Genomic DNA, 72089 nt, shown 5'->3' on the forward strand with positions numbered 1-72089 from the left:
CAATTTCTACCATTTTGCAGTGGTCTGTTATTTACTGTTTTCTCTCATTCATCTTTATACATCTGAAAAAACGTTGTTTCCTCTTTCATATTATTGTCTGGGTTATCTTCATGTTCAGTCTTTACTCTTTTTGTTGTTTTTAGTTGGCTACTGCTGATCTTAAAAGAAAAAAATTCTCGATCCCCTACCTTGCACTAACATTTTTTACCCTCTCCTTTGCGTTTATGTGTATTTGACTTGCCTTGTCAGCTACGGTTGCCTCATCCTCCGCTTTGAAAAATTCTTCATCTTTGTGATAATACTTTCCTATGCCTTTGAATGGCTCCCAGAAAATCCAGCCGTTGCTGTTCTGCTGTCGCTTCTGATAGTGTCCTCTTCTAATCAATTTTGGACAGCCCCTCTCTCATGCCTCTGTAATTCTCTTTGTTCCACTGTAATACTGTTATATCTGATTTTTGCTTCACTTTCTCAAGCTGCAGATGGAGTTTTATCACTGTCCCCAAAGAATCCCTTTGTTGGAAGCTCCCTAATGAAATCTAACTCAAGTCATTACATCCAATTTCAAATTCCCCAGTGGTTTCTACCACAAGCTGCTCTTAAAGGACATCTCGTAGGCATTCTACAAATTTCCATTCTTAGCTACCAGCATCAACCTGATGTTCCCAGTCTAACTACATATTTTAAGCCCCTACGGCTATTCTAAAATTGTCCTTTTTACATACTTAAAAAAAAGTCCTTTTACAATTAGGGATCCATATCTTGGCTACTGGTTCGTCAGGTTGTCCTAGCCGGGGCTGGCAGTGGGGATAAGTGCTCCAAATGGCGTGCGTCTCTAGCAGCCTCTTACAACCAAGTACAACTCTTGTCCACGTGCGGCTTAGCTACTAGGCCCGGCCGAACTGTATCTGCTGACGAGAGAAGGGGCAAAGGCTGCCCACTGGTGCCTCAAAGCCAGTTGCGACTGGCAGGTGGGGCTCGACAGCCTTGGACGTCGGCTCGCCTCGGAGAAGGAAAACTCTGACTTTAAACTCTGATGGAAAAGGCTTCGGGAGTAAACCAGAAGAAAGAAATCCAGAGCCGGGTTCCCTAAGGCAGTTTGATGTTGTTTACAACTTCAGTCTGGCAACCTCTGCGAAGACACTGGTGCCAAGCTTGTAATATCTGTCAATATCTGCCTACGCTACAATATCATATTCATATACTGCGTGCATTCAAATATAACACCTTCACTGCTCCGTATTGATTTTGACCCCGTTACACTGTAATCCATCCTACTGACAGCAATTTTGCCATATAATCTCAGCCCTTCCTTGTAGCTTCACTGCACACTACATCCTGGTGTGTGCCAAACAGCCACATAATCAGCCCTGTTACTCCAGTGCCTTTCATCCTGCCAGATAAGTTTAAACCCTGCTCTGGCAATCCTGCCCGCAAAGATATTGTTCTCCTTCGTGTTCAGATGTAACCCGTTCCCATTAGAGATCTCAATGATCCAGAAAACTGAACACCTGCGCCTTGCACCAAATCGTGAGCCACGTGTTTAGCTGTCAAATCATCCTATTCTTACCCTCACTGGCGCGTAGTACCGGCAGCAATCCTTAGATTCCTGCGTGTGGTGGTGAAAACTCTGCATTTGCAGAATGTTCCTTGCTTGCTGCGAGCAGAGCAACGTTCTTCCGAGAACTGCAACAGCTTAGTTAAAACCGCAGACTAAGACGTGACAAACGATGTGATTACTTTCTTGTATGTTAAACCGTTTCATCTATCTGTATAAAGGTCAACTCGCATACACGTCTGGTCAGAGTCAGTCTCTCCACCGTGAGGGTTGGCTCTCCGTGATCATCACGACAATAAACGTTCTCGCTGCGAACTGAGTCCAGAGAATCTCTGTCTTTTATATTAAGTAAGGTGTTAAAACTCTGCTGCAACACTGCGAAAGAGTTCCTGCTTTTCATCTTTCTTCTTAACTCCGTATATTAACTCCTGAGTATCTCCTCTTATTTCAAACCAAAGCTTTTGACACGTATACCGCGTTAGAATGCTGTACTTGTGCTGTTGGTTCAATCCGAAGCATCTTTGACCCTGGCAACTGGCAAGCAACATTCAACCCGCGTGCGTATTTCACGCTCACGGAATCAGCTGTATACTCGTTTAACAATTCAATCCCGTATCCTTAATGCACACCTCTTCTGTCTCTCTCTCCTTTCTGAAACATAGAAATAGAAAGTGCCAGAGATAAGGTCGCTGTGAATTCCCGCTGGTAGCCCGTCCCCTTCCACCAGCAGCAGCCGAAGCAGTATGATTATTGAGGGGAGCGGCCACATGGGTACTCTTCACTGACTGTCTCTTCCCCTTCCCTCTCCTGATGGTCACGCAAGTTGCTGTTTCGTTCAACTTCGAAAGTGACTACCTCCCACTAGCCCCTATCGACCACCTCCTCATTTTCCGGTGTGAACCGAAGGTCACATAGTACCAATTCGTTAAGGGATTGCAGCTCGGTGCACTTCGTGCAGATGTAATTATCAGGGAGACTGGAGGTCTCTCAGTATTGCCAGATATCACACAAGAAAGATACCACTAACGCTGGACACATTCTCAGCGCACTAGCTATATCAGAACATGAGAAACAAACTTACAACAAACAACAACTTGCTCTAAACTTATTTTGACCCTCCGCCCATCGACATATCTCGATAGTACGGGAATTATTTTGAACTTCGCCCTGCATTACCATCGAAACACCTCTCGGAATGATTGCAGCCCGCCGCTGTAAAGCAGAGTACACGACAGTACAGAGTCCTTCTGGTTCTGTAATCTTGCTTTTCAGTCTTCAGTTTTATTTTCCAGTGAAGGTACATAGCCAGAAGGACGGTAGGCAACCACTCACTCCTGTAGCACCTCCTTAGCAGTGTATTAAACTGTATTAGCCTTCTACGTCTCTCCTCACTAGGACGTGATACAGATACAGATCCCAAATTACCACCCTGCAGGTTTTCTCCTTTAATTTAACACCTAATTCCCTAAACTCGCTTTGCAGGACCTCGCCCCCCTATCCACCATCTGTCATGCTGTCATGGTCCGGTCCGTTGACGGTTCACTTCAGCTAATTTCCTTTTCCCCGTGTTCCACCGGGCTCCTTGATTAGGGCACTTGATCCTCATTTGAACTGGCAGCATAAAACTCATCTACTCGCGACTGCTCTTAATACGGGACTGAGCGGCAATGCACGTTCCGGGCAGCCAATAAGAATGGTGACTGTCTTCCGAAACAGTGCGGCGATGCACATTCCGAGTCCCAGCTCAATGTCCAATTTTCGAGTCCAAGTCAAGTCCGGGTGCCGCTCCGAGTCCAAGTCCATCTCCGTTCCTTTGTCCTGCACTTGGGCCCTCTCCAGTCGCTGATTGCAACACCATCTCATTGGAACCAACGTGGGCAAAGACATTTGCTCGCCTTCCACTGCAGACTGTATAGACTCGATCCAAGTTGTCCGCGACCCTGGACACTCGACGGAAACAGACCATGCAGGAATCTCGTTCTCGTACACAGAACCTCCTGTCCATTCCCCTAACCAATGAATCGTATGCCACTTCTTCCTTTTTGTCACAGAGCCAGACTCAAGTACCTGAGACTGATCTGTTTTGGCCTTCCTATGCCGTCTAAATGAAGCTGCAGGTTTAGTTTGGGACTTTAGAGGTATCCTTGTCTTCTAACATCCCTCAAGAGGAGCACGACAGTGACTTGACTTTGTTTTCCACTGTTCTGACAGTGCAAAAAGAATATCACAAAATAGAATCAAATCGTAGACTCTTCTCTCCCCTTCTGAAAACACTTGAGCAAAGCCTTAGCTCGTAACTAGCCCATAATGCGCGTAACGACTTGAGAATGCTATTTCATTCAGAGGTATTAACTGGGATTTCTTGAGAAAACGGGAAATGCAGCAGCTGCGTAACGGAGGAGCATTGATAGTTTTATGTTGATTCTGTTGCAAGTATTCATTCCCGGCAGAATTTTCCATTCTGTGGTTGGTTTGCAGGAAGCTGTTACAACTACTGCACACCCAGGCCAAACTGCTCACGGGATCTTCCACGGAGCGGTGCTGGTGCCAAAGAAGCGTTAGCCCGCCATGCCCTCTAGAGGAGGAGAAAGCCACGCAAATTTTCTGAATGAAAAATGCTCTCATCATCTGATGTTCTTGCCGTCCACCAATTTGTGAAATGTTATAGAAGATTTGGTGCTGCAGCTGGATGAGAATTGTGGGAATCATTATGACTCTTCTTCTGTGAAAGAATGAAAGTGTCGTCGTTGTTTTACGTGCAACGCTCTGGTTAAGATTTTTGCTGCTAGGCTGTATGCTTTTCATGTTAGCATTTCTTTCACAGCAGCATATTCTGCTTTCAGCCTGTTTGCGTTTGAGCTGAGATAAGAAGCTTTGTTATTCAAATTCGGAATGTGGTTTCAGCCAATCAGGCACGCGAGCTGAGAGGTCGCTGGTGGACGGGAGCTTGGAGAAGACAGGAAATAAAATAACTGAAGATGCCGTCCCTGTTGCACAAGGACCTTTGTGCAGATGAACGGGTTCCAGGAGGAAGAACCAATACTCCCACGGAAGAGCCGTTTGTTCGAGATGGATTTTGAGCAACTTTCAGAAGGGGGTGTGTGCTTTCACTCCGACCGAGGGTCCAGTGTGTGAGTGACAGACAAGTACAAGATGAGCTCTAACTTAAGTACACATTTGTCTGTCTCAAAGTAAAGGGCACATTTTGTTTTTTTCTTCTTTAATTTGATAACTATTTGCTTAAATTAACATTCCTAAATATATTTATCTATAATTGCGTGTAGTATACATCTGTTATTTCTTTCCGGGACAATTAAATCTCACAGCATTGACACACACATGAGTTTGGATGGGCGAGACACCCTAAGATCACGGATTTGGCAGTACCAAAATTGTATACACTCTCGATGTATGTACGAAGCCAAATAAAGGTGGATTCATCGCCGCGGAATCCAGCGGCTGTTAACGAGGCGCTAACAAGACGGCTTTCCAGATACAGCAAGTAGAAAGGTATCATATCGAAATTGCAAATTTCCCTTCCATGAATTTATCTTGCTGCACTAAAGAACGCGCCTGTGAGCTGTATAAAACATAGAACATCTCCAGTTTCTATTATTTCCCTACTGCATAGCCTTCTATTTTTCTAAGCTCCGTGTACTATTCAACGAGTCTCTTAATATACCCTATCGTATCCGCCTCTACTACCTTCGCTGGCAGTGGATTCCATTGCATCCGCCACCCTCTGTTTCAAAAAATTACATGTGACATCCCCCTTGTATCTACTACCAAACATCTTAAAACTATATCCCTCGTGTTAGCCATTCCAGTCCTGGGAAAAAGCTTATGGTTGTCGACACGATGACTGCCTCCCATCGTCTCATCCCCCATCGCTGTAAGGAGAAAAGGCGAAGCAATAGCCCGTGTGTTGGCCTTCTACTGATAAATGGTCAAGTAATAACAAAAAGGTTGTGGATTCGAGTCAAACGAGAGACGTTTCCCTTCCCTCTGCATTCTTTACAATGCTAAACACGGTCAGAGTTTGAGTGGATTATGACATCGCCTGATGCTGGAGAATCTGGTAACTCAGGACGTGGTTTGAAAACCTCGAGTCGAAGCTGAAAGATCAAAGTAAATTTATTGAGAAAGTGTATATATACATTATATATATTTCCATAATAAATTGTATATCACCGTATACAATCCTTAGATTCACTTTACTGCCAGCAATATCAGTAAATCCGCAATAGAAAAATAACCATAGGAAAATCATTGAAAGACTCCGCCAAATTGGGCTTTCAACTACTGCAACAGACAACAAACTGGAAACACAAAAACGACAGAAATACTAATAAATAAATGTCGATAAGATGAGATGAAGAGCTATTGAAAGTCAGTCCATTGGCGTGGGAACATATCAATGTTCAGTGACGTTATCTCTTTCGGTACAAGAGACTAATGGGAACATGCCAATTAGATGATTGCATTTCTCCTCAACGCATCGTCGTCTGTGGAATTGATCGGGGAAAATGCGAAGGGGCAGCGTAATCAATTATTCATAAAATAACAAATAAATTATTAAGAAAAAGAAATGACATGTTAACAAGATTCATGGAAATTAGGAGTTCGACAGACAATCTGATCAGCATTGACCTTATTGAATGACAGAACTGAGTAGTCTTCTTCCTGCTGAAATTTATAGCTGTTCGCATTTTCTACCTATCAGGAAAAAAACGGAATTTGTTCAACTCGGAATTTGTCGACTCAGAAACACAAACAAGTACGCAGTTTCCCTGGTATCTAATCCCAACATAAACCCTGATTGAAGATGATGATCCTCATTACTATTTAAAATGAAGCCCGGACTCGGAAGACAACCGGAACAAGAGAGCTGATACAACAGTTTGAAGTGCAGGGCAACTGCAATCAATACTATATAATCTTAAAGCAGTTTCAGAACAAACTGTTTCAGCTGATTTTAGAGGGTTGTATTTGCATATTAGATCTGCGTTAAATATCCTGCAGAGGACTAAGTCTAGATATTGTAGAACTGTTGCTAACGTGAGTGGTATGATTTGCAATGTTAGGCTGCGAACGCTGGGATTTCTGCATGAAATGAAAACCTGGTACATCTTGGTGCACGCCTGCAAATGTCGCTGAGCGTGACAGTGTAGTAGATAGGCGTAAAATGACTCTTCGCTTTCACTAGAAATGTGAACCTGTAAACCTAATACCCCACGTGCATACTGAGAATATTCACGATGATTAGTGTCCTTGCACTGATATCTGGAATGTCATTTGCTCCCACCCGGCGGTTTGAAGGGGCAAATCTGTACCACTGCTCTCTCCAGTCTACTTTAATGAAATATTGAATGGTTTGAAAAATCGAAAATACATCAAGCTTCAAGCACATAATTGGGAGGTGTTTCAAAGCACACATCAATCGTATAACACATTCAAGATGACAATGCTCAGGATACTCAGGATGCTGTGTAATGAATCGAATATGTGGTAGTGTGGCGGAGCGGTCTAAGGCGCTGGATTAAGGCTCCAGCCTCCAGGGAGGCGTGGGTTCGAATCCCATCACTGCCATTTGAATTTTTCCCCAAGGGCTTTGATTGACAGTATTAAAGTGTATTTCGAAATGTTTTGCAGAACAAAATTGAAGAATCACAAATCGTCATAATAACCATGTAATATTGGTGTCCTGGTCAACGATGTCACTGTGGAGTTGCAGACCGCTCCAGATTGGGCATGTGGATGCTGTGGACGTCCGGAGTTTGTGGCCTCTATTTATTGAAGGTAGTGGATGTGAAAGATTTTAAGATCTATATGTATTTTAGCTCCGTTCGGTAACGCTGTCTCTCTGTTTCTTGAAAAATGGAGCGAACTCGTCGGAACTCGATTAGGAAGAGCTTTGAAACGCGGTGTAAAATCGTTTCTCAGTCAGACCAAGGCAAGATCATAAAGCAGATCACAGCCGCATTTCGCAAACGGCTGTTACCATAAACCAAAACTACACTGCAAAACCGTCATACAAGCGTAAACAAGCTAATCAGAAGTGTCATCTATTTGAATCATCGTTCCGTTTCTTGCTCCGCAGACAGCACCAGACCTCCAACGTTTATATTTACTGTATTGCTGTTCCATTTCCTTTTGGGATGTTGGTTGTGATTACAGGTGCAGGGTCATTTGTAACTTGCTCTGTATTTCACGGTGTTTCTGAAAACGGCTTTCCTGCCATGGCAATTCGCTCCATGACAATTAAATGCTTCACTGGGAGTTGAACTCATAATCTGACACTTACTAGTCAGACGCTTTGACCAGCTAAGCAACGGAGCTTTCCCACGATACAGCAACTGATCTGATGAGATTTCACTAGTATTGTCGTACCTTCGTCATCACAAAGCGAGTGAAATGCCTCAGATTCAGAAGGTATAAATTCGATAAAAAAAAGTAGACCCAATTTAGGGACTTACCCATATAGTCTGCATGAATAAATATACGTTCCCGCTCTCACCATTTCTCTTTCGTTTTCAGGACGTTGTTCCAAGTCAGACACCCAGCCGGAAATCCCCGGAATGACTGTCAATGCCGGGTTTCTTTTACTCTAGACCGGGGTAATGCCGGATGAAGACTCCGTGGTGACAGATCTCCCTCACCATTTCTGAAGGCAAGATAATGTTAACCACTTCGACACGTATTAACGTATGAGCGTAACCACGTTTTGATCAATGTGTTAGGAGTTTTTCATGCAATGCTGTAGCCGCAGTTGCTTTTTAAGCAAGATAGCATGGAGGAAATAAATGTTGGTGACCTTATCCACCTCTCATCCCCCAAGGACAGTCCAATAGGACTGGCACATGAACCTCCAGTTTGCTCCTCCTGACGTCTGTAAGGAAGAACTCCCGAAGACATTAGTCTTGCTGCCGTTCAGTGAGCGGTTTTGTTGGTGCACCAGTCAGCCAGATTTTCAGTCCCACTTCTAAGTGCAGTTGCATCACCAAGTTTGATCCGGTCAACGATAGTGAGGTAGTCAGCAAACATAAATATGTCTAGTTATGGAGAACTGCATCTAGTCAATGAGAAGGTAAGGATGAGTCTAGTGGATATATGAGTTAATATTATTTTATTTCCTGAGGCTTCTCAGGTACATTGCACCTGATGGCAGCAGTGAAAAAAGAGTGGTGTCCTAAGCAATCTTAAATATGTTTGGTTATGAGAAACTGCACTCAGTGCTAGTCAGACCCCACATGGAGTACATTACTGTGCTCAATTCTGGTCGTGTCATGGTCCTGGCTGGCATTTCCCACATTTTCCCTGTCCTCACTAATTGGTCCTTAATCCCAACACTAGATTCCCAATCTATCCCAATGTCTCTCAATCGCTGGCACCTGGTTTGTTTAATGCGGCTCTGGATGTCGTTGTCCATGCCTCTAACCTCAGAGAGAATGCTCCCCACATATTTGAAAGATGGCATTTGGAATACAGTTCAGCATTCAACAGCATAATTCCATCCAGGCTCGACAGAAGCTCACAGACCTCGGTCCTGACACTGCCTTGTGCAGCTGCATCCTGGACTTCCTGTCAGATCGCCAGCAGATCGTAAGTGTTGGCTCCTTTACCTCCAACACTTTGACTCTCAATACAGGAGCCCCTCAGGGTTGCGGACTGATTCTCCTACTATACTCCCTGTATACCCATGACTGTATCGCCACCCACAGATCCAATCTGCTAATTCAATTTGCCGACGACAGTACCTTGACTGGCCTTATTTTAAACAATAACGAGGTTGCCTACAGCGAAGAAGTAATGTCTCTGACATAGTGGTGTCAAGAAAATAACCTTTCCCTTAATGTCGCAAAATCAAAGGAGCTGGTTGTGGATTACAGGAGGGACGGAGACGAGCTAACCACTATTGACATCAACGTATTTGGGGTTGAGAGGGTAAACGGCTTCAAGTTCCTCGGCATCTATATCACCGAGGACCTCATGTGGTTTTTTACACACCGGCGGTGTGGTGAAAAAGGCACAACAGCACTTCTTTCATCTCAGACGTCTGCGGAAGTTTGGTATGACCCCCAACTCCTAAGAATTTTCTAGAGGGGCACAACTGAGAGAGTACTGACTGGCTGCATCACAGCCTGCAATGGGAACTGTACCTCCGTTAATTGTAGGACTGGTGCGGACAGAGTGTTGTTGATAGCCCAACGCATCTGTAGTTGTGAACTTCCCATGATTCAATACATTTATAAAGGCAGTTGTGTAAAAAGCTCAGGTAGGATCATTGCGGACCCAGTTCACGCAACCACAATCTATTCCAACTGCTACATCCCAGAAGCGGTACTGGAGCATAAACGCCAGGTAAAACAGTCTCCGAGACAGCTTCTTCCACCAGGCCATCAGACTGATGAACTCACTCTGATTTGACTGTAATCTATATTACATTGACAGTTCAATTTATTATACATTATTATAATTTACCAAGATTGCACATGGCACATTTAGATGGAGACGTAACAAAGATTTTTACTCGTCATATATGTGAAGGATGAAAGAGAAAAGTCATTTCATTTCAGTTAGGTATTCCGTTCTGATATGGGTTAATATGAAGTCATGGCGTCGAATATCGTATAACCATATAACTACATAACAATTTCAGCACGGAAAAAAGGCTATCTCGGTCTTTCTAGTCCGTGACGAACGCTTACTCTCAGCTAGTCCCACCGACCTGCACTCAGCCCATAACCCTCCATTCCTTTCCTGTCCATATACCTATCCATTTTTTAATGACAATATCGAACCTGCCTCTACCACTTCTTCTGGAAGCTGGTTCCACAAAGCTACCACTCTCTGAGTAAAGAAATTCCCCCTCGTGTTACCCCTAATCTTTTGCCCCTTAACTCACAACTCATGTCCTCTTGTTTGAATTTTCCCTACTCTAGATGGAAAAAGCCTATCTATGTCAACACTATCTATACCCTTCATAATTTTAAATACCTCAATCAAGTCCCACCTCAACCTTCTACGCTTCACAGAATAAAGAACTAACTTGTTCAACCTTTCCCTGCAACTTAGGTGCTGAAACCCAGTTAACATTCTAATAAATCTCTTCTGTACTCTCTCTATTTTGTTGACATTTCTCCTATAATTCGGTGACCGGAACTGTGCACAATACTTCAAATTTGGCCTCACCAATGCTTTGTGGAATTTAAAAAATTACATCCTAACACCTATATTCAATGCTCTGATTTATACAGGCCAGCATACCAAAAACTTTCTTCAGCACCCTATCCACATGAGATTCCACCTTCAGGGAACTATGCACCATAATTCATAGATCACTCTGTTCTACTGCATTCTGCAATGCCCTACCATTTACCATGTATGTCATATTATTCCTGCCAAAATGTAGCACCTCACTCTTATCAGCATTAAACTCCATCTGCCATCTTTCAACCCACTCTTCTAACATGGAAACAAGACATTCGTTCTAGCACATTCACGTTGACCAATAAATTTCTGTATGTAGCAATCCTTTCTTCCAACACATGTTCATGACCTTCTAAGCCTACTAGACTCACGTGCCCGTATGGACAATTGAATGCTGTCATTTATTATGCTTTCAATTTTTTCTTGGGCTATTTTATGCTGGTAATGCAAAAGTTTCTTGGTGAGAAAAATCCCACTCCGATTCCCTTAATCATTTCACTTCCTACATAAATCACTGTTTTAGCTTCCCCCGATATAGGGTTACTCTTTTTTGCATCCGACTCAATCTGTGTAGTTCATCATTCTATACGGCGCAGTCATGACCTTCCGAATCGTGTCCCACCCTCTCAGGTCTCTTCTCATAACTCAAACAATTCAGCTCAAGCAACATACTGGCGCATCTTCTCTGTACTCTCTGCAGTGATATTACACCCTGATATAAATATTCTTTCTTAAATAAAATAATACAATTTTCTCTATTCAGTCTTCGGACGATTTCCGGAATCGGAAGTCGGTACCTGCCCCCGACCCGGAACCGAATTAGAGACGAAGGGCTGAGAACACAGAATTCGGATTAATCTATCACCAGTGATAATCCAATTTACATGCATTTGGGATACATCCTTTGAAACTTTCCTGTCCAAACACTTGACCAGATGGCTTGTAAACATTCTATTTGTACACGCCTCTGCCGCATCCTCTGATCTCCTGTTCCGTACATCTATGACCCTTTCTGTGTTTAAAACTTGCAGATCCTCTTTAAATCTTGCTACATTCAGAGCTTACACATTCCAGATATGACATTTCGCAACTCGAACCGACAATTAATTGCTCTTTCCCACACCCCCAAAAGCCGGTCGGTGGCGTAGCGGCCTTCAGCTGGCAAATCAGACTCATAAAAAAACGTTCAAAATGCCTCAGAGCTGCAAGAATAGTGCCCGATAAACCAAATGACAAACAACAATAGTCGTTGGAAAGGTGGGGGTGACTATATTTTCCCTATATTCGCAGTGTCTTTGCGTAGGCAGTTCCTGTGAACTTATTCACCCAGCCAAGTTGGAATAGCGATATATTTCCAGGTTAGAATATGGTGTGGCTTAGAGAGCAGCTTCTCGACCAAATTGTTCCTTGCTGCTTGCAGCCTTTATTGCTCTATCTGCTGGAAGTGTTTGGGTTACAAAGAGCTGTCTAAGAACGCTTTATCTAATGTTGCTGTTCACTCTAATGGATGGTAAAAATTGCTGCTACTGTAGGTCGGTGGTCGTCAGAGAATATTAGTGATAGGCTGTCTGTCAATCAGTCCGCTCTGCCCTGTGCGGCGTTCAGGAGATGGAAATTTCCATTGCCTTAAACATATGATGCCGAGTTTTATGCTAGATATACTTAAACAGTTTGTTTCTATTGCTTTGGAAATATAACTGTGCTATCTATAACCCTCATGAAGATATAAGCATCCACCAGGTCAAACTCTGCAAATATATGTAGTATTATGTGAGGCATAGATGCATAGACAATCGTAATTTGTCACAATGTGGGGGCCCGGGTGCTGGGGGAGGACCCAAATACAGGACACAAAGCTCTGTTTTGTGGGGTTAACCAAATAGAATTTATTACTAGTTACAAGGAGAGCTGTGACGCAAGGACAGAACAGAGAGAAATCAAGGAGAGCACAGCAGAAACGGGAATAGGTGTAATGGACAAGGACTCAGGCCCTGGACTAGGCCGGAACTCAGTGTCTGGGCTAGGACTTGGAGTTCGGGGATCGGAGCCAGCATTCGGAGCTTGAGGATCGGAGCCAGGATTCGGAGCTTGAGGATCGGAGCCAGGAATCGGAACACGAACCTCGGAGCCTGACTTGATATTTGAACACCAGACCTTTTGGACTTGATACTTGAACACCAGAGCTTGGACTTGATACTGGAACGTCGGAGCCAGGTCTTGATACCGGAACCACGGAGTCAGGACTTGATACCCGAACATCTGAGCAAGAACTTCATACTTGGACTTCGGAGATTGGACTTGATACTGGAATCTCGGAGCCAGGACTCAGAACACGGACCTCGGAGCCTGATTTGATTCTTGAACATCTGAGCTTTTACTTGATACTTAAACACAAGAACCAGGACTTGATATTGGAACCTCAGAGCCAGGGCTTGATACTTGGACCTCGGAGCTCGGACTTGACATTAGAACCTCGGAGCTCGGACTTGACATTGGAATCTCGGAACTCGGACTTGACATTAGAACCTCGGAGCTCGGACTTGACATTGGAATCTCGGAACTCGGACTTGACATTAGAACCTCGGAGCTCGGACTTGACATTAGAACCTCGGATCTCGGACTTGACATTAGAACTTCGGAGCTCGGACTTGACATTGGAATCTCTGAGCTCGGACTTGACATTAGAACCTCGGAGCTCGGACTTGACATTAGAACCTCGGAGCTCGGACTTGACACTAGAACCTCGGAGCTCGGACTTGACATTAGCACCTCGGAGCACGGACCTGACATTAGAACCTCGGAGCTCGGACTTGACATTGGAACCTCGGAGCTCGGACTTGACATTGGAATCTCGGAGCTCGGACTTGACATTAGAACCTCGGAGCTCGGACTTGACATTAGAACCTCGGAGCTCGGACTTGACATTAGAACCTCGGAGCTCGGACTTGACATTAGAACCTCGGAGCTCGGACTTGACATTGGAATCTCGGAACTCGGACTTGACATTAGAACCTCGGAGCTCGGACTTGACATTGGAATCTCGGAATTCGGACTTGACATTAGAACCTCGGAGCTCGGACTTGACATTAGAACCTCGGATCTCGGACTTGACATTAGAACCTCGGAGCTCGGACTTGACATTGGAACCTCGGAGCTCGGACTTGACATTAGAATCTCGGAGCTCGGACTTGACATTAGAACCTCGGAGCTCGGACTTGACAGTAGAACCTCGGAGCTCGGACTTGACATTGGAATCTCGGAACTCGGACTTGACATTAGAACCTCGGAGCTCGGACTTGACATTGGAATCTCGGAACTCGGACTTGACATTAGAACCTCGGAGCTCGGACTTGACATTGGAATCTCGGAACTCGGACTTGACATTAGAACCTCGGAGCTCGGACTTGACATTAGAACCTCGGATCTCGGACTTGACATTAGAACCTCGGAGCTCGGACTTGACATTGGAACCTCGGAGCTCGGACTTGACATTGGAATCTCGGAGCTCGGACTTGACATTAGAACCTCGGAGCTCGGACTTGACATTAGAACCTCGGAGCTCGGACTTGACAGTAGAACCTCGGAGCTCGGACTTGACATTAGAACCTCGGAGCACGGACTTGACATTAGAACCTCGGAGCTCGGACTTGACATTAGAACCTCGGAGCTCGGACTTGACATTAGAACCTCGGAGCTCGGACTTGACATTAGAACCTCGGAGCTCGGACTTGACATTAGAACCTCGGAGCTCGGACTTGACATTAGAACCTCGGAGCTCGGACTTGACATTAGAACCTCGGAGCTCGGACTTGACATTAGAACCTCGGAGCACGGACTTGACATTAGAACCTCGGAGCACGGACTTGACATTAGAACCTCGGAGCTCGGACTTGACATTAGAACCTCGGAGCTCGGACTTGACATTAGAACCTCGGAGCTCGGACTTGACATTAGAACCTCGGAGCTCGGACTTGACATTAGAACCTCGGAGCTCGGACTTGACATTAGAATCTCGGAGCTCGGACTTGACATTAGAACCTCGGATCTCGGACTTGATACTCAAACACAAAACATGGAAAACTGAGCCTGGACCCCTCCTTAGACACAGGGCATGGAGCCGGGACTCTTCTTATTTATGGGACAGACTCAGGCACAGGACATTAAACAATGAGCCGGGAATCCTCTTTAGACACAGGACGGAGTCGGAATTCTTCTTGAACACAGGGTCAGGACCCTTCTAGGGTACAGAACCGGGAACTCTTTTGAACACAGGACACAGATACGGAACCACACAATGATAACGATACTATAACTATAACTGGGCACAAGTTTCCTCCAAGCAGCGGTGAGCTCCTGACTTACCCTGGCGGATTAACCTTGCCGGACCCGCTCTGGCAAGGGAAGGTGGCTTGATGGAACTTGTTTCGGGAGGAGACTTGGCTTGCTACGGCAAGAAACTTATTTGGCTTCAGCTAGATGACTTTGGCTCGCACTAGCTTTGGTGCATAACGCTCTCGCCCCGAACGGCTGAAGCTGGAGAGTTACAAACTGCCGGTTCGGTCTAGAGTAAATTGCCTTTAATCATTCAGCCCGAGGGATACTGGAAAACAGGGAATTAAAGGGAAACAAGGAGTCAACGGTCCGGATCGTAACACAAACAATGTAAATTTAAGGGGAACCCAATCCGGACCAATACATAACTATTCCGCTAGTGTGGAAATGGCAAATATAAGATGAAAAATAGCTGCACAACAGCGCGACTTTAAGCACAATTCCTCACCGATCACCGATCGCCGTCGAATACCACGGCGGTTTGTAAGCTGTTCGTCCGTTCTCCCCAGGACTGCCTGGGTTTCCTACGATTGTTCCGGTTTCCTCCCACATTGCAAAGATGTGCGGGTTAGGGTTAGTAAGATGTGAGTATACTATATTGTAGCCGAAAGCAAGGGAATAATGGCGGGTGCCCTGCATGTCCTCTACTTGCGTTAGTGCTCGGCTGATGCAAAGGACGCATTTCCCCGTATGCTTCGACGTCGAACCGTATATGTAGAAGACAACACTGAGTAAGATGTCACACCACTCAGCCAGATTTTCAGTCTCCTTCCAATGTGCTGACTCAGCGCCATCTTTGATTCGGCTAACGACAGTGTGTCCTCATCAAACTTAAATATGACGGGCTATGGGCGACTTAGAAAGGATGAGACATGTGGATAACCAAGCATTATATCATTTTCTTTCTGCAGAAGTACAAATATAAATACAATAACTTTCGTTGCTCGGCCCTTTGATCTTTGATCATGAACATCTCTTTGACCTGCACTTTGAGACTATTTGGGCCCAGTCCAATCTGAGTTTGCTTTCAATCTCAAGTCTGAGCATTTTAAATCAGTGACGGTGCGAAACGAATTGAGTAATAATATCGAAGAGAATAAAAAAAAATCTTTATCAGTCGGTGTTAACTCGCACCCTTCCCCCAATAAAACATTAACCAAGTTGGCGATGAAGCGCGTCCTTGATCAGCAGGGTGCCATTTAATAAAAGGTGTCAGCGGCAGGCGACTTACAGGCACAGTAGCTGGGGGAACGGCACCACTCCTCTGCCTGTGCCTGGATCTGTTGCAGCGGCAATGGGGCTCTTTCTGCCCTTTGCATTCTGCGGTCCCAGGGGTCGATCATAGCCCGTTTATATTCTGAGCTTGCTGATCTATCGAGAAGTTTCAGGTGTACTCGTGCGAGCGGCAAAGTGACCAGGGCAAAACTACTGGTAACAGAGGAGACACAACTTCCTGAGGGAAGCGACGGACAGAAACTCAGCAAAAAGAAGAGCGCTTCTAATTTGCATGAACTGCTGAATCCTAAATGTATAAACATCCTCCTGCCGTAACTCGGATTCGAATCGTGGTTGCTGCGACCACAACGCAGAGTACTAACCACTATACGATCACGGCCACGCATATCAGCGGTGCGGAATCTGCTGTCTACATCTCTGATACCGGTGCGACTCGGTCAATGGCTGTTACTGCCTTTGCGGCGTTTCCGCAAAGACACAAGCACCATGTACTGGAAATACTCAGCAGGTGCAACAGGAGAAACAGAGTCAACGCCTCGGGCCGACACCCTTCATCAGGCCAGAAACGTCCAGTGTCTACTCATTTCCATAGATGCTGCCTGGAATGCTGTTTTTTTCAGCATTTCATGTGTGTTCCTGGTCATCTTGATTTAGAGGATAAGAGTTATGTCGTAATACCTTGTGCTCGGTACACAACTCAATTGCTAAGAGATAACTTTCAGATAATAAAAGGAGAGCTGTTGCCTGGTGGACGGGTGAATGTAAAAGAGCTGTGAAGGGGAGGGACGTTCGGCAGTTTTACTCCTGTTCATCTTTCATACAATAAAAAAACAGTTCAAACTATAGTTAGAAAAGTGGTGTCCGGGTCAAGAAAAATGCGCCACGGAACATACCGTGAATGCACTGGGAAAGAGAGTCAGCTATGGAAAGTTTGGGGTGATACAGAAATTAGGGAGCGTTAGAAACTTGATACATAATCGGTTTTGTATGGTGGAGACAGGTTTGCAATTACTGATTTGGAAAAGCTGAACCATTAGCAAAATCATATGTCGGTGTACTTCCTAAGTTTCTTAAAATCTCCATACCACTCATTCACAACTCTTACATTCTAAGTTATTTACATTCAGCAAGATTTTATATTATTATGCACGTCACAGTTATTCACATTTCCTAACTACTCAAATAACAGCCAAAGCTGTACTTCAACCATTATTCATGCGCACCAATCACATTTCTTCCAAGTGGATTTCACCACCGTTCCATTCGTAGAGATAGAGGAGCCGAGGCAGGACATGAAAATCGGAATGCGATATACTCTACCGCGTTCAGTGTACAGCAGTTCTTGTAATGGGGGTCGTTATGCCCGGAACTGTACAGCAAACAGTTCATTTAATCTGAATCCTAACATAGATCAAAGGTTAGAGTTACAAAAAGGACACAATATGTTGGAATATTTGTTAATATGATAGTTAAATATTATAGCGTCAAAGTTCCCTCAAACCTCCAGCTCCCCTCTCTCCCGCGCGTAAGCGGCAGCAAGCACCAATCTCCCTCCCCCCACTGGCAAAAAAAAGCATCTGCACCCGCCACTTAGAACTGCACCGTGAGCACAGCAATAGCAAAGACACAGACTTGCAGTACTCCAAATGACTACTTCGTTCACCTGGAATTGAACATAACGGGGGAAGATGTCTGCGCTTTACCCCGAAAGGGGAGGCATAACAAGCAACTCGGTGGTTTACTATTTTAAAAATGCATTGCGTCGCATCCCCGATAAGTGTTTGATTTGCAGAGGCAGGGCGTCTGGTTTTGATTTTTTTTTAATTCCTGGGCGGTAAATAGAGACGGAGGTAAACACTAGGGGGCAGTTGGTGGGTATCTAGAGAGATGCTTAGTTTCCACTTGGGGGAATTTCTTTTTGCATTTGTTAGTCCAGCCCAAAACGACTCCAGCAGAATTTACTTGTTTCAGCCGCATCCTCTCGAAACTGTTCCAAAGTTTTAACATTTGGTCTGCAAAATGCCCCACAGGTTCTATCGTTAACACGGAGTCCTCACTCTCTGTGCTATTTATAATTTAATTTATCCTTTGTCCTTCCCCAGTAACAGCTCCCATTCACTCAATAAGCATTGAACATTTGTTTACGGATAGTTTCAATGGCCACAGACCTGATACAGGAAATGTCCTTTCCATTGTCTGTACAAGCCCGCTGAGTTCGTCCAGCTGCTTGTTATTTTTCCGCAATGGTCAACCAGATTCTTCCCTGCCAGAGGTATCTCATAAATTCATAAATTTCTTTTGTCACCTTGTCAGTTCTGCGGACGTGTTTTGTAAGTGAAACGTAAACTCTGTTTCTCCAGCCATAGCTACTGGTGATCTGTTGATAATTTCCAGTACTTTACACTTGTGACTCCGCGGAAACGCCGCAAAGGTAGTTGCAGTCATTGAGTCGCACCGGTATCAGAGGATTTGGCAGCATAAACCGCATAGCCGGTGTTTGGCCGTGATCGTATAGTGGTTAGTACTCTGCGTTGTGGCCGCAGCAACCTCGGTTCGAATCCGAGTCACGGCAGGTGAGTGCTTACACATTTAGGACACATTTCCTCATTGCATCATATGTTTCGATGTCGCACCGTGTATGTGGAAAACAATATGTGGAAAAGCTAATCTGGAAAACAAAGTTAACTCTAATATTTAAGGTGAGGTGAGACAAATGTTAAAGAGGAAGCGAAGGGCAAATGTCCTTCACACAGAGAGTAACAGATGTCTGGCGCACACTGACAGGAGAGATGCTGGTTAGCACCCGAGGATCCTTTAACCAGGCGCATGAATATACAGGGAATGGAAGAACGTGCATCTCTGAGAAGCAGGGGTGATCAGATTCGTTTCGAATTATATTCGGCAGAAACGAGTGCTGGAAAGCCTGTTACTGTGTTGCCTGCAGTGCTCATTGTTCTTTTTCACATCTCAGGGAAAACATTCCCAAACTATGCAGTCTCTCTTGTTCCGCCACGCTGCTAAGAATATTTCCATAAGCCTGAATGAAATCCTGAAGTAAGTAGGCTGGTAAAGAAGGGAGACAGAATACCTGTCTTCAACAGTCTGGACTATGTGATGAAGTTAACAAGTCATGTTGCACATGCACAATGTGTTGGTTAGGCCACAAATGGAGCGTTGTACGCAGTTCTGGTCACCATTAAGGAACGCAGAGGAGCGTCACTTGGATTTTGCATCGATCTGCTATAACCAACAGTTGGATCAAACGTGCGTTATGTGCTCTACAACGTCGAAGGCTGAGGGGTGACCTGATAAAATACGTTAAATTATGATCGGATTAGACCGATTCTGTTAAATTCGGTCAGACTATGCTTGGAGAATTATGTTTAGGTCTATTTGCGAAGGATGCTGAAATTTTTGTGAAAGTGAAGAGCAGATTTGCAGGATGCTGCTCAGATGTCAGATCACATCTTATGAAGAAAGAGTGAGTGGTCTATGGTTCTCTATTTTGTTATGGTTGCCGGACTGTGTTTGAGCCAGGGAAGTTTCCGTGAAGTACGTATCTTTGGCCAGTAGATTGCCTGAAGAGACGTTGACTGGGTGGACCCAAGTGTAGAGAAGACCAGAGACGAGAATAGAAGTGAACTAGACCCTGGTGACACGTGCTCAAGACTGAGCAAATTCGAACGGAACAAAGCCTATTTTAATAGAGAAAGAAGATACAGGTGCACTGATAACTAAAACTAGACACATGTCAAAATAATCACACACTAATTGCAGGGCAGCGGATTCTGGCGCTCCAGGTGGCCAAACTGAGGCATGACATGACCACCAGTTTCTACCGCCGGCAGCAGGGGCCCAGGTCAATCCGGGTAGTGATGGGGACAGACTCTGATCATGTCCATATCTAGGATGTCACGGAATGAACCCACGACCACTCCTCTGAGACTGCTGGCTGAGGAGTAATAACGGTTCTTGGAAGTGGTGATGAGGGTTCTATGGTCCAGGACTTTCTCCCTGTTCTCAGCAGCGACAAGAAACGTGGTCTGGGTGGTGAGTCCTTTGATAATGGATGCTGCTTTCCTAGAACAGCGCCCGTGTAGATATGCTCAACGGTGGGGAGTCCATAACCATGATGTACTAGGCTGCATCCACAAGCTTCGGTAGGATTTTCCGTTCAAGTGTACCAGTGTTTCTATATCAAGCAGAGCTGCAACTACACATCTATAGATGTTTCTGGCAGTTTTAGATGGCATGACGACTCTTCGGAAACTTCTAGGGAAGTAGAGGCGCTGCGCTGCTTTCAGTGTTATGTTGTTCACACGTCTGGACCATGGTCAGACCCTGTCAAATGGTAATACCGAGGAATTTAAAGATAGTGACCTTTTCCACCTTTGATACTCGGATGAAGGCAGGTTCTTAGACCTCCTTAGTTTCTCCTGGCTGAAGTAAATAATCATCTCCTCGTTCCTGCCGACATTGAGTAAGGTTTAGCACCACTCAGCCATATTTTGAATCTCCCTCCAATCTGCTGATTCATCGCCATTTTTGATCCAGATAATGATAGTGTGTCCTCAGCAATCTTAAATATGACGGGCTATGGTCAACTTCGCTTAGAAAGGACGACACATGTAGATAACTAAATATTATTTCATTTCCTTTCTTCCGAAGTACAAATATAAATCTAATAACTTCAGTGGGTCGGCCCCGTACTTTGATTATGACACCACTTTGACCTGTACTTTGAGACTATTTGGGACCAGCCCAAACTAAGTTTGTTTTCAGTCTCAAGTCTGAACATTTTATATCAGTGACTGTGAGAAACGAAATGAGTTACAATTTCGAAGAGAATCAAAAAATGTTTATAAGTCGGTGTTAACTCTTTGCACCCCCGCCCTAATAAAACATTAACCAAGTTGGGGAAGAAGGATGTCCTGGATCAGTGCCGCATCAGCACGGTGTCGTTTAATAAAAGGAGTCAGCGGCAGGCGACTCACAGATACAGCAGCTGGGTGAACGGCACCTCTCCTCTGCCAGTGCCTGGATCAGAGAGCGGAGATCCTCTGCTCTTTCTGAGGAAATGCGGCTCTTTCTGCCCCTTGCATTCCGCAGTCCCAGTGGTCGATCATAGCCCGTTTATACTCTGTTTGCTGATCTATCGAGAAGCTTCAGCTCTACATTCACCAAATAGTGTCAGATGAAGTCGTGCGAGCAGCAATATGTCCAGGGTAAAACTGCTGTTAACAGAGGCGACACAACTTTCTGAGGGAAGGGACGGACGGAAATTCAGCAAACAGAAGAGCGTTTACAACTTGAGTGGCCTGCAGAAGGTTAAATACGTAGCCACCGGCTTGACGTAACTCGGATTCGAGCTGGGGTTGCTCCGGCCACGACGCAGAGTACTGACCACTATACGATCACGACTACACACATCAGCTGTGCGGAATCTGCTGTCTAAACCTTTGATATCAGTGTGACTCAGTCAATGGTTGTTACTTCCTTTGCAGCGTTTCCGCAGAGACACAAGCCTGCAGTACTGGATATACTCAGCAGATGAGTTATTGCTGGGGCAGGATAAACCGAGCAACGGACACGAAACGCTGCAGGAACTCTGCAGGCCAGTTTGCATCTATGGAAAAGAGTAAACAGTTGACGTTTTGGCCGAGAACCTTTATCAGACCCGAAACGTCCACACTTTCCTCTTTTCCATAGATGCTGCCTGACCTGCTGGGTTTTTCTAGCATTTTTGATTTCCTGGTCATCTTGCATTAGAGGTTAAGAGTTAGGCTGTGCAAATACCTTGTACTCGATACTCAACTCAATTTGCTAAGATATAAATTCCCAGATAATAAAAGGAAAGAGGATCCCTGGTGGACAGGTGAATGTAAAAGAGCTGTGAACGTGAGGAACGAGCAGTGTTACTCCTGTTCATCTTTCATACAATATAAAACAGTTCAAGCTATAGTTAGAGAAGTAGTGAGAGGGGCACGCAACATACCGCGAATGCACTGAGAAAGAGAGCCAGCTATGGAAATTTTGTGGTGATAGAGAAAATAGTGGGCGCTAGATACTTGATACATAATCGGTTTTGTGTGGTGCAGAGTTTACAGCTATTGATTCTGAAAAAGCTGAACTATTAGCAAAAACATATGTCGGTATACATTCTAAGTTTCCTAAAATCTCTAATTCTCTCATTCACAACATGCACGTCCCAGTTACACACTTCCTGTATTCTCAAATAGCAGCGTAAGATCTGTAGCAGAAAGCATTATTTAATTGATTTATCTCTGTACTTCAACCATCATTCAAGCACACAAATCATTTTCCTGTCAAGAAGAATTCACGACCATCCCATTCATACAACTAAAAGAGATGGATGAGCCGGGGCAGGAAATCAAAATCGAAATACTCTACCGCGTTTAGGGTTCAGCAGTTCTGGTGCTGCGGGTCATTATTCCTGGAAGTGTTTTGCAAACAGTTCACCTAAACTGAATCCTAACATAGATCAGTGGATAGATGTATAGAATGGACACAATATGTTCGAATATTTGTTATTGTGGGTATACCGTGCATTAAACGTGTTGAAAGTTGCTTACCTGTGCATGACGTGTAACTTCCAGCATTTCTCTGTTTTAAATATTATAGCAACACAGTTCCTCAGTTTGTCTGATGGTAGGTTACTATTTAAGAGCAAGATATTTTCTGAAATGGTTTCTAAAATGTGAATGGTTTGTAGCTTTGAAATGTTGCATGAGGTGTGGCCACATGCGAGAGACTGTGTCCCAATATGTTTCCTCAATCGCTATTGGGAGGAAGTTTGAATTAATCGTACCTTCAGAGGTAAGGATGATCAGTTTAAATAAGTTGCAACTCTAAAGTGATTTTCCAGGAGCTACTTTCTAGAAAGTTGTATCATTTTTTAAGAAGTTGTGTGACTGCATATAGAGCCATCACCAAGCAGTCCTTTTTATCATTATTCCTTTGTTCTTTGAAGACGTGGTAGCGCTCTTCAGTCTGAGATTTGACTGTTTATTTCAAGTTTTGCTGTTATATAGGAAGGTTCTGAAGGAAGACAAGTCCTCTGCATTTTAGGTTTGTTATTTCATCTGCTTCCATGGAATTGGTTTTAGAGAGACACCCAGTTTCCACAGTGGCCAGGTGGAAACCAGTTTAAAATAATGGAAATCTGTGACTCTTTATTCCGGCTATAATAATCCCAAATTTCAGAGGGAAAAGGTATTTGTGAAAATTGCTCGTTGGTGGATAGTTATATTGGAAAGCTGGAAATCGTATTTTGGAAGACTGGAAAATTTGGGGAGCAATCCAAAAGTTGTTGCTTTTGATAACAAGTCTATTTTATATCTAAATACCCAATAATTAATCAGGAGAGAGACAGTGTGTGTCTCCCTACCAGCAGACTGGCAAACTGGTGGATGTCGGTAGCAGATGCGATAACGCTGATATGTGGTGGGAGGTCCTATAACACGTTCCTGTAGATGGTGAATGGAGATGCAAACGGGACCACCGTGACAGATTGCTCAATATGTAACCATGCCACAGAAGAGCTACCATTATTACCGATCTCCTTCAATGACAAAGAAGAGCTCTGAGGGGGAAACATTTCCAGATTCTAGAGTTTTGGCATTCTGTTTTGGGGAAGCTAGGACGAAGCAATCTATTCCAACCAAACTCGCCTCATATAATTCAAAGTTTTCAAGGGCGAATTTAATATCAAAGATATATATACAAAATAAATCCTGAAATGTTTTTTCTTCGCAGCCATTCTCGAAAGCAGAGGAGTGCCCCCAAAGAATGGACGACAATTAAATGTTAAATCCCAAAGTCTTTCCCCCCCCCCCTCAACTTCCCTCCCTCCCGTGCGTAATCGGCAGCAAGCAACAATAGCTATAAACCCACCGGCAAAAAAAAAACATCGGCACCCGCTACCTGGCACGCCAGCGTGAGCAAAGCAACGGCAAAATCACAGACTTGTGCTACTCCAAAGACTATATGTTTGCCTGTCATTCGATATACCGCAGTCTTCCTCTCTCCCTGATAACAAAGAATGAAATGTCTCCTTTTGACAGCGAGAGGGGAGACATAAAAAAACAACTCGCAGGTTTACCATGCTAAAAGTCCGTTGTGTCGCTTTTTCCGAACTCTATGCTCAAAGATCTCGGGTCTGCGGGCACACAGCCTTAGATCTTCCATCTCCCACGACACACCAGTCTACTGCCCGGACACCGACCTCCAATCCACCTGCTTCCAGAGCCACGAAAGCTCGGTCCTCCAAAAGCGAACGGAGTTATTTGGCCGGGCCCTTGGCGTGCCGAACAACTCCCAGTTGTTAATCCCCGAGAGAGGGTTTCATTCCAGCAAAGAACCGAAGTCAGTGTGTAACTCCAGAACAGGGTCTTCAAAAGAACCCTGAAAAGGAAAAATAGAGATATTAAAGATGAAAATGGAGCTGCTTCCGAAAATGCAAGTAAAGGAGTCGCCTTTAACGCTCTAAATCTCTGCCAAATGCCTTAAAGAAACTCTGCCAGTCACCCCACCCCCTCCGGTGGTGTAAGTGTTTTAAATATTGGTATTTCCCGACGTACAATCAGCTTAATTCAAAGTTCTCGACAATGAAAGTGATTCCCCAGCCGAAAGGGAAGAGAATAGTGGTGCAGACGGCACAGGAGGTCCAACCAGTCAATGGGACACATCGGATGTGAACAGGTTCTATATCCTGGGAAGCCTATGTCTCCGCCGAATGGAGCTATGAAGACCCAAAACACCTCACCAGACGAGTTCTCCAGTCTGTTCTGACTGAGAACTCCCGTGACATTTTCTCTGCTCGGAACGCCACCCCTCTTCCTTTACTCCCTCCCGCTCGTCTAAAACAACGGAAACCCGGAAGGTTAAGCTGCCATTCCTGCCCCGTTAGTGTATCAGTTAGGGCGACGCTATTCAGCTGCGGGTGTTTCGATTTTTTTGAGTTCAATTCCAGCGAGGTTTGGCGTTGGAATACGTGGATTTTTCCCGGTTTCCTCCAATCCAAAGACGTACCTGGTAGGCTGATAGGTCATTATAAATGTAAGATGCTGTAAAATTTCACTGCAAATGTTATGGTTTCTCTGCAGCAGCAATGCTTGGGTTATGACTAGACATAACGCAGTTTGGAATGCTGTTGTTCATTCTTGTGAATCTGGAAGAGAGATTTTCGCGGTATTTTGCCTGGGAAAGATGAGGAGAGTAGACGCCAGCTGAGAGAATGGGTAGGCCGTCGGACGGAGTGGCCTTGGAGCGACGGTCTGAAGGGCAGTGACGATCTCACGATGTCGATGGTGGACGATCGGATTATCAGTGAGCTCCAACATTGTGCAATTGACTGTTTCATACGATTAGACCCTTTTTCTGTTTTTTCGTTCTCTTTACTAACGACGTAGCCAAAGTAAGAATTTTAAAGCTTAATCGTTATTGGCATATTGGGTACTGTTTGTTACTTCGGGGTACTGATTTGTAACAGGGGACACTTCGTGCTGCATCCATCCAAACGAGATTTCTTAAGTTTGGACGGGCCAGGGGCTATCACGCCATATATTAACCCGTTAGCCAAAGCGAAAGTTACATGAAATTGTATCGTGATTAGGTTAGGATTAATAGGGGCTCTTGGGGCGGCTCGAGCCGAAGGACCGTAGGGGTCTTAACAGCACTGAATCGCTAAAGAAATAGATATCTACAGTGATAAACGTGAGGGTGTTCGTTATCGACTACAGGTCGAGATTCAATACTGTCATGACATCAGAACTACTTAATAGGTTTTATGACTTCGGCATCAGTGACTTCTTGTGCAAGTGGATCCTTGATTTCTTCCCTTCACAGACCCCAGTCGGTTCAGATTGACACAACATCCCTGCACAATCTCAATCAGAAAAGATGCATCACATGGCTGAACGGGGGGACTTGCTGATTCCTGTCTTTTCCGGCAATTTGACCTGGTCATATTGTGGAGGCAAATTGACCAACAACGCCTCTCTCACCTTAACCCATTACTGCTGACATATCTAAACTAGTGGGTCCGCTGATAGAACCCTCATCTCCGCAGCTTGTTCAGGGAAAATCGAGGACGGTACCCAAAGTGGCATTTGTAAGGATAAATCCTAATAGATAAACGCTGAAGTGCTTTGTGCGCAAGCTCCGCCCAGAACAGGTTGTCACTTCAGGTGGTAAGGTATCCGGAACCCAGCCACATGAGTGTTCTTCCTAGGTCCTGTTTCATCCTCGCCGCTTGCGTATTGGTTTGCGGATGCCACCCGGACGACAGAGTCTCAGGGGAAACAATGAGATCAGAAAGAAAACCTTCGAAAACCTATAAGTAACCGGGTGGCTTCAATTGGAGACAACGTCCTGGGGGAAACTGTGTATCTTGAAGATGTGCTGTTACGTGAGTTTGGTGGCCTCTAAAACTGATGGTAGTTTGTGAAGTAGTATCGGTCTATGACCATCATTATTTCCCCGGGATACCAGAAGACCAGTGAAAAACATCCACGGAGCTGTGGGACCAAAGGCGATTAAGAAACAGGAGGGGCTGAGGCAGACGTTCAGAGTGTGCTTGGGGAGCTTTATTTCGTGCGCTGACGTCACACGCTGACATATTCCCGGACATCTGTAGAACGCCTGGCCACCGGTAACGTCTCCCGACCATCTCCACGGTGCGAGCCAGGCTGGAAGCGTGTCCCTAATTGAACACCAGTGAACGAATACTTTCGGAAACAAAGATATAGCCTCGAGCGACCCGAGTCCGTCCCATTTGCTGTTCGACTTTGCGCATTATTTTACATCGGATGGGCGCCACCAGAGTTTCTGCATTTTTTTTTTTAAATCCTGGGCGGAAAAGGGATTCTGAAGGAAACACAGAAGATATCTTGGAGGTAATTGGGAAGGTACTTCGTTCGCTTTTCGGGGCATTTCTCTTTGCACTTCTTAGACCAGCCCAAAACGATGCAAGTAGTTAACTTGACTGTTGGTTCGATTACAGCCAGTGACGACCCAGAATTTACCTGCCTCAGCCACAACTTCTCGAAGCTGATCCATAGCTTTGCCATCCGTTCTGCAAAATGCCGCTCAGTTTCTTATTCAGCACTCGGTTCTGGTGTTATCACTTGTGCCCTCTAGTACAGTATTCGCTTTTCCAATCTGATAACATGCAGTTCTAACTCTCTCTTAATATACCTTTATTTGCAGCTGCACAGCCTTCTCCTGTGCACCGCCAACATTGTCTGTCTTTGTCCTTTGGCTTTTGCCCTTCCCCAGTAAATGTTACCATTTACTCAATAAGCATTGAACATTTGTTTACAGATGATTGCAATGGTGTTACGGATTCAGCAACAATAAATATATGAGCGAGGCAGGGTTTTGATAACAAACAAAACGTTTATTAAACACTGAAAAACAAACCCCCAAAAGTAGACAAACCACTAGCGTAACCAGAAATCAGCAGCTGAGCGGCAGCTTAAACAGTTTTTAAAGCGATGTTGCAAAAACAGTTCTTCAAAGTAGTATTGCAAAAGTTCAAAATGCTTACAGTCCATTTAAGGAGAGACTTTTTAAACGATTTAAATTCTCTTTCACGTCGTCTTCTTGCGGTTCCCAGTTAAACTATACTTTTCCCACGAGGAATTTACGAAGATGGAAAATGAAACGGCTTAAAGGCACTGACCTTTCCTTTACAAAACTGTTCCTAATCCTTTCTGTTATTCACAGGGATTAACATGGGGACAGTCAACCAATTCCTTCCGAATGAGGATCTAAGAAGGTCGAACCTGTTTCACCGTCGAAATCGACTTTCCTCGATCTTTTAGCTCCCGAACTCAGATCTTCACTCTCCACTGATTCTCAACTGGCAGTATTAATAAGAAACTGCTGGCAATGACCTTTTAAACTTTAGGCATTAAATAAAACTCCACCTTTCAACTAAACTGCGTCATAAAATAAAATCACGCACTGGCATGAAGTCAACATGGCAAATCCAGCCACGAACTGCCCCTCCTCACAGGGAGGGGTCCTCCTTTTATACCCTGTAAAAAAACCTGTCACATGACCTCTACTGGTGGGAAAATGACGTCACTCCACCATCACAAGACCATGACCTCAAGTCCAGTACAGCTTCAACACCTGTCACGTGACAAGCACACCACTGTCACGTGTCACGGGTACGTAACAATGGCCACAGACCTGATACAGGAAATGTCCTTTCTATTGTCTGTACAAGCCCGTTGAGTTCGTCCAGCTGCTTATTATTTCTCCGCAATGGTCATCCCGATTCTTCCCTGTCAGAGACATCTCAGTACACCTTCATAAATTTCTTTTGTCACCATGTCAGTTCTGCGGACGTGTTTTGTAAGTGAAACGTAGTCTCTGTTTCTCCAGCCATAGCTACTGGTGATCCGTTGATAATTTCCAGTACTTTACCATGTGTCTCCCCGGAAACGCCGCAAAGGCAGTGGCAGTCATTGTGGCACGGGTATCAGACAATATGAGAGCAGAAACCGCACAGCCGGTGTGTGGCCGTGATCGTATAGTGGCGAGCACTCTGCGTTGTGGCCGCAGCAACATCGGTTCGAAGCGGAGTCACAGCAGGCGTGTATTTATGCATTTAGCTTTCAGTAGCGCCTGCAAATTAAATGCTTTTCTGCTGATCTTCCGTCCGCCGCTTCCCAAGGAGGCTGAGTCATCTCTGTCACCAGAAGGTTTCCCCTGTACACATTGTTATTCGAACTAATACACACCGAACCAGTCGGTGCATTTGGAACTGAACGTTCTGCGATAGATCAGCAAGTTCTGAATGTAACGATCTATGATGATTCCTGAGATGGAAGACCCGCATTGCCTCAGCCACAGCAGAGAATTTCGACTCTCTGATCCAGGCACTACCGGAGGAGAGGTGCCTTTCACCGCAGCCCTTGTACCTATGAGTTGCCTTTGCCTGATGCACTTTATTGAAAGTGCGATGCTGTGCTGATTCAGAACTCGCTTCTTCGTAATCACACTTGGTTAATGTTATATGGGTGATGAGTTAACACTGACTGATAAAGCATTTTAATAGCCTTTCCAAATTATAACTCATTCGGTTCCTCGTCGTCACTGATGTGAAGTGCTCAGACTTGCGGATTGAAAACCAGCTCAGATTGGACTGGACTCAGTTACCCTCAAGGGGAATGTCAAAAGGCTGTACAAGGTCAAAGAAAGAGGCCGAACTAGAAAGAGAATTGCATTTATAATTGTAGTTTAGAGTAAAGGAAATAAAATAGCATTTATTTATATATCCACTATTATGTAGTATTATGAGAGGCATAGGGGATAATTTGGCAATCATAATTATTTCGCTGGTGTGGAAATGGCAAATACAATGCAGCAACAATGGCAGCAACAGGAGGGATACGGAGCCTTGACACTGAGTGACGGGTTTTCATAGGTACATCTTGAAACTGGAACAAAACTTAGAACATACGGTTCTAAGTGGCCGTGAAAATTTAATTACCACACAGGCAAAGCCAGGCACCTGGCAACTAGTGCTTGTAACGCCAAGGTTCTTATGCTGCAGGTCGTGATGGAAACAAGGTGTGTCATTATCAGACATTTCCGAGCAAATGCGAAATTACCGGTCGGAACCGTGGCACAATCAAAGGAAATGAGGAGAAAATAAGGAATTAACGATCGGGATTGTGACTGATAAGGCCACAAATGTGTGCAGTTCTGGTCAGCATTAAGGAGCGCAGGAGAGCGCCACTTAGGGTGTTGCATCTATCTGCTATAACGAACAGTTGGATAAACCTGTGTTGTGCGCTCTACAACGTCGAAGGCTAAGAGTTGCCCTAAGGAAATTCAATAAATTACGATCGAATTAGTAAGGTTACTAGTTAAATGGAGTTCGCTCTAGAAATGTGGAGTGATTTTCTTTGCATGGTCCAAAGGAGGGCAGAAGACAATGTTTCTTGCGGAATTCTTAGCACTGTTGAGAAACAGAAGGAACTTAGTTTCCAAATCCATATATCATAGGATGTTGCCGCGCAAGTTGACCGGATGTTGAGGTGGATTAGACGGCAACATGAGGGACACGGAGCCTTGACACAGAGTGACGGATTTTCATAGGTAAATCTTGAAACTGGAGCAAAACTTAGAACATACGGTTCTAATCCCTTCATTAGACGGGATTGTTTTCAGGAGCCACGGCGTAAGAGACGGCTAGATTAAACTCTGTTAGACAATGCTTGGAATATTATGTTTAAGTCTATTTACCTCAATATAGAAAGGGTGCAGAAATTTTAGTGAGGGCGAAGAGCAGATTTGCCAGGATGCTGCTTCGATGTCAGACCATGTCTGATGAAGAAAGGGTGAGTGATCTAGGGGCCTCCATATTGATGTGAAGGTTTAACAAGTATGGTCCTCTGGCTGGGTTTGAACCGGAGATGTTTCGGTGAAATACCCTATTTTTGGCCAGTGGACTACCAGAAGAGACTCTGACCAGGTGGACCCAAGTGTAGAAGAGACCAGAATCGAGAACAGAAGTGAACTAGACCCTGGGTACACATGCTCAAGACTGAGCAAAATCGAACAGTAGAAAGCGAATTTCAATAGGGAAAGAAGATACAGGCGCACTGATAACTAATACAAGACTCAGGTAAAAATAATCGCACACTAATCAGGTGAAGAGGAGAATCGAATTGCAGGGGATTCTGGCGCTCCAGGTAGGCAAACCGAGGCATGACATGACCAGCAGATTTTACGCCATGCAGCTGAGGGCCCATGTCAATCCGGATGGCGATGGTGGAAGAGTCTGAACATATCCATGTCTGGGATATCCCGGAAGGGACCCACGATCTTTTCTCTGACACTGATGGCTGAGGGATAATAACTGTTCATGAACCTGGTGTTGAGGATTCTATGATCCTGTATTTTCTTCCTGTTCTCAGCAGCAACGGTAAAACGCGGTCTGGGTGGTGAGTCCTTTGATGGTGGATGCTGCTTTGCTAGAACAGCGTTCCGTGTAGATATGCTCCGTGGTGGGGAGACCTTAACCATGATGTACTGGATCGTATCCACTACTTTTTGTAGTATTTTCCGTTCAAGGTTTCTTGTGTTTTCATACCATCAGAGATGCAGCCACACATCTATATGCAGTAGCTTCTTTCCCGTGTTAACTGCTAAGGTTAATAAAATGGAAAAGACGGATAAGCTGACCGCTGATGCTTTTAAGTTTGGGGCCTCACCTGTGCCGCCGGGTTGGAAACGGGGGCTGGTGGAGAAGATGTTAAAGCTGAAAGATGATATTTCCGTTGACCAGTTTGATGTGTGTTGTTCCAGGAGCAGTCGCTGTACCATCCGGTTGACTGAGGTCACCCCGTTTAGGGAAAGATCACGGAGATTGGCCCCTGCAGACTTGGAAGACGTGAGGCAACATTTATATAGGTTGAAGGAAGCTGGGATCATCACGGATTCCCGAAGCCCTTATGTGTCCCCAATTGTAGTGGCCCGGAAGAAGAATGGGAAGATTCGTATGTGTGTGGACTATAGGACCCTGAGCAGGCGCACCGTCCCTGAGTACGGTCCCATGAGTCGAAGACGGGCTGGCCAGTCTGAATGTGCGAGGTGGTTTAGCGTGCTGGACCTGAGGAGTGGATATTACCAGGTCCCAATGAGTAAGGCCGAAAAAGAGAACACGGCATTTATATGCCCGCCGGGACTTTTCCAGTTCGAAAGTATGCCCCAGGACCAATCAAGAGCCCTTGATACCTTTCAAAGGGTCATGGAGAAGACGGTGGAGAGTGTGAAATTGCTTTAAGTGCTGGTATAGTTGAATGATCTGATAGTATTTGGATCCACCCTCCAAGAGCACGAAGCGAGTCTAATGAAGGTGCTAACAACAACACACACAAAATGCTGGTAGAACACAACAGGCCAGGCAGCATCTATAGGGAGTAGCGATGTCGACGTTTTTGGCCGAGGCCCTTCGTCAGGACTAACCGAAAGGAAAGATAGTAAGAGATTTGAAAGTAGAGGGGGTGGGGGAAATCGAAATGATAGGAGTAGACCGGAGGGTGTGGGATGAAGCTAAGAGCTGGAAAGGTGATTGGTGAAAGTGATACAGAGCTGGAGAAGGGAAAGGATCATGGGACGGCAGGCCTCAGGAGAAAGAAAGGAGGGGGGAGCACCAGAGGGAGATGGAGAACAGGCAACCAACTAAGTATGTCAAAGGTGGGGTAAGAAGGGGAGGAGGGGCATTAACGGAAGTTAGAGAAGTCAATGTTCATGCCATCAGGTTGGAGGCTACCCAGCCGGTATATAAGGTGTTGTTCCTCCAACCTGAGTTTGGATTCATTTTGACAATAGAGGAGGCCATGGATAGACATATCAGAATGGGAATGGGACGTGGAATTAAAATGTGTGGCCACTGGGAGATCCTGCTTTTTCTGGCGGACCGAGCGTAGCTGTTCCACGAAACGGTCTCCCAGTCTGCGTCGGGTCTCGCCAATATATAAAAGGCCACACCGGGAGCACCGGATACAGTATACCACACCAGCCGACTCACAGGTGGCCTCACCTGGAAGGACTGTCTGGGGCCCTGAATGGCGGTGAGGGAGGAAGTGTAAGGGCAGGTGTAGCACTTGTTCCGTTTACAAGGATAATTGCCAGGAGGGAGATCGGTGGGAAGGGATGGGGTGGACGAGTGGACAAGGAGTCGCGTAGGGAGCGATCCCTGTGAAAAGCAGAAAGGGGGGGGGGAGGGAAAATGTGTTTGGTAGTGGGATCCCGTTGGAGGTGGCGGAAGTTACGTAGAATTATATGTTGGACCTGGAGGCTGGTGGAGTGGTAGGTAAGGACAAGGGGAACACTATCCCGAGTGGGGTGGTGGGTGGATGGGGTGAGGGCAGATGTGCAGGAAGTGGGAGAGATGTGTTTGAGAGCAGAGTTAATTGTGGACGAAGAGAAGCCCCTTTGCTTAAAAAAGGAAGACATCTGCTTCGTCCTGGAAAGAAAAGACTCATCCTGACAGCAGATGCGGCGGAGACGGAGGAATTGTGAGAAGGGGAATGCCTTTTTGCAAGAAACAGTGTGGGAAGAGGAATAGTCCAGGTAGCTGTGAGGCAAAGTTAATGAAGTCGGCGAGCTCAGCACGCGTGCAAGAGGCAACGCCAATGCAGACGTCGATGTAGCGAAGGAAAAGAGGGGGATGGATACCGATATAGCCTTGGATCATGGACTGTTCCACAAAGCCAACAAAAAGGCGGCCATAACTGGGACCCATACGGGTGCCCATGGCTACACTCTTGGTTTGGAGGAAGTGGGAGGAGACAAAGGAGAAAATATTGAGAGTAAGAAGTAATTCCGCTAGACGGAGGAGAGTGGTGGTAGAGGGGATTTGGTTAGGGGTTAGGTCTGGAATCCAAAAAAAAAACCTTCGAGACCGTCTCGGTGGGGGATGGAGGTATATAGCGACTGGACGTCCATATAAGGCGGAGGGGGCCAGGGAACTTAAAATCATTGAAAAATTCAAAGCATGAGAAGTGTCCCGAACATAGGTGGGAAGAGATTGAACAAGGGGGGAATAAGGCAGTGTCAAGGTATGCAGAAATGAGTTCAGTGGGGCAGGAGCAAGCTGAGACAATAGGTCTACTGGACAGGCAGGATTGTGGATCTTGGGTAGCAGGTAGAAACGGGAAGTGAGGGGTGTGGGAACTATGGGGTTTGTGGCAGTGGATGGGAGATCCCCAGAACTGATATGGTTGGTTATGGTATTGGAGACAATGGCCTGGTGCTCCTTAGTGGGGTCATGATCAAGGGGTAAATAAGAGGTGTTATCAGAGAGTTCTCGCTGTGCCTCGGCCAGGCAAAGATCAGTACGCCAGACAACAACAGCTCCCTCCTTATAGTTTTATAGTGAGGTTGGGATTGGTGCGGAGGGAGCGGAGAGCAGAGCGTTGGGTAGGAGTGAGGTTGGAATTGGAACAGGGTGTGGTGAAGTCAAGACGGTTGATGTCCCGTCGGCAATTAGCAATAAAGAGATCCAGAGCAGGCAGAAGACCAGAGCGGGGTGTCCATGAAGAGGAGGAGGGTTGAAGACGGGAGAAGGTGTCATCGGTGGAGGTAGGAGAGTCCTTGTCCAAGAAGTAAACTCGGAGACGGAGCCAGCGGAAGAAGAGTTCAGCGTCATGGCGTACGCAGAACTCACTGAGGTGTGGGCGAAGGGGGACAAAGGTGAGGCCCTTGATGAGGACACAGCGCTCTGCCTCAGAGAGTTGAAGGTCGGAGGGAATGGTAAAGACCCGGCACGGATTAGAGATGGGATCAGAGGGGGGAGGGAGGCTGGTAGTGTCGGTGGAGAGGGAAGAGTTGGGGTGAGAGGAAGATGGAGCATCTGAGGGCCCAGGAGCTGAAGATGGGATCTGAGGGAGAGGGGATTGCCGAGTGGTGGTGGGGAAGGGGAGACGGAGACACAATCGCAGCATGTGAAGACACGGCCTAGAGCTCAAGGCTGGAGTCGCAGTCGGTGGCTGCGCAATCTCTTTGCAGCTGTCCATGTCCGTTGGAATCCGCGTTGATGGTGCTGGAGTCCGGAGTTTCAGAAACCCCTGGGTCGCTGCGGCAGCCGAGATTGACGGCCGAGGCCAATCCATGGCCGTTGGAACACACGGTGCTGGCGCTAGATTCCGGGTTTTCAATATGCCCTGGGTCGTTGAGGCAGCCGAGATCGACGGCCGAGGCCGGGGACGCGATACGAAGTCAGTGCTCTGGGGTCTGCAGATGGAAGATCTTGCGATCCTTGCAGGACGTGATAAACTCAAAGAAACGGCGATTGCACGCATGGATCCGCCGGAGGAAGAAATAAAGGGCAGGTCTATTGCAAACGGAGAAAAAGGTGTAGCGTTTATCAGCCGTGGTTTGTTGCCCTATGAAAGAAACTATCGCACCCACAGGTTGAAGTTCCTGACGTTGACATAGGCGATGGTGGATAAGCCGAGTGACTATCTCTACGGGGCCAAGTTTGAGGTGTGGACAGACAACAACCGCTCACCTACATCCTGACCTCGGCGAAACCGTACGCCGCATTTGTTGGCAGCATTGTTTGCATATGATGTCAGCCTGAAGTCCCGGCCAGGAAGCCGGAATGTCGATGCGGATGCTCTGCCCCGACGTAGTCACGAGGAACTGGAGAAGTACAAGGAGTGGGAGAGCGTTTCTGCATCCCGGCTGAAGGACATGTGTCAGTTTGGTATCACCGGGCAGACCAAGGAAACGGAAAGGCCAAATCGCGCAGTGGACCCATTGGCGACGTCAGTTGACGCCCTACCCCCGGTTTTCTGTGACCCTACTGCTCCGAATACCACGGAGCTGCCGGAGTTAAGCCCTGGGGAAGTGGCAGCTGCTCAGCGAGATGACCGGGACATTGGCACTATCTGGTACGCAGTTGAAGAGGGGGATGTGGCACGGGCGAAGAAGAAACAACATGATTCAATGTTTCTGTTACTGAGAGAATGGCCACGGTTGAGGTTGAAGAACCAAATTTTATTCCGGGTAACGTCACCCCCGGACGACCTTGGCGATGGCAACGCGTCTTGCCTGAGAAGGTTGTGCTGAAATAACAGCATGATGGCTCTGGACATTTGGGGGTGGTAAAGTCTTATGGATTGCTCTAGGACCAGTTTTACTGGACGCGAATGAGGTCGGCGGTCGGAGAGTACTGCAAATCGTTGCATACGCCAGAACGCGCTGTCTGTGCAGGCTGCTCCTTTGTCACATTGCAGAGTGCAGGATCTTTGGACCTGGTGCGTATGGACTTCCTGGCCATAGAACCCGATATCAGCAACACGGCGAATGTCTTATTCATTACCGCTACACCAGGCATGCTCAAGATTTTCCCACCAAGGATCAGAGGGCGACTACGGTGGCAAAAGTGCTATGGGAGAAGTATTCAGTGCATTTTGGCCTTGCCCGGCAGATATATAGTGACCAGCGAAGGGACTTTGAAAGTAAGGTCATCTATGAGTTACTGGACATGCTGAGAGTTGAGAAATAGAGGACCACGCCCTATCAGCCGCTGGGCGATCCTCAGTCTGAGGGATTCAATCGGACGTTGCTAGACATGCTCGGGACGCTGGAGATCAGCAAAAGGAGCAGATGGCATCTGGTTCACTCTTACAACTGTACACGCAATGAAGCTACTGGATACTGGCTGTATTATCTGATGGCTGGGCGCGAGGCAAGGTTTCCCATTGTCCTCTGTTTCAGGACTGATGCGGGTGAAATATCGCCGAAGCTTTTACTTGAAGTATGTGTCTGATATGCGGAAGTGAGGTGGGTGGGCGGCCGCCAAGCAGAATCAGGGAAATAAAAGGAGGTATGACCAGAAAGCGAAGTTCTGCCGGGAAACCGAGACCTCATAAGGAATTTGGGATTTGCTGGAAAGCACAAGTTGGCTGATCGCTGGGCGGCCACGCCCTATGTGGTGGAGGGTCAGATGCCAAACCTACCGGTTTTCCGGGTGAACCCCAAGGATGGAAGGGGGCCTGTTAAGATTCTCCAACGGAACCATCTGTTGCCCCTGGGGCAAGATGTCCAGGTAGATCGGCGGAACGTCTTAGCGGCTGCTCCTAGTACAAGGACTCTGCGTACACGCGGGGTGACGTAAGAGCCCAGCCCGAAAGAGACATGACCGTGCCCAGTGAGGGATACTGCTTCAGAGGATGATAATTCGGACGATTGGTACATGCCGGCGGTCGCTGATGCCCATGTGATGGAGGAAGAATCTCCTGGCCCTTCCCCCACTGGGTTAGACTAGTGCTGGCGTCATGGCAGTAGGACTGCCAACGTGTATCGGTTACCTCGGTGAGACGGGGCCTTGGGGCGTGCACAATGTTACGGAGGAAGGGTCTGATGGGACACCAGAGGAGTTGCCTGAAGCTGGAGATTAGGTCCTATTGTTTCTGAGGGATGAAGGAAGGGAGTGGTCAGAATTGGAAAATTTATTTAGTCCCCATTCTCCACGGAAGGGTGAAGACTCTGATTAGTCATTAGCCATTAACCCCATGGTGAACAAGGTGGTGGGTTCTCGTCAAAAGTTGAGAATTTTCTCAAGGACGACTCCTACCCCCCGAAGGGGAAGATGATTATGAGACATGGGTGCAGCAGGTCTCTGAACTGCTAGGTGAGTGGTAGTGTTCTGAGGAAGAAAAGCGACAGAGATTCGTCGAAAGTTTGAGGGTTGTGGCGACTGAGGTAGTACGAGGCGTAGAAGTTAACCAGCCCTCTGCTGCTCGGACTGAGTATCTAAAAGCATTGGAGGAGGCTTTTGGTCTGAAGGGAGCACGTACAGCTTTTAGGGGGGCGGGTATAGGAACATGCGTCAGGAGAAAGGGGAAAAGCTTTCTGAGAACCTTTGCCGGACAGAGCGACAGCTAAATTGTTTGAGGCACCGGCGAGTCATTTCGGTTATGAAGTGGATCAGATAAGGATAGACCAGGTAGCCAGGAGAGCACAGAGGCATGACATGACTGCTGTGAGTCTCCAGCATTCCCGTAGAACGCGTCCAAGCACCTTCCCGCCCCATCCTTCCTTCAGTTGCTCAGAGAGGTGAGAGAGGTGGGGGACGCATTGGACGGTGCAGTCCTCGGTGGTAGCCCCTTGTGGTGAAGCGACCGGAGCCAGATCCACTCGGGAGATAGTACATAAAGGGACTAACAGAGAGGGCCCCTCCCTGGAAGAGGGGCACTTCAGGCAGGAATGTGAACGGCCGGGAGCCTCTCGGTAGGAGACTCCACGATTGTCCCATCAGGAGGAGGGTCAGGATACCCAGTGAGGGAACGGCCTGGAGTCTCTGGGAAAACACGTTCCCAGCAATGTGCCACGGGTCTTCCGAGAGGAAGAGACCCCATCCAAGAAGGATTGGAGGGACTCCGACCCAAAGTGTCGCTACGGAGAGAGGGAATAGATGCAAAAGCCATACTCGACACTGGGTCACAGGTCACGTTAATGTACTGGTCGTTCTACGATCAGTATTTGCAGTATTTCCGCTTGAAACCCCTCAGTGCACTGGAAGTTTGGGTATCAGTGCTGGTGATTACCCGTACGACAGTATTTGTCAGTAAAACTGCAGTTATTGGAGGCCTTGGTGCTGGTTTGTCAATTGGGCACAGACGTTACATATAGAAGTGTCTGAAAGCTTTAGGTGGCATGCCGTCTCTTCGGAAACCTCTAAGGATGTAGAGGCGCCGCCGTGCTTTCATTGCAATGGCATGTACATGCTGCGCCCGGAACGTTCTGACAAATGGTAACATCGAGAAATTTGAAGATACTGACCTTCTCCACCTTTGATACTCGAATAAAGGACAGGTTCTTCTCCTTAGTTTCTTCTCACTGAAGTAGATAACCATCTCCCAGCCCCCGCCGACATTGAGTAAGATTTGGCACCACTCAGACAGATTTTCAATCTCCCTCTTATTCATCACGATCTTTGATTCGGCTAACGATAGTGTAACCTAAACAACCTTAAATATGACGTGCTAAAGGATGAGACATGTGGATAACTAAATATTATTTCATCCCCTTTTTTCCAAACTACTGTACAGGCAATAACTTTCATGATTCGGCCCCGAACTTTGATCATGCACACCTCTGTGTCCTGCACTTTGAGAATACCTGAGCCCAGCCCAATATGAGATTGATTTCAGAATTATGTCTGAGCATTTTAATTCAGTGACTGTGAGAAACGAAATGAGTTATAATTTCAAAGATAATCAAAAATTCTTTATCAGTCAGTGTTAACTCATCCCAACTCCGCCCCCATAAAACATTAACCAAGTTGGCGAAGCGCGTCCTAGGTCAGTGCTGCATCAGCACGTTACCGTTTAGTAAAAGGAGTCAGCGGCAGAGGACTCACAGACACAGCGGCTGGGGGAAATGGCACCTCCCCTCTGCCAGTGCTTGGAACGGAAAGCAGAGATCCTGTGCTGCTGCGGAGGCAATACGACTCTTTCTGCTCCTTGCATTTCGCTGTCCCGGGGTCGATATTAGCCGGTTTATATTCTGATCTTGCTGATCTATCCAAAAGTTTCAGCTCCAAATTCACCGAATCGTTTCAGGTCTATTCGTGGCGAGTGACAAAATGTTCAGGGTAAAACTATTCTTAACAGGAGACACAACTTCCTGAGGGAAGCCCTGGACGGACATTCAGCAAAGAGTAGAGCGTTTATAATTTGCATGGTCTGCACAAAGTTCAATGCGCGAACACCGCTTGCCGTGACTCGGATTCGAACCGAGGTTGCTGCGGCCACAACGCAGAGTACTAACCACTATACTATCACGGCACAACACATCAACGGTGCGGAATCTGCTGCCTAAACCTCTGATACCGGTGTGACTCAGTCAATCGCTGCTACTTCCTTTGCGGCGCATCCGCAGATAGACAAACATACAGTATCTATGCAAAAGAATAAACAGTCGACGTTTCGGCCCGAGACACTTCATCAGGCCCGAAACGTCCATTGTCTACACGATTCCATTAACGGACCTGTCTGGCCTGTTTTATTGTTTTATTTTCCCTTTAACACGGTTCGCATTAAAGTCTGTGAACTATCAACCTGCTTCAGTGTCCCTCAATCCGCACTTGGACCATATCCGCAGCTGGTGACAAATCCACACTTGCTGGATCCTTTCTGATACCATCACAACTTGCTACCCTGAAATTTGGAATCTCAACCAACGGAAAAGATCTATCTTTTTCCATAATTACTTCGACTCTAATGGTTTTGGAATCAGCAGATGCAAGAACTCCTCTACTCAAAGTTCTGACTCCTGCTCTGTCTCATTCCTTAATAGCAGATCAAGTATTGTACACTCTCTCTTGGGACATCTACGTACTGATTAAGGCAACTTTCCTGAGTACATTTGACAAACAATTTAGTCATTTTATAGTATGGTAGATCCAGTCAATAGTGTAAAGTTAACATCACATACTACGACAACCCCTTGGTTTGTTTCTCTAAGCGCCTCGGACTGCAGGGTGGTCTATAATGCAGCCCCTTTCACGTGGTCATCGCTTTTCTTTTTTTTATCAGTTCCACCCACAACGCCTCACCAGACGAGTCCTCTAGTCTGTTCTGACTGAACACTGCCGAAACATTTTCCCTGCTTCGTAACGCCACCACTCTTCCTTTAATTCCTCCCGCTCGGTCTCGTCTGAAACAACGGAAACCCGGAAGGTTAAACTACCATTCCTGACTCAGTACTGTATCAGTTAGGGCGACGCAATTCAGTTTGGGGTGTTCCGAATTTTTAGGTTCAATTTCGGCGTGGTTTGGCGTGCAATTCGTGAATTTCTCCTGTTTCATTCCCATCCAAAGACGTACCAGTTTGGCTGATAGGTGATTATAAATGTAACATGCTGTAAGGGTTCACCGATAATGTTATGGTTCCTCTGTAGCAGCCATGTTTAGGTTATGACTAGAGAGAACGGGGTTAGGAATGCTGCTGTTCTTTCTTGTGAATCTGGAAGAGAGATTTTCGCTGTCCTTTCCCTGGAGAAGATGAGGAGAGAAAACGTAAATGGAGAGAGCTGGTATACCGCCAGACGGAGTGGACTTGGAGAGAGGATCCGAAGGGCAGTGACGATCTCACGATGTCGATGGTGGACGATTGGATTATCAGTGAGCTCCAACATTGCGCAATAGACTGTTTCATACGATTGGTCCTTTTTTCTACATTTTCGTTTTCTTTACCAACCCTATATTCAAAATAAGAATTATAAAGCTTCATCGTTTAATCACATATTGTGTACTGTTTTTATTTCGGGGTACTGATTTGCAACATTGCGCAGCATCCACCCAAATAAGATTTCTTAAGTTTTTACGGACCGGGGGCTATCACACCCTCTATTAACACGCTATTCGAAGACAGAATTATCATGATTAGGTTACGATTATTAGGGGCTGTTGTGGCGGCTCGGCTCGAAGGACTGTAAGGGCCTTCTCCGCATTGAATCTCTAAACAAATAGATACCTACAGTGATAAACATGAGGATGTTCGTTATCGACTACATCTAGAGATTCAGTACTATTATACCATCAGAACAAATTAATAAGTATCGAGACTTTGGCCTCAATAACTTGTTAAGCAAGTGGATCCTCGGTATCTTCCAACCTAGACCCCAGTCGGATCCGTTTGACAACAACATCCTCTGCACAATCTCCATCAGAAAAGATGCATCACGGGGCTGAACGTGGAGACTTGAGGATCCCTGTCTTTTCCGGCAATTGTCCTGGTCTTATTGTGGAGGCGAATTGGCCAACAACGCCTCTCTCTCATCTTAACCCATTACTGCCGTCAATTCGAAACTAGCGGGTCCGCTGATAGAACCCCCACCTCCGCTTGTTGTTCCAGGAAAACCGGAAGACGTTACGCAAAGTGGCATTTGTAAGGAGAGATCCCAATAAACAAACGCTGATGTGTGTTCTGCGCAAACTCCGCACAGTTCACGTGGTAAGGTATCCCAGCCCAGTCATGTGAGTGTTCTCCCTAGGTCCTGTTTCATCCTCGCCGTTTGCGTATTGGTTTGCGGATGCAAGACGGAAGACCGACTCTCAGGGGCCCCACTGAGTTCAGAAAAACAGATCCTCCAAAGTATACGAGTAAACTAGTGGCTTCAATCGGAGACAACGTCCTGGGGGAAACTATGAATCCTGAAGATGTGCTGTTACGTGAGCTTCACGGTCTCTAAAGCTGATTGTAGCTTGAAAGTAGAACAAAGCGTCAGAACTTGAAGTATCGATCTATGACCATCATTATTACTGCATTTCCCCGAGATACCAGAGGACCAGTGAAAAATATCCATAGAACTCTGGGACCAAAGGCGATTATTAAACGGGGGGGGAGGGGGGTTGAGACAGACGTTAGAGCGTGCTCGGGGAACTTTATTTCATGCGCACACGTCACACGCGAAGACAAATTCCCCGACATCTGTAGAATGCCTGGCCACCGGTAATGTCTTCTGACGATCCCTACGGTTCGAGCCACCCCTGGATTCCCAAGCAGGTTCGAAGCGTGTCTCCAATTGAACACTAGCGAATGAACAGGTTCGGAAAACAAAGATACAACCTGGAGGGACCGAAGTTTCCCCATTTTGCTCTTGGGCTCTGTATTTTACATCGGATGGCCACCATTGTCGAGACTGGAATTGTAGTTGAAGGGTGCTCATCACCGTTAAGTGCTTGAGTTGGAAAGACAGAGCGGTTGCTGTTTCGCTTCTTTGCTACTGGGCGATAAGTGGACACGAAAGTAAACATCAGGAGGTAGTTTGTTAGGTAACTCGGAAGATGCTTAGTTGCCTTTTAGGGGCATTTCTTTTTGTATTTGTTAAATCAACTCAAGACTAAACGACGCCAGTAGTCGCCTTGGCTGGTTGTTGGAAAACAGCCTGTGCTGAACCAGAATTTACCTGTCTCAGCCGCATCCTCTCGAAGCTGTTCCATAGCTTTACCATCCGCTGTGTAAAATGCCCCTGCGATTCTTATTTAGCGCTCAGTTCTAGCGTTAACACATGTGCCCTTTAATATTCGCTTTTCCAGTCCAATAGCATGCAGTCCCCACTCTCAGTGTCCCTTATAACTTAATATGCCTTCATTTGCAAATGTTCAACCTTCCCTTTTCTTTGGACAGCCAAATTTTTTTGTCTTCGTTCTTTAGTTTTTGTCCTTCCGCGGTAACTGCTCCCCTTCGCTCAATAAGCTTTCAACATTTGTTTACCGATGATTTCAATGGCCAGAGTCCTGATACAGGTAATGTCCATTCCATTGTCTGGACAAGCCCGCTGAGTTCGTACAGTTGCTTGTTATTTTTCCGCAATGGTCATCCCGATCCTTCCCTATCAGACACATCTCACTACACCTTCATAAACGTCTTTTGTTACCCTGTCAATTCTGCGGACGGGTCTTGTACGTGAAACGTAGACTCTGTTTCTCCAGCCGAGGCTACGGGTGAGCTGCAGATAATTTTCCAGTACTTTACACTTGTGTCTGCGCGGAAACGTCGCAAAGGCAGATGCAGTTATTGATGGAGTCGCACCGGTAATAGAGGATTTGACAGTAGACACAGCACAGCTGGTGTTTGGCCGTGATCGTATAGTGGTTAGTACTCTGCGTTGTGGCCGCAGCAACCTCGGTTCGAATCCGAGTCACGGCAGGCGAGTACTTACAGATTTTGCTTTCAGCAGCGCCTGCAAGTTAACCGTTCTCCTGCTGATATTCCGTCCGCCAATCCCCAGGGAGCTGAGTCATCTCTGTCACCAGGAGCTTTCCCCGGACACATTATTACTCGAAATAATACACACGGAACCAATCGGTACATTTGTGATAGATCAGCAAACTCTGAATGTAAACGGGCTATGATGATCCCCGAGATCGCGTAATGCAAGAGGTAGTAAAGCCACGTGGTCTCAGCCGCAGCAGAGAATCTCGAATCTCTGACCCAGTCACTGCCGGAGGAGAGAGGCCTTTCACCGCAGCCCTTGTGCTTATGAGTCGCCTGTCGCTGATTTAATTTATTGAAAGGGACAGTGCGATGCTGTGCTGATTCATCACCCGCTTCTTCGTAATCACACTTGGTTAATGTTACATGGTTGATGAGTTAACACTGACTGATAAAGGCTTTTTCATTGTACTCCAAATTATAACTCATTCAGTTCCTCGCCTTCGCTGATATGAAGTGCTCAGACTTGCGAATTGGTCTGGACTCAGCTAGCCTCAGTGTGAATGTCAAAGGGTTGTGCAAAGTCAAAGACAGAGGTTGAACCAGAGAACGAATTGCAGTTATAATTGTAGTTTGGAGGAAAGGAAATAAAATGGCATCTATTTATATATCCAATAGTATGTAGTATTACGAGAGGCATAGATGTATTTAGCCACGAAAACTCGATCCTGCAAAAGCGAGCGGACTTGTTTGGCCGGGCCTTTGGCGTGCCGAAAAATGGGCAGTTGTGAATCACCGAGAGTGGGTTTCATTCTGGCAAAGAATCGTAGTCAGCGCGTAATTCCAGATCAGGGACTTCAAAGAATCCTGAAAGGGAAAATGGAGATAATAAAAATGAAAATGGTGCTGCAACCGAAGGTGTAAGCAAGGGAGTCGCCATTAACCCTCCTAAGCTACGCCTAATGCCTCAAAGAAACTCAGCTAGTGACTCCCACCACCTTCCGGTGGTGTAAATGTTTTAAATGCTGGTATTTCCCTACGTGCAATCTGTTTTTATTCAAAGTTCTCGACAATGAAAGTGATTCCCAAACCGACAGGGAAGAGAAAAAAACAGTGCAGACGGCATGAGAGGAGCTGGTTGGACTCTGACTGGTTGTCAATGGGTCACAGAGTATGTGAGCACGATCTGTATCCCGGAAGTCTTTGTCTCCACCGAATGGAGCTATGAAGACACATAACGCCTCACTAGATGAGTTCTCCAGTCTGTTCTGACTGAGCACTGCCGTGAATTTTTCCCTGCCTGGTAACCCCACCTCTCTTCCTTTAATTCCTCCTGCTCGGTCGCGTCTAAAACAACGGAAAACTGCAAAGTTAAGCTGCTATTCCTGACCCGGTAGTGTATCAGTTAGGGTGACGCAATTCAGCTTGGGGTGTTCGAACTTTTAGGTTCAATTTCGGCGAGGTTTGGCGTGGAATTCGTGAATTTTCTCCGGTTTCATTCCAATCCAAAGACCTAACAGCTTGGCTGATAGGTGATTATAAATGTAACATTCTGTAAGGTTTCACCGAAAATTTTATGGCTTCTCTGTAGCAGCAATGTTTGGGTTATGCCTAGAGATAACGGGGTTTGGAATGCTGTTGTTCTTTCTTGTGAGTCTAGAAGAGAGATTTACGCGGTATTTTGCCTGGGAAAGATGAGGAGAGTAGACGCCAGCTGAGAGAATGGGTAGACCGTCGGACGGAGTGGCCTTGGAGCGACGGTCTGAAGGGCAGTGACGATCTCACGATGTCGATGGTGGACGATTGGATTATCAGTGAGCTCCAACATTGCGCAATAGACTGTTTCATACGATTGGGTCTTTTTTTCTGTTTTCTCGTTGTCTTTACTAACCATCTAGTCAAAGTAAATAGTATAAAGCTCAATGGCTTAATTGCATATTGTGTACTGTTTTTATTTCGGGGTACTGATTTGCAACAGGTGACACATTGCGCAGCATCCACCCAAACGAGATTTCTTAAGTTTGTCCGGGCCGGGGGCTATCACGCCCTCTATTAACCCGCTAGTCGAAGACAGAGTTACAAAAACTTGTATCATGATTAGGTTACGATTAATAAGAGCTGTTGCGGCTGCTCGGCTCGAAAGACTAAGGGCCTTCTCCGCACTGAATCTCTAAACAAATAGATACCTACAGTGATAAACATAGGGTGCTTGTTATCGACTACACCTTAGGATTCAATGGTATCATTCCATCAGAGCTAATCAATAAGTTTCATGACTTTGGCCTCAATAAATTCTTGTGCAAGTGGCTCCTCGATTTCTTTCCTTCACAGTCCCCAGTCGGTTCCGATTGACAACAACATCCTCTGCACAATCTCCATCAGAAAAAATGCATCACGGGGCTGAACGGGGAGACTTGCTGTTCCCTGTCCTTTCCGGCAATTGGCCTGGTCTTATTGTGGAGGCGAATTGGCCAACAACGCCTCGCTCACCTTAACCCATTACTGCCGTCAATTCAAAACTAGCGGGTCCGCATTTCCCCGAGGTACCAAAAGACCAGTGAAAATTATCCATAGTACTCTGGGACCGAGGGCAAGTGGGAAACAGGAGCGGCTGAGGCAGACGTTCAGAGTGTGCTCGTGGTGCTTTATTTATTGCGCTGACGTCACTCGCTAAGACATATTCCCGGACATCTGTAGAATGCCTGGCCACCGGTAACGTCTCCTGACCATCTATACGGTGCGAATCACGCCTGGCCAGGTAGAAACATGTCTCTAATTGAACACCACCGGACGAACAAGTTTGGAAACAAAGATACAACATGGGGGGCGGGGGACCGAGACTTCCCCACTTAACCCTTAGGCTTTGCGCATGTATTTTACATCGGTTGGGCGCCACCATTCTGGAGGTGGGAATTATAGTAGAAGGGTTCTCATCGCCGTTAGGTGCAGAGACTGGGCGTCTGGTTCCTGATTATTTTAATCCTGTGTGGTAAGTGGACTCGGAAGCAAATACCAGTATTTATTTTGACAGTTAACTGGGAAGATGCTTAATTAAATTGTGGGGACATTTCTTTTGCATTTGTTAGACCAACCCAAAACGTTGCCAATAGTCCTATTGACTGGTTGTTGGATAACTGCCAGTGATGACCCAGAATTTATCTTCCTCCGCCATATCGTCTCGAAGCTGCTCCATAGCTTTAGTACCCGCTGTGCAAAATCTGCCCCTCAGATTCTTAACCAGCACTCATTTCTAGCATTAACACATGTGCCCTCTAGTATTCGCTTTCCCAATCGGAAAACGTGCAGTTCCCACTCTCTGTGCCGGTTGTCATTTGATATGCCTTCATTTGGAACTGTCTTCATGCTTTAGCTTTTGTCTTTCTCCGCTATCTGCACCCATTCACTCTATAAACATTTTTTTTTTACAGATGATTTCAATGGGCACAGTCATGGTACAGGAAATGTCGATTTCATTGCCTGTACAAGCCCGCTGAGTTCAGCCAGCTGCTTGTTATTTTTCCGCAATGGTCATCCCGACTTTTCCCTGTCAGAGACATCTCACACTACACCTTTATAAATTTCTTCTGTCACCGTTTGAGTTTTGCGGACGGATCTCGTACATGAAACGTAGACTCTGTTTCTCCAGCTGTAGCTACGGGTGATCTATTGATAATTTCCAGTACTTAACACTTGTGACTCCGCGGAAACGCCGCAAAGGCAGTGGCAGTTATTGATCAAACACGAGGAAATCTGCAGATGCTGGAATTACAAACAACAACACACCCAAAATGCTGGCAGAACACAGCAGGCTAGGCAGCATCTATAGGGAGAAGCGATGTCGACGTTTCGTGCCGAGACCCTTCGTCAGGACTCGGAAGCGTCTCGGCCCAAAACGTCGACAACTCTTCTCCCTATAAATGCCCCCTAGCCTGCTGTGTTCTACCAGCATTTTGTGTGTGTTGTTGGCAGTTATTGATTGCGTCGCACCGGTATCAGAGGATTTGACAGCAGAAACTGCACAGCTGGTTTGTGGCCGTGATCGTATAGTGGTTAGTACTCTGCGTTGTGGCCGCAGCAACCTCGGTTCGAATCCGAGTCACGGCAGGCGAGTGCTCACACATTTACCTTTCAGCAGTGCCTACAAATTAAACGCTCTTCTTTTCCTGATTTTCCGGATTTTCATACATTTATGTTTCAGCACCGCCTGCAAAATTTCCGTCCGTCGCTTCCCTCAGGAAGTTGTGTCTTCGCTGTTACCTGTAGTTTTACCCATGACACATGGTCGCTCGCATGACTACCCCAGAAACTTCTCGATAGATCAGCAAGCTCAGAATATAAACGGGCTAAGATCGATCCCTCGGACGGCGGAATGGAAGGGGCTGGAGGAGCCGAATTGCCTCAGCAACAGCGCAGGATCTCCGCTCTCTGATCCAGGTCCTGGCAGAGGAGAGGAGCCGTTTCTCCCAGACGTTATGTCTGAGAGTCGCCTTCCGCTGACTCCTTTTATTAAGCCGCATCGTGTTGATGCGGCACTGATCCTGGACACTCTTCTTCGCCAACTTGGTTCATGTTTTATTAGGGGGTGGGACGAGTTAAAACTGACCGGTAAAGAATTCTTCATTCGCTTCGAAATTATGACTCATTTCAATTCTCACCGTCGCTGATTAAAATGCTCAGACTTGAGACTGAAAACTTCTACGCCCGGTTTGAGGCGGAAAATGACGTGGCGACGAGGAAGTCCACCCCTCCTAGAAACGTCCGTGTGCTGTGTCTCACCGTGGCCGACGTGAGAAGAACCCTGTGCAGGGTCAACCCACGGAAGGCTGCTGGACCAGCCAACATCCCTGGTAGAGTGCTCAGAGGATGTGCAGACCAGCTAGCAGATGTTCCCACTGACATCCTCAACATTTCTCTGAGCAGCGCCACCGTTTCAACGTGCTTCAACGCCGCCACCATCATCCCCGTGCCGAAGAAGTCTTCAGTGTCATGCCCAAATGATTACCGTCCCGTTGCACTCACATCTATCATCATGAAGTGTTTCGAAAGGCTTGTCGTGAGGCATATTAAGACCCTGCTGCCCCCTTCACTGAACCCCCTGAAGGTTGCGTACCGTCCCAAACGCTCAACAGATGATGCCATCACCACCACCCTCCACCTGGCCCTAATCCACCTGAACAAAAAAGACACATACGTTCGGATGCTGTTCATAGACTTCAGTTCAGCATTCAACACAAACATCCCTCAGAAACTAATTGGAAAGCTGGGCCTACTGGGCCTGAACACCTCCCTCTGCAACTGGATCCTAGACTTCTTGACTGGGAGACCTCAGTCAGTCCTGGTCGGGAGCAGCATCTTCAACACCATCACAGTGAGCACGGGGGCTCCCCAGGGCTGCGTGCTCAGTTCACTGTTGTTCACTCTTCTGCAACACACAGCTCAAACCATAACATCAAGTTCGCCGATGACATGACCGTGTTGGGTCTCATCAGCAAGAACTACGAGTCAGGTTAAAGAGAGGAGGTGCAGCGGCTAACGAACTGGTGCAGAACCAACAACCCGTCTCTTAATGTGAACAAAACAAAACAGATGGTTGTTGACTTCAGGAGGGCACGGAGCGACCACTCCCCACTGAACATCGACAGCTCCTCGGTAGAGATCGTAAAGATCAACAAATTTCTTGGTGTTCACCTGACAGAGAATCTGACCTGGTCCCTCAACACCAGCTCCATAGCAAAGAAAACCCAGCAGCGTCTCTACTGCGAAGGCTGAGGAATGTCCATCTCCCACCCCCCCCCCCCCCATCCTCATCACATTCTACAGGGGTTGTATTCAGAGCATCCTGAGCAGCTGCATCACCGCCTGGTGCGGAAATTGCAGCATCTCGGATTGCAAGATCCTGCAGCGGATAATGAGGTCTACAGAGAAGATCATCGGGGTCTCTCTTCCCGCCATCACGAACATGTACACTACACGCTGCATCCGCAAAGGAAACAACATTATAAAGGACCCCATGCACCCCTCATACAATCTCTTCTTCCTCCTGCCGTCTGGGAAAAGGCTTTGAAGCATTTTGACATTCATGACCAGACTATGCAACAGTTTCTTCCCCCAAGCTATCATACGCCTCATACCTAGAGCATGGACGGTCACCTTGCCCTATTGTCCTGTTTAGTTTTTATTGTAATACCTGCACTGTTTTTTTGCACTTTACGCAGTCCTGTGTCGGTCTGTAGTCTAGTGTAGCTTTCTCCGTGTTGTTGTTTTTTATTTACGTAGTTCAGTCTAGTTACTGTGTCATGTAACACCATGGTTCTAAAAACGTTGTCTCATTTATACTATGTACTGTACCAGCAGTTATGGTCGAAATGACAATAAAAATGACTTGACATGATTTACCAGGGCCCTCAGCTGTCGGCCGTACAATCTGCTGGTCATTGCATACCTCGGTCTGGTCACCTGGAGCACTAGAATCCTCTGCATTGCGATGCTCCTCCTCGCCTGATTAGTGTGTGATTATTTTTACCCGTGTTTTGTATTAGTTATCAGTGCGCCTGTATCTTCTTTCTCAATTCGAATACGCTGTGTTCCCTTCGAATTTGCTCAGTATTTAGCATGTGTACCTAGGGTCTAGTAGACTTTCCTCCTCGACTCTGGTATCCTATACACTTGGGTACACCTGGTCTACGTTTCTTCTGGCCAAAGATACGTACTTCACCAAAATAACTCCGGTTCATACTCAGCCGAGCATCATACTTGTTACACCGTTATATCAAAATGGAGAACCCTAGATCACTTACCCTTTCTTCATAAGACATGATCTGACATCTACGTCGCACCCTGGCAAATCTGCTCTTCACCTACACTAAAACTTCTGCATCCTTCGACCACTGATTAAAACAGAGCTAGACATAATATTCCAAGCTTAGTCTGATAGAGTTTAATCGAACCACGTCTTACCTCGTAGCTTCTGAAAACAATTCCGTCTAATGATGGTCAACTCAACAACTAACATACTGTCAACTTACGCAGCAACTTTCAATGATATATGGACTTGAAAACCAAGTTCCTTCTGTTTCTCAACACTGTTAAGAATTCTGTCATAAACAGTGTATTCTGCACTCGTTTGGGCCATCCAAATAAAATCACTCCTCACATTTCCAGAGAGAACTCCATCTAACTAGAGTCACGTACCCCGTGACCGGGTTAAAGAACCAGCAGAAATGGAAAACACCTTGGAGTCTGGTATTACTAGTAATTAATAGTGTTTATTAGTATACTACGCAATACAGAATGGAAATATATGAAACAGGTTCGGAATGATACATACAGAAGTGTGGAAATAGGAACCAAAACCAGGGTCTTTCAAACGTAGGGGTGAATGAATAGAGTTTTACGATGGTGAAGAGTTCAGTTCAGTTCGAGTTAGTTATTTAGGTAACTTTGGAGAGAGTGAGAGAAGTGAAAGGTGATGCCATCGATCTTCCCGTTGTCTTCCGAAGTCCTGTTGTGGTCACCGACTATGACCATGAGACGTACGACCGTTCTTCAGTGGTGGAATTATCACCCAGACAAGGGTGGACACACAAATAATTCCCCACCTGTCGCACCTTTTCACACTTTGAGCCACTGATCGATTTGCCCAGATCGATCCTCCAAAAACCCCACCTTCACGTGGGTGCACAAAGCTCATTCAGTGTCTACACTGCATGTCTCGTGGTGTGTCTGTCTGTTTCCCAGCATACCTGCTTTTTTATCTCCACATGCTGAAAGTCAGCTGTTCATCAACCGACTGCGCCCTGCTCTTCCTGCAAGAACTTCACAAGCAGGCAAAGTGTCCTTCGGAAAAGGTAAACAAGCTGGCAGAAGAAACCATGACATTAATCTTTCGAGCAGTTTCTGTCTCTCTATCTCATTTGCGCTGGACGCCCCCCCCCCAATAGCAGCACAGTTCATAGGGTGAATTCTGGACCCCGTTTCCAACTCGGTGTGCCCATGACACCCACATCCTTTTAAGAAATTTTTCGGAGGAAAAATTTAAACGTAAATACAAAATACAAAAACGTAAATACAGAGTTTAATACAATACATATGTAATCATCAGTTTACAAAGTAAAACAGGTAAATTTCAAATCTAACATCTCGATAAACAATCGGCTGTCAGTTTGTCAGTACCCTTTACATGTTTTATTGTTCAGGTCATACTCTAGCAATATCAGACTCCAATTCAGCAACCTTCTGTTCTTAACTTTTATATTAGTCAGAAATGCCAACCGATTATGATCTGTGTAAACTATCAATGGCTTCTGTGCAGGAGAAATATAAACTTCAATATGTTTTAAAGCCAGAATAAGTGATAGTAACTCTTTCTCCACAGTAGAATAATTTTTCTGGTGTACATTACATTTTCTGGAGGAATAAGCCACTGCATGTAATGATCAGTTACATCCCCATCTTTTTGTATCAATACTGCCCTGACAGCCTCGTCACTAGCGTCCGTTGCGAGAGAGAAGCGTTTTGAAAAATCAGGTGCTCTGAGCACAGGATGGTAATACAATAGAGTTTTCAGCCTCGCAAAAGCTTCTTGGCAAAGGTCAGTCCATGCAAATCTCTCACTCTTCCCCAGGAGCTTGGTAAGGGGGAGAGTAATATCTGCAAAGTTTTTACGGAATTTCCGGTAATACCCAACCATTCCTAGAAACCTTCTCAAAGCTTACTTGTCAGTCTGAACGGGAACCTCAGCAATAGCCTGTTCCTTGGCTCGTACCGGAGCCAGCTGCCCCTGACCTACTGCATACCCCAGATACGTGACAGTAGCGTGGCCGAACTCAGTTTTAGCGTGGTTCACTATTAGATTGGCCTCAGACAACCGTTTGAACAGTTTTCCACAGCCACAATGTGGTCTTCCCACGTGTCACTCCAGACCACTAAATCATCGATATAATCCCCTGTGTTTTTAAACCTCTAATTACCGAATCATTCATCCTTTCAAATGTCCCTGCAACATTTTTCATTCCGAAAGGTAAAACATTATAATCATACAACTCCGAAGGTGTGACAAATGCTGAGATTTCTCTAGCTCTTTTAGTCAAAGGAACACACCAATATCCTTTCAGCAAGTATTTTTTCGTGATTTACCTAGCCTTTCCGACTGTATCAACGCAATCATCTACTCTCGGGATAGGATAAGCATCGGTCTTTGTGATGGCATTTATTTTCCTGTAATCGGTACAGAATCTCACATTACCGTCCGGTTTTGGACCAATCACGCACGGTGACGCCCAGTCCGAGATAGATCGCCTAATGATACCGGCAGCTAGCATGTGTTCAATTTATTTTTCCAATAATTTGCTTTTCTCTAAATCCATTCTATAGGGATGTTGCTTAATGGGCCTGGCTTCTTTACAATGACATCATGTACTGTGATCGTGCACCGCCTCGGGACATCTGGACATAAATCCTTATGCTGGTTAATTAAGTTTGTCAGTTGCGTTCTCTGTGTAGGCTCCAGCTGACAGACCTTATCAGTAAGATCGGTCAAAATAACGGAATTCTCCAGACTGGTGGACACTAAATCTAACTTATTAAAATGCTCTTGCCCCTCATTATCAGATTCCTCAACCTTATTTGTTTTCATGACAACAATAATTGGTACTATCCCAGAGTCATAATAGGGTTTGAGCATATTTATGGTGTAATAACTGATTAGCCTTTCGCCTATCAGGAGTTTTGATAACATAGTTCAAAGAGTCAATCTTCTTAATCACCTCGTATTGACCCTGGAATCTGGCTTGAAGAGGGCTGGTCACTATGGGAAAGAAAACCAGGACCTTATCACCAACTTCAAACACCTGTTATCATGCTCTTTTATCATACAAATGCTTCATTTTGACTTGGGAGTCTTGTAATTATTTCCTTGCAAGGTCGCATACTTTATTAAGCCTCTCGCGGGATTTCAGAAAATAATCTCTCAAACTGACACACAACGTCATGTTAGACCACTGCTCTCTGAGTAAGGTCAGAGATCCGTTGGTCCTATGGCCGAAAACGAGCTCAAATGGGCTGAAACCCAGTGACTACCGAATAGTGTCCCTTACAGCCAAAAACAATAGAGGCAATCCCTCATCTCAGTCCCTGTCATTCTCCTGACAGTAGGTTTTAATCATGGTTTTCAAAGCCGAGTGTAACCGCTCAAGTGCCCCTTGAGACACCGTGTGGTAGGCGGAGGACACAATTTGTTTAGCCCCCAGCTCAGAAACTATCTGCTGGAATGTGCGGGACAAGAAGTTACTCCCCTGACCCGATTGAATCTCCTTAGGTAAGCCTAACACGGTAAAAAAAAAACTTGACAAGTTCCTTTACCACAACGGTTGCTTTTATGCTCCCAAGAGGCCCAGCCTCCGGGATCCTAGATGCAGACACATAACAGTTAGCACATACTGACGATCAGCTGCAATCTTTTGTGATGGTCCCACACAGTCCACTATCACTCGGGAAAATGGTTCGTCGACAGCAGGTATCGATCGAACCTTGGGATGGCCTTGGGATGGCCTTGGGATGGCCTGATTCAGCTTGGGATGGCCTTGGGATGGCCTTGGGATGGCCTGATTCAGCTTTCCCACCACCTGACACGTGTGACACCTTCTGCAATAATTGACAATATCTCTCCTCATGTTAGGCCAATAAAATTCCTTCATAATCCTATGTACTGTTTTCTTTATTCCAAAATGTCTACCTAAAGGCATCTTGTGGGCCAGGTTCAAAATTTCTGCCCTATAAACCTTCGGAACCACTACCAATCGCCCAATCCTCATTTGCGGGCACTGTAGCAGGGCTCCACTTCCTCATTCACACCCCATCTTTAAGGTAGTATCCCACTGGCTCCTGAAATTCCTCCTCAGAAAGAGCTGCCTCTTTTAAAGCCACAATTTCCGCAGCTTTGCTCTTTTTCTCCATAAATTCTTTCCTCGATAATGATAAGTCTGTCTCATCCCCCTTACTCTTCTCTAAATCCTTTTGAAACAGGGACAGTAAGAAAGTCTCGGATAAAGAAATATTTGGATCAGCAGCCTTTTTCGACATGCTTCTGGTTACTGAGCAGGCGGGATAAACCTCAAAATCTGTGTGCGGGTCCTCAGCATCCGTGGGCCTGTTCGGTATCTGCACTGCTGAGCACAGATCCCCACCTGCAAGGTCCTTACTGAGTAGAACATCACATTGTCTATCTATAGTTCAGACCGCACCCCTATTGTGACTGGTCCGGATACTAAGTCACATTTCAGAATTATTTTATGCAAAGTTACGGCCTCAATCCCTTTTCCAATACCTTTTATCACATTCACTTCACCAGTCTCCATCTCAGCACTGAATTCCAGCACATTCCTTTGGACTAATGACTGAAAAGCCCCAGTGTCTCTCCAGATTCTTACTGGAACCGGTGTTGACCCCTCCTTTAGAGATTCCAACCCGTTCGAAATAAATCTCTCGCGTCCTTTTTGAACCCGGCCTAGTGGTGAATGAATAGAATCTTACGATGGTGATGAGTTCAGTTCAGTTCGAGGTAGTTATTTGAGTAACATTGGAGAGAAACAGAGAGAGAGAGAGAGAGAGAGAGAGAGAGAGAGAGAGAGAGAGAGAGTGGACACACAAATAATTCCCCACCGGTCGCACCTTTTCACACTTTGAGCCACTGATCGATTTCCCCGAATCGATGCTCCAAAAACCCCACCTTCACGTGAGTGCACAAAGCTCATTCGGTGTCTACACTGCATGTTTCGTGGTGTGTCTGTCTGTCTCCCAGCTTTTTTATCTCCACATGCTGGACACCAGCTGTCCATCAACCGGCTGCGCCCTGCTCTTTCTGCAGGAACTTCTCAAGCAGCAAAGTGTCCTTGGGGAAAAGTTATACAAGCTGGCAGGAGAAACCATAACATTAATCTTTCGGGCAGCCTCTGTCTATCTGTCTGTCTCTCTCATTTGCGCTGGACGCCTCCCCCTCTCTCTCTTAATAGCAGCACAGTTCATAGGGTCAATTCTGGACCCTATTTCCAACTCGGTTTGCCCATGACACCTGACTAATCCGATCATAATTTATCGAATTTTTCAGGTCACCCCGCAGCCTTCGACACTGTAGTGCACACAACACATGTCTGTCCAACTGTTGGTTATAGCAGATCGATGCGACACACCAGTGACGCTCCTCTGCGTTCCTTAATGGTGACCACAAATGCAGACAACACTCCATTTGTGGTATGACGAAAACCCGGTGCATGTGCTACATGATTGCCAACTTTATCACACAGTCCAGACCGCTGAAGACAGGTATGCAGTATGCCTCCTTTACCACCCTATCTACTTCAAGGTTACATTCAGGTAAATGGCCAGATTCCTGGCAGCGTGGCGGAAGAAGAGAGACGCATAGTTTGTGAGTGTTTTCCCTGCAGCAAAGCAGGGTGAGGGGTGAGAAAGAACAATGAGCACTACAGGCAGCACTGTAACAGCCTTCTCGGTACTCGTATCTTCCCAACATAATAGGAAATGAAACTGATCACCCCTGCCTGTCCAAGATGCACAATCTTCCATTACCTGCATATTCATGCGCTTGTCTTAAAGGATCCTATGGTTCGAACCAGTATCTCCTGTCAGCGTGCACCAGAGATCTGCTACTCTCTGTGAGAATGGCAATTGTTTTTCGCTTCTTCTTTAGCATTTGCCTCCTCTCAGATTAAATATTAGAGTTCAGTTTGTTTTCCACGTCTAAAGTGCGATATCGAAACATACGGTGAAATGAGTATTTTGCATCAGCCGAGGACTAACGCAAGCTGAGAACATGCAGGGCGCCCGCAACTATCCCCTTGCTTTTGGCCACAATGTAGTTGCTCACAATGTACTAACCCTAACTCGCACATCTTTGGAATTCGGTAGGAAACCGGAGCGAACAGTGGAAACCCAGGCTGTCCCGGGAGAACAGACGAACACCTTAAAAACTGCCGTGGAATTCAACACCGTTTGGTGATCTCTGGCGGTGTACGTAGTTGTGCTTAAAGTCACGCTGTTATGCTGAAATTTTCACTTTTGCATTTGCCATTTCTACGCCTGCGAAATAATTATGATTGTCTATGTATCTATGCCTCTCATAATACTACATGCTAGTGGATATGTAGAATAGATACTATTTTACTCTAAACTACAATTATAAATGCAATTCTTTCTCTGGTTCGGCCTCTTTGACATTAGCTATTTGACATGCACCCTGAAGCTAGCTGAGTCCAGTCCAATCTGAGCTGGTTTTCAGTCCGCAAGTCTGAGCACTTCTTATCAGTGACGGTGAGGAACCGAATGAGGTATAATTTGGAAGACGATGATAACGGTGTTATCAGTCAGTGTTAACTCATCACCCATGTAACATTAACCAATTGTGATTACGAAGAAGCGAGTCCTGAATCAGCACATCATCGTACTGTCCCTTTGAATAAATTGAATCAGCGACAGGCAAGGGTTGCGGTGAAAGGCACCCTCCTCCCTCCGCCAGTGCCTGGGTCAGAGAGTAGTGATTCTCTGCTGTGGCTGTGGCTGATTGGATTCCGCGATCTCGGGGATCATCATAGTCCGTTTACATTCAGGTTTTGCTGATCTATCGCGAACGGTCAGTTTCAAATGCACCGACAGGTTCTGTGTGTATTAGTTCGAGTTAAATCGCCTGGTGACAAAGATGACTCAGCTTCCTGGCGAAGCGGCGGGCGGAAAATCAGCAGAAGAAGAGCATTTAATTTGCAGGCTCTGCTGAAAGCTAAATATGTAAGTACACGCCTGCCGTGACTCGGATTCGAACCGAGGTTGCTGCGGCCACAACACAGAGTACTAACCACTATACGATCACGGCCACACACCGGCTGTTCGGTTTCTGCTGTCAAATCATCTGATACCGGTGCGACTCAATCAATGACTGCCACGACCTTTGCGGCGTTTCCGCGGAACACAACCATAAAGTACTGGAAATAATCAACCGATCACTCGTAACTATGCCTGGAAGAAACAGAGTCTACGTTTTATGTACGAGATCCGTCCGCAGAACTGAAAAGGTGAGAAAAGAAATCTATGAAGGTGTAGTGAGATGTCTCTGACAGGGAAGAATCTGGATGACAATTGCGGAAAAATAATAAGCAGCTGGGTGAAATCAGCGGGCTTGTACAGACAATGGAATGGACATTTCCTGTATCAGGCCTGTGGCCACTGAAATCATCTGTAAACAAATGTTCAATGCTTATTGAGTGAATGGGAGCTGTTACTGTGGAAGGACAAAAGCTAAATTAAATTATAAAGGACACGGAGAATAGGGACTCCGTGTTAACGCTAGAACTAAGTGCTGAATCAGAACCCGAGGGGCATTTTACACAGCGGATGCTAACGCTATGGAACAGTTTCTAGAGGATGTGGCTGAGGGAGGTAAATTCTCTGTCGTCACTGGCTAACAACCAGTCAAGTGGACTACTGGCGTCGATTTGGGTTGGTCTAACAAATACAAAGAGAAGTGCCCCCAAAAGGGAACGAAGCACCTTCCCAGTTACCTGCCAAAGTAGCTCCTGGTGTTTACTTCCGAGTACACTTACCGCCCATGATTAAAAAAAAATCCGAATCTCGACAGACGGATATTTATCCATTTAGGTTTCAGCAGCGCCTTCAAATTATATGCACTCTTCCTTTTTGCTGAATTCCCGTCCGACGCTTCCCTCAGAGAATTGTGTCTCCTCTGTTACCAGTAGTTTTACCCTGGACACTTTGCCGCTCGCATGACTACACCTGAAACTCTTGTTAGATCAGCAACCTCAGGATATAAACGGGCTATGATCGACCCCTGGGACCGTGGAATGCGAGAGGCAGAAAGAGCCGCATTGCCTCAGCAACAGAAGAGGATCTCCGCTCTCTGATCCAGGCCCTGGAACAGGAGAGGTGCCGTTCCCCTAGTCTGTGAGTCGCCTGCCGCTGACTCCTTTTATTAAACGGCACCGGGCCGATGCGGCACTGATCCAGGACACACTTCTTCGCCAACTTGGTTCATGATTTTTGGGTGGGGGGTAATGAGTTAGCACTGACTGATGAAGAAATTTTTATTCTTTTCGAAATTATAACTCAGTTCGTTTCTCACCGTAACTAATTTAAAATGCTCAGACTGGAGACTGAAAGCAAACTGACGCAAATATTCTCAAAGTACGGGTCAAAGAGCTTTGGATGAACAAAGTAGGGGACCGACCAATGGAAGTTATTGCACTTACTTTGTACTTCGGAAGAAAGGAAATGAGATTATATTTAGTTATCTCCATGTAAATTAAGGGGCCACTTTGTCGAGCATCTCCCCTCCCACCTGGTAGGGCACTGAGGAGTGCAGTAGAACAGAGGGATCTGGGAGTATAGATACATAATTCCCTAAAATTGGCTTCACAAGTATAGGGTTGTAACAAAAGCTTTTGGTACATTGACCTTTATAAATCAAAGTATTGAGTATAAGAGTTGGAATGTAATGGTGAGGTTGTATAAGACATTGGTGAGTAAATTTGGAGTATTGTGTGCAGTTTTGGTCACCTAATTACAAGAAGGATATTAATAAGGTTGAAAGAGTGCAGAGAAGGTTTACAAGGATGTTGCCGGAAATTAAGAAATTGAATTACAGAGAAAGGTTGAATAGGTTAGGACTTTATTCCCTGGAGCATAGGAGAATGATGCGTGATTTGATAGAGGTGTATAAAATTATGATGGGTATAGATACAGTGAATGCAAGCAGGCTTTTTTCCACTGAGGCCAGGGGAGAAAAAAAAAACAGAGGTCATGGGGTAAGGGGGAAAATTTTAAGAGAACATTGGGGGGGGGGGAGCTTCTTCACACAGAGAGTGGTGGGAGTGTGGAATGAGCTGCCAGATGAAGTGGTGAATGCAGGCTCACGTTTGATATTTAAGAAAAACTTGGACAGGTATATGGATGAGAGGGGTTTGGAGGGATATGGCCCAGGTGCAGGTCAGTGGGACTAAGCAGAAAAATGGTTCGGCATAACCAAGAAGGGCCAAAAGGCCTGTTTCTGTGCTATAATGTTCTATGGTTCTATATATATATATCTCAAACCTAAATCTATATTAATATTGAGACAAGTGAAAAGATAATTCAAACCAGGTCCTTTACAGACCTCTATGATATAATACAGGTTTCCTTCAAAGCAACTATGAACATACACTAATCATTAACAAATAAAAAGAAGAATTAAATCAGCCAAGTCCCGTACGGACATCCAAAAAGCATAGTATAGACTTTTCTCAAGACATCTATAAACATCTCAAATATCAGAATTACCTATTCAGGTTACAGTCGGCTTAACTTTGAAGTTTTTAATAATCTGCCACCCTTCATCAGGGGAGTAGATCCTCTGTGGCTGAGAGTCAGGGGGGAAGATTATCAGCTGCGCAGGATTGCGAAGTGATGGATGGCAATTTTTCTTATACAATTCACTCATCACTTCCTTCTTATTCCACTTATTTCCTTCTTTTGGCCAAAATCTCCGGAGGAAAATCTTCGACTATACAAATTTCAATTGAATTCAAGATTATTTTCTGCTCTCTTCTGGCCTCTCGAAGTATGGCTTCTTTGGTTGTATAATAATGCAAGCCAAGTACGATTGGCCAGGGGTGTAATTCAGATGAATGCCAAAATCCTGGAATTCTATGGACTCTGTCGAGTAAGGGGATCACTTCAAGAGTCTCACTAAAAAGTGATTACAGCGCATCTGAGAAGAACTTTAACAGGTCAACAGTTTCAGTATTTTCAGGCAAACATAACATACACAAGTTTCTCCGACGTGCTTTGCTGTCTAAATCAATCATTTTTTTCTTAATTTTTGATAGTTCCGAGGTAATTTCATTAATTCTCTTTTCCATAGATGACATCTTCAATTCTTGTTTGTTGATAGTTTGCCTGAATTGTTCATGTTCCTCTCGATTCGATGGGTAGTCTGCTTGAGCATCTGAAATTGAAAGTCCAGATTCTTCAGAGATTCTTGGACATCTGAGTGGCATGAATCATCCTATTCAGCGTAAAAAGATTTTTAAGAAATTAAAAAACAATATAGATATTATTTTTGCACAAGAAACTCATGTATGGAGACAGGATGAAGATTCTGGAAGGACCCTTCATGTCATTCGTTATCAACAAATAAAGTTAGAGGAGTATCTATTTTTGTTAACTCTAAAATCCCTTTTGTACATTTTGATACTATTACAGATTCGATTAGAAGATATTTAATAGTCACTGGTTTATTATGTGGTCAAAAGGTAGCTGTGGTGCGTGTATACGCACTTAATTCAGACAGTCCTGAATTTTTAAAGTTTTTTTCTGAGCTACCGAATCTGAATGAATATAAGCTGATCATGGGTGGTGACTTTAATTGCTGTCTAAATCCGGCAATTGACAGTTCATCAACCAATCCGTCACTTCCTAATAAAGCAGCGGCCTGTATTAATTCTTTTCTAATAGAATATGGCCTGGTTGATATTTGGAGATATAAACACCCCAACGACAAAGATTTTTCTTCTTTTTCACACGTTCATCATAAATACTCAAGAATTGATTACTATTTTCTAGGTACACGCTTGTTACACTCTGTTGCCGGGTGTACGTATGATGTCATTGCATTGTCACACCTGTAAAATTAACTCTGAAGCTCGCTGATAGTCTTTTGAAAATGTCACAGTGGAGATTGAATCCCATATTGTTGCAGGATCCAGCTTTTGTTAGTCTTATTAAGGAGCAAATTTCTATATTTTTTGAACATGATACAACTGAAGGAATGTCAAATTTGGTTATATGGGATATGATGAAATCCTTTCGTAGGGGACAGATAATTTCATATTCAGCAGGTTTAAAAAGAAAACTAAAGTGGAACTGTTAGTGCTTACTAATAAAATTAGAGAGATAGATAGAGTGTATTCAGTAAACCTACTGAAGATCTATATAAGGAAAGGGTTGAACTTCAAACACAATATGATTTACTTCTGACTTTTTACATCGAACAGCAAATTTTTAAATCTAAAATTTCATTTTATATACATGTAAGTAAATCAGGTAAACTCTTAGCTGGTCAGTTAAAGGCAAACATGGTTGGAAGACAGATTTTGAAATTATGCAGAGCAGATAGAACTGAAACATTAGACCCTTATGAAATTAATAAGATCTTTATGAATTTCTATTCCAATCTTTATAGATTTGAATTCTCTGACAATACTTTTATTATGAACAGATTTTTGCAAAAATTAAATATACATAAAATTTTGACTCAAGGTGTTATTATACTAGATACACCTATTAAACAAAAAAAAAAGCTGAAGCTATATCCTCTATGCAACAAGGGAAAGCTCTGGGACCAGATGGATATACAGTGGAATTTTATAAGACCTTCAATGAAATGCTTATACCACATCTTTGTCAAACTTTCACTGATTCTATATCCTCTGGGAATCTTCTGAAAACTTTTTATGAGGCATTAATTTCATTGATTCCTTAAAAAGGAAAAGATTTATCTGAATGTGCATCCTATAGACCTATTTCCTTACTGAATGTGGATTTTAAAATTGTCTCTAAGATTTTAGCCAATATACTTGAGAATGTTTTGCTTACTGTTATCTCAAATGATTAAAGTGGATTTATTAAAAATAGGTATTCACATTTTAATTTTTGAAGATTGTTAAATATTATTTATTCCCCCTCAGTTAAAGAATCTGAATGTATTGTATCTCTGGATGCAGAGAAAGCTTTTGACAGGGTGGAATGGTCTTATTTGTTTCAGGCTTTGAAGAGGTTTAATTTCAGTCCGGAATTTATTTCCTGGATCAAACTGATTTATCAAGCCCCAGTGGCTGCAGTTATAACTAATAATCAAAAATTTCCTTATGTTAGATTATATAGACAACCCATCAGGGTTGTCCTCTCAGTTCTTTATTATTTTATTTGGTTTTAGAACCACTTGCTTTGCTCTTAGGGATTCTAATTCTGTTAAGGGTATTAAGAGAGGGGATAAACTACATAAGGTTTCATTATACGCAGAGGATTTATTAGTTTACATTTCAAACCTTAGGAAATCTATTCCCTTTATTTTATCCATATTTACTGAATTTACTATTTTGTCTGGATATAAACTAAACTTACATAAAAGTGAATTATTTCCCATTAATAATTACTCTGATTATTATGATCAAATACACTTTAATGTTGCTAAAAATTATTTTATTTATCGGTATTAAAATTACTAAAAATTTTAAAAGACTTATATAATTTCCTTCCTCTAATTGACTATACACAACAAATGTTTTCCAAATGGTCACCTATGACGATGTCATTAAGTTGTCGAATAAATGCTATAAAAATGGTAATCTTACTGAAATTTTTATATGCATTTCATGTGGTTCCATAATTTGTCCCAAAAATGGTTTTTGACAGAATAGATTCCATGATTCTGTCATACATTTGTAATAATAAAATCTCTAGAGTGAATAAATCTTTATTGCAAAAATAAAAAAAAATGGAGGACTGATGTTACCAAACTTTAGATTTTATTATTGGGCAATTAATATTCATTATATCACATTTTGGGTTCACGGTATAGATTATCAGGACTGCCTTTCATGGTTACAATCAGAGGAGAGCTCGGTGAGGGGGTTTTCTTTGGTTTCTTTACTGGGAGCTCCTCTTCCTTCTTTGTTCTCTAGGATGGGTAGACAAGGTCTTGGTCCCATTGTTAAATATACATTAAAAATTTGGTCTCAGTTTCGCAGATTTTTTGAATTAAATAACTTTTTCCCCTCCAGTAATATCCATTTTAACTTTTCCTTTAAACCATCAATTTTGGATAAGGCTTTTTTAATATGGAAAACTTCAGGAATAAGAACTTTTTTACATTTGTTTTTAGAGGACTGTTTAATGTCTTTTTTGCAGCTGGTGGATAAATGTGATATATCTAATGCACATTTTTTTTAGATATTTACAAGTTAGGAATTTTTTATGTGATTTCAATAGACAATAGACAATAGGTGCAGGAGTAGGCCATTCGGCCCTTCTAGCCAGCACCACCATTCACTGTGATCATGGCTGATCATACACAATCAGTACTCCATTCCTGCCCTCTCCCCATATCCCTTGACCCTGCTATCTATAAGAGCTCTATCTAACCCTCTTTTGACTGCATCCAGAGACTTGGCCTCCACTGCCTTCTGGGGCAGAACATTCCACATATCCACCACTCTCTGGGTGAAAAAGTTTTTCCGCATCTCAGTTCTAAATGGCCTACCACTTATTCTTAAACTGTGGCCTCTAGTTCTGGACTCACCCATCAGCGGGAACATGCTTCCTGCCTCCGGCGTGTCCAATCCCTTAATAATCTTATATGCCTCAATCAGATCCCCTCTCATCCTTCTAAATTCCAGTGTTTCTGAGCCCAGTTGCTCCAATCTTTCAACATATGACAGTCCCGCCATTCCGGGAATTGACCTTGTGAACCTACACTGCACTCCCTCAATAGCAAGAATATCCTCCCTCAAATTTGGAGACCAAAACTACACACAATACTCCAGGTGGGGTCGCACCAGGGCCCTGCACAGTTGCAGAAGGACCTCTTTACTCCTACACTCAATACCTCTTATTATAAAAGCCAGCATGCCATTAGCTTTCTTTACTGCCTGCTGTACCTGCATGCTTGCTTTCATTGACTGATGTACAAGAACACCTAGATCTTGTTGTGCTTCCCCTTTTCCTAACTTGACTCCATTTAGATAGTAATCTGCCTTCCTGTTTTTGCATTTATCCACATTAAACTGCATCTGCCATACATTTGCCCACACACCCAACCTGTCCAATTCACCCTGCATTCTCATAACATCTTCTTGACACTTCACACTGCCACCCAGCTTTGTGTAATCAGCAAATTTGTTAATATTACTTTTAATCCCTTCATCTAAATCATTAATGTATATTGTAAACAGCTGTGGTCCCAGCACTGAACCTTGCAGTACCCCACTGGTCACAGCCTGCCATTCTGTAAGGGACCTGTTAATCGCTACTCTTTGTTTCCTATCAGCCAGCCAATTTTCAATCCATGTCAGTACTCTGACCCCAATACCATGTGCCCTAATTTTGCCCACTAATCTCCTATGTGGGACTTTAGCAAAAACTTTCTGTAAGTCCAGGTACACTACATCCATTGGCTCTCCCTTGTCCATTTCTTACCAAATTATCTATTTATTCATTTATCAAATATGATACATGCTATATTTCAGCTTAAACCATTTCAAAAAGGATTGGTAGCCATTATATATAATCAGTTAATGAATTCACATATGATGCCTAATGATAAGATTAAACGTGCTTGGGAAATGGAACTTCAGCATTCACTTTCAGATGATCAATGGAATAAAATTTATTATTTAGTTAATAATTCATCTATCTGCGCATGTCACTCCCTAATTCAGTTCAAGATAGCGCATAGGGCCCATATGTCAAAAAACAAACTAGTGCATATTTTTTCTAATATTAATCCCACCTGTGGTAGATGTAACACTGAGGTGTCTACCCTAACTCATATGTTTTGGTCCTGTACAAAGTTAAATAATTTTTGGAGAGATGTTTTTAGAACATTATCAAAAGTCATAGGTGTGGACTTACAACCTAATTCACTTACGGCAAACTTTGGGATTATTCCAAAGGAAGCAGGAAGTGTTCCTGCTTCTGCTCAACAATTGACAGCCTTTTCAACTTTATTGGTCAGGAGAGCTATTTTGTTAAACTGGAAAGATTCTAATCCACTTTCTGTTTCTTTTGGCTCTTCTCCATTCCGTCTTGTTGAAGCTTGGAGAAAATTAGAAGTCGGACGTTCGATACATCTTTTAAATTCATGCAAACCTGGTGACCTTTTATTCAATATTTTCCTATGATCTATATTTTTTTCTGTATCTTTTTTTAGGTAATTTTTTCTCTCTCTCTCTCTCTCTCTGTGCGAAGTTTCAGATTTAATCAGAAGGATGTTTTCTTTTTTCTTTAGTAATTTTATCCTCAAATGGACTGCCCAGTCCTCTTTTTATTTTGTTTTAGGTTAGTTTAGTGGTTTTTTACCTCTTAATTATAAAAAAAATCCAGTCTTTTTTTTGTATGAATTGCCAAGAGGAGTTTTGGTTCTTTGTTTATATATAATAGCCCAGTATTATATTTACATGACTTTGACAGTATACATCCCTTTCATTGTTTTGTACGTTTATTGCATTATGTATTTGATATAACTTCTCCTCTGATTAAATTAATAAAAAGATTGAAAATGAAATGAAAATTCAAAAATCTGAGGTGTAAAGGGACTTTGGAGTTCCTATGTAAGAAAGGCAAATGCAATGTTAGCTTTCATTTCAACAGGACAAGAAGATAAAAGCAAGCATGTAATGCTGAGGGTTTATGAAGCGTTGCTCAGACTGGAGTGTTGTGAACAGTTTTGAAACCCCTACCTAGGAAAACATGTTCTGGCACTGGAGAGAGTCAGAAGCAGGTTTAACATCACTGTCATATGTCATGAAATTTGTTGACTTTGCAGTAGCAGTACAATGCAATAGGTAATAATAGAGAAAAATGTGAATTACAGTACATATATATTAAATAATTAAATTAATTATGTAGTGCAAAGATAGAAATAAAATGCTACTGAGATAGTGTTCATGGATTCAAAGTTGGTTCAGAAATCTGATGGCAGAGGGGAAGAAACTACTTGAATTATTGAATTTGTGCCTTTAGGCTCCCATACCTCCTTTCTGATGGTACAATGAGAAGTCCTGGGGGTTGGGGTCCTGAATGATGGATGCCACCTTTTTGAAGCACTGGTTCTTGTAGATATCTTGGATATTATGGAGCCTAGTGCACATGATGGATCTGACGAAGTTGACAACTCTCTGCAGTTTACTTTGATCCTGTACAGTAGCCACCCCCTCAGACCAGACAGTGGTACAGCCAGTTAGAATGCTCTTGGTAGGAATTTTCGAGTGTTTTTGTTGACATACCAAATCTACCCAAAGTCCTAATGAAACGCAGTCGCTGTCTAGTTTTCTTTGCAGTTTTATCAATATGTTGGACGCAGAACAGATAACAAAAATGATTCTGGGAATAACATATGAGGAGCGATGCCTGTTCTATGCCTGTTCTCTCTGGAGTTTAGGATAATGAGGGGGAATCTCATTGAAATCTATTAAGGCCTAGATGGATTGGACGTGGAAAGGATGTTTCCTGTAGTTTGGAAGTCTAGGACCAGAGAGCACAGCCTCCGAATACACGGACATCCTTTTGGAACAGAACTGAGGAGGAACTTCATTAGTCAGAGGGTGGTGAATCTGTGGAATTCACTGGCACAGACGGTTGTGGAGGCCAAGTCATTGATTATATTTAAAGTGGAGGTTGGTAGGTTCTCGATGAGTCAGGGCATCAAAGGCTATGGGGAGAAGACAGGAAAGTAGGGTTGAGAGGGAAAGTAAATCAGCCATGATGGAATGACAGTGCCGACTCGATGGGCCAAATGGCCTACATCTGCTCCAATGTGGTGTTATGGTCTTAGTCAGAAGCAACTATGCTTCACTTCCCTTGGCCTCTACTCCAGCCTTTCTCTTTGTGCATTTATTTTGTTCCCAAAGTAACCTTATTATAAAAGGAGACAAAATAAAGCTTTAATTAAGATGACAGAGTGCCAGACTTTGTGGAAAATGTCCCAGTAAAAGCCATGCCAACCCCCTCAGAGGTGTGTGTTATCTCATAAGGCAGTGCACTGATGGAAAATATAAATTGCTTCACCTGGGACGATGCTCTGCAGGTTTTGAAGATGGAGTCACTACCTGGGTTTACTCACACACCTGACCACTCTCCTCTTGCCCAGCAAAATCCATCAGATTCACCCTGATCTCATCAGCAAAAGGGAGTGAACTCAAAGAGACCAACAGGTTACACAGTACAGATGCCCCGAGAGCTCACTCCTGGTGGAGAGGTCCCGTCCATCACCCTAGTGGGTGGCAACACTTGCCTTCGGTTCTTGAAGCTTGGCCAGGCTTGGTATGGAAACACTGATACCCAGGGACAGAAAAGTCTACAAGAAGGTGGTGGACACAGCCCAGATCATCACAGGCAAAGCTCTTCCCATCACTGAGCACAACTACACGGAGGGGAGGGCTGCCGCAGGAAGATCATCCATCATCAATGACCCACCATCCAGGCCATGCTCTCTTCTCACTGCTACTGTCGGGAAGGCAATACAGGAGCCTCAGGCCCAACACCGCCAGGTTCGGCAATAGTTATTACCCAACCTTCAGAGTACCGAACTTCACTTAAGGCCAGGTTAATGGTGGTTCGTAAGGCAGGAAATACGACTAAATACTTTATTAATAGCATTTTTTCTGTGGTGAACTATTAACACAAACCGTAAAGAGGCAAGCGAAGGTGAGGTTGACTCAAGGGTTGAGCTGTGTGGGTGCGATGCAAAGTCAGAGCTTGGCATGTTCGATTAGAAGTGAGATTGAGGCATGATCAAGATGGAGTTGGAGTTGGAGTAAGCGTGTTGGAGAGGAGTCAGTGCAGAGGAGTTTTGGAGCCTGTCCACCTAGACTGGGAGAGAGACTGGACTGTTCTATACACTGAAAAATTTGGAGAGGTGGAGAACAGCCACAGGCTTGGCAGTGGGCTACAGGCCCAGGTCCTAGTGTGGGGCACCACCCAGTGTTGACAATTTAAACACTGACACAGATAGACTGAAAACAGAATACAGGGAGTTAGGAAGGAAGTTGAGAAGCAGGACCTCAAAGGCAGTCATCTTGGGATTACTGCCTGTGCCATGCGACAGTGAGGATAGGAATAGAGTGAGGTGGAGGGTAAATGCATGGCTGAAGGATTGGAGAAGGGGGCAGATTTCTGGATCATTGGGATCACTTTTGGGGCAGGTGTGATCTGTGTAAAAAGGACGGGTTGCACTTGAATCCCAGGGTGACCAATATCCTGGCGGGGAGATTTGCTAAGGCTTTTGGGAAAGTTTAAGCAAGAACTGCTGGGGGGGGGGTGGGAATTGAACTGAAGTGACAGAGGAAGAAGCAGTTGGCTCACAAATAGAGAAAGCTTGGAGACAGTGTGAGAGGGAAGGCAGGCAGGCGATGGAGAAGGACATGCTCAAACCAATGGTATGAGACGTGTCATACTTTAATGCGAAGAGTATCATGAACAAAGCAGATGAGCTTAGAGCGAGGATCAGTACTTGGAGCTATGATGTTGTGGCCATTACAGAAACATGAATGGCTCAGGGGCAGGAATGGTTATTTCAAGTACCAGGTTTTAGATATTTCAGAAAGGAGAGGAATGGAAGCAAAAGAGGTGGGGGCGTGGCACTGTTGATTAGAGATATTGTAATGGCTGCAGAAAAGGAGGAAGTCATGGAGGGATTGTCTATGGAGTCTCTGGGTGGAAGTCAGAAACAGCAAGGGGTCAATAACTCTACTGGGTGTTTTTTTATAGAACCCCCAATAGTAAGAGGGACATCGAGCAGCAGATAGGGAGACAGATTCCAGAAAGGTGTAATAATAGCAGGATTGTCATGGTAGGAGATTTTAATTTCCCAAATATTGATTAGCATGTCCCGAGAGCAAGGGGTTTAGATAGGGTGGAGTTTGTTCAGGAAGGTTTCTTGACACAATATGTAGATAAGCCTACAAGAGTAGAGGCTGTATTTGGTCTGGTATTGAGAAATAAACCTGGTCAGGAGTCAGATCTCTCAGTGGGAGAGCATTTTGATCATAGACAGTGATCATAATTCTATCTCCTTTACAGCAGCATTGGAGAGAGTTAGGAACAGGCAAGTAGGAAAGCGTTTAATTGAAGCAAGGGGAAACATGAGGCTATCAAGCACGAATTAGGAAGCCAAAATTGGGAACAGATGTTCTCAAGGAAATATACGGAAGAAACGTGGCAAATATTCAAGGGGTATTTCGGTGGAGTTCTGCATAGGTATGTTCCAATGAGACAGGGAAAGGATGGTAGGGTACAGGAGCCGTGATGTACAAAGGCTGTTGTAAATCTAGTCAAGAAGTTAAGAAATGTTAACAAAAGGTTCAAAAAACTAGGTACTGATAGAGATCTAGAAAATTATAAAGCTAGCAGGAAGTAGCTTAAGAATAAAATTAGGAGAGCCAGAAGGGCTTCATGAGAAGGCCTTGGCAGACAGAATTAAGGAAAACTCCAAGGCATTTTACAAGTATGTGAAGAGCAAGAGGACATAATGTGAGAGAATAGGACTAATCAAGTGTGACAGTGCGTGCTTGGATACAGAGGAGATGGCAGAGGTATTTAATGAATACTTTGTTTCAGTATTCACTATGGGAAAGGATCTCGACGATTGTAGGGATGACACAGTGGACTGAAAAGCTTAATATTTAGATATGTAGATATTTAGAAAGAGGATGTGCTGGAGCTTTTGGAAAGCATCAAGTTGGATAAGTCACTGGGACCAGAGGGAAAGTACCCCAGGCTATTGTGGGAGGTGAGGAAGGAGATTGCTGAGCCTCTGGTGATGATCTTTGCATCATCAATGGGGACAGGAGAGGTTCTGGAGGATTGGAGGGTTTCAGATGCTGTTCCTTTATTCAAGAAAGGGAGTAGAGATAGACCAGGAAATTACAGGCCAGTGAGTCTTACCTCAGTGTTTGGTAAGTAGATGGAGAAGATCCTGAGAGGCAGGATTTATGAACATTTGGAGAGGCATAATAGATTAGGAATAGTCAGCATGGCTTTGTCAAAGGCAGGTCATGCCTTACGAGCCTGACTGAATATTTTGAAGATGTGATTAATCACATCGATGAAATTAGAGCAGCTGACGTAGTGCATATGGATTTCAGCAAGGCATTTGATAGGGAATCCCATGCAAGGTTTATTGAGAAGGTAGGGAGGCATGGGATCCAAGGGGACATTGCTTTGTGGATCCAGAACTGGCTTGCCCACAGTCGGCGAAGAGTGGTTGTAGATGGGTCATATTCTGCATGGAGGTCTGTGACCAGTGGTGTTTATCAGGGATCTGTTCTGGGACCCCTAATCTTTGTGATTTTTATAAATGACCTGGATGAGGAAGTGGAGGGATGGGTTAGTAACTTTGCTGATGACACAAAGGTTAGGGGTGTTGTGGATAGTGTGGAGGGCTGTCAGAGTTTACAGCGGGACATTGATAGGATGCAAAGCTGGGCTGAGAAACGGCAGATGGAGTTCAACCCAGATAAGTGTGAGGTGGTTCATTTTGGTAGGTCGAAAATGATGGCAGAATATAGTATTAATGGTAAGACTCTTGGCACTGTGGAAGATCAGAGGGATCTTGGGTTCCAAGTCCATAGGACACTCAACATTACTGCGCAGGTCGATTCTGTGGTTAAGAAGGTGAAAGGTGCATCGGCCTTTATCAATCCTGTGATTGAGTTTAGGAGCCGAGAGGTAATGTTGCAGCTATATAGGACCCTGGTCAGACCCCAGTTGGAGTACTGTGCTCAGTTCTGGTCACCTCACTACAGAAAGGATTTGGAAACTATAGAAAGGATGCAGAGGAGACTTATAATGATGTTGCCTGGATTGGAGAGCATGCCTTATGAGAATAGGTTGAGTGAACGAAGAATGAGAGGTGAGCTGATGGAAGTGTATAAGTTGATGAGAGGCATTGATTGTTGTTTAGTCAGCAGCTTTTTCCCAGGGTTGAAATGGCTAGCACGAGAGGGCACAGTTTTAAGAAAGTAGGTACAGAAGTAGGTACAGAGGAGATGTCACGGGTAAGTTTTTTTTTACTCAGAGAGTGGTGAGTGTGTGGTTTGAGCTGCTGGCAATAGCGGTGGTGTCAGAAATGATAGTGTATTTTAAGAGACCCCTGAATGGGTAAATGGAGCTTAGAAAAATAGAGGGCTCTAGGAACCCTAGGTAACTCCTATGGCAAGGATATGTTCAGCACAGCTTTGTGGGCTGAAGGGCTTGTATTGTGCTGTAGGTTTTCTATGTTTCTCTGTTAAAAGGCAGAATGTTGGGACCAGAGGCAGGGTCAGGTCCAAGTATGGGACACCACCCAGTGGTTCGACAATTTACACGTTGACTCAGATAGACTGAAAAAGCAGAATGTTGGGACCGGAAGCAGGGTCAGGCTGATTTCTCTTGCTCTTTCACAACATTTGCTCCTCTCTTGGCAGTTCTGAGGCTGTGAAACTGCCTTTTTGGCTCCAAGTTTTGTATCTGCAATTTGCCCCTCTGTGTGATGAACCGAGGCTGAGGCTTTGGGCCTGCTCTGGCTGCTCTGGCCTCTGGGTGTATGGATGAGAAAATCAGCAGAGAAGTGAAAAGCTGCATCTATAGACAAGAGTAAACGGTCGATGTTTCAGTCCGAGACCTTTCAACAGAACAAACGTCCAGGTCTGTGGCTGGGTTGATTTGGAATGGTCTTGCTTGCCTTTATTGTTTGCAGGATTTCTGTTTCTTTCTCTCTCTGCAT

General features: G+C 44.9%; 6 non-coding genes across 6 annotated transcripts; 4 read left to right on the plus strand and 2 right to left on the minus strand.

Annotated features, from left to right (window-relative positions):
• The first annotated feature begins 7062 nt into the window (after positions 1 to 7062).
• On the plus strand, positions 7063 to 7144 carry trnal-aag (transfer RNA leucine (anticodon AAG)). The gene has a single exon. It is a non-coding gene; the product is annotated as a tRNA-Leu (tRNA).
• An 11689-nt stretch (positions 7145 to 18833) lies between these two features.
• Positions 18834 to 18905, plus strand: trnah-gug (transfer RNA histidin (anticodon GUG)). Its single transcript has one exon. It is a non-coding gene; the product is annotated as a tRNA-His (tRNA).
• A 20701-nt stretch (positions 18906 to 39606) lies between these two features.
• Positions 39607 to 39678, minus strand: trnah-gug (transfer RNA histidin (anticodon GUG)). The gene has a single exon. It is a non-coding gene; the product is annotated as a tRNA-His (tRNA).
• A 3796-nt stretch (positions 39679 to 43474) lies between these two features.
• trnah-gug (transfer RNA histidin (anticodon GUG)) lies at positions 43475 to 43546 on the plus strand. Its single transcript has one exon. It is a non-coding gene; the product is annotated as a tRNA-His (tRNA).
• A 4038-nt stretch (positions 43547 to 47584) lies between these two features.
• On the plus strand, positions 47585 to 47656 carry trnah-gug (transfer RNA histidin (anticodon GUG)). Its single transcript has one exon. It is a non-coding gene; the product is annotated as a tRNA-His (tRNA).
• A 9703-nt stretch (positions 47657 to 57359) lies between these two features.
• trnah-gug (transfer RNA histidin (anticodon GUG)) lies at positions 57360 to 57431 on the minus strand. Its single transcript has one exon. It is a non-coding gene; the product is annotated as a tRNA-His (tRNA).
• Positions 57432 to 72089: the final 14658 nt, after the last annotated feature.

The sequence above is a fragment of the Hypanus sabinus genome, chromosome 6 (genome assembly GCF_030144855.1).
Source record: "Hypanus sabinus isolate sHypSab1 chromosome 6, sHypSab1.hap1, whole genome shotgun sequence".
Taxonomy (NCBI): domain Eukaryota; kingdom Metazoa; phylum Chordata; class Chondrichthyes; order Myliobatiformes; family Dasyatidae; genus Hypanus; species Hypanus sabinus.